The sequence below is a fragment of the Cygnus olor genome, chromosome 4, assembly GCF_009769625.2.
Source record: "Cygnus olor isolate bCygOlo1 chromosome 4, bCygOlo1.pri.v2, whole genome shotgun sequence".
NCBI lineage: Eukaryota > Metazoa > Chordata > Aves > Anseriformes > Anatidae > Cygnus > Cygnus olor.
In genome coordinates, this window is record NC_049172.1 from 39,665,476 (window position 1) to 39,737,564 (window position 72,089).

Here is a 72,089-nt window from a genome sequence, read left to right on the forward strand (position 1 = left end):
CCCCCCCTTTCACTAATGCCACCACCCTGTGCTGAAAGCAACTGCCCAAAGTAAAATAAAACTTATGTTTAGACTCAAAGCCTCCAGTATATCAGAACTTCTTAAACCCATTTGGTAAGGTTCAAAGAACAGGTCAGCTGACAGTCCTCCCTGTTAAATTCAGAATAAAGAGACCCATTAAATAAGACAAAAGACAGCTCCAAGACTTAGTTCCAACACACATCATTTTGAGTACACATTGTTCCCTAAGCCTAATTGCCTGAAAAAACAGCAGTAATGTGTTGAGATAGCCACTGTACACTCATACAGGCAGCCTCAGGATCCTGACCACCTCCAAGCACTGCTGAGGGGAGACAAGAACCAGCACAGTCAGTAATCAATCCTTCAGGTTGGCAGGATTTCCTACTGCAGTAGCAGGGAGTGTTAAAAGACTTTCTGCACTAATAACCTACCTCTGGGCACACAAGACAAATTTTTTAACAGCTGGATGATAGCATGATAAGTCAAGCTGTATAATTTATTAAAGGTAAGTAATGCAAATGGAAAGCTCTGAGGGAATATGAGCTCACCACAGTTACCTTGGGGAGTTTGGCAATAGAAATTTATTTCTGCAAGCTTTTCAGAGGGAATTAAGTTTTCCCTTTTATAGTCTGATGCGGTGGTTAAGACAGGTTTTGCATAGGCCCTCGGTTGCTTAAAACCACCCTGTTTAAGAGCTGGTTACAAGCAAAATAAATGTATAACTCGGGGATCCAAAAAGATAAGATACGATACTAATTCAACCTGCACTTGCAAAACTCCCTAAGCCTGGTCCACAACAGTAGCATTACCAGTACCACAGGAGCTACTCACCTGGAGCACGCAATACTAATAAGAGGATAATAAATACTAAAAAAAAAAATGAGTATCAAAAAACATGGCATAAACAAACATGATGCACTAAAAGTGTCATTGCCATGCCACTCTAACCAGTATCAGTTATCATTACGTATGATCAGATTCACACTGGGTTGCTGTACACTTATGTATGGAATCAAGCTTTGTGGACTGCTCACAAGCCATTTCTTCTCTCACTGCTACAGGCCTCCACCTGCTACAAAGATGGCCCCATCCAGATGTAGCTTCAGTGCTCTCTTCCCTGCAATACAAGCCTGCAACATGCAGTAAGGGTAACACTATAAAATAAGAAATCTTCAGCCGATTTTAGTCCTTGAGCATTATTTCTCAAAGTTATTATTCACTACCTGAAGTGCTACAAACAACTAGCCAAGTTACTTTCACTTGATACAAAAAGAAAAATCAAAAAGGTTAAACTCCTACTCACATAACCTAAGCTAAACTTCCATTTGAAGAAAAAAGCTTTCAAGCTTTCTTTGTCTCTTTTTAGCTATTAAACATTTTTGTACTATTATTCAAAAATAGCATGTAGTATATTGTTATTGAGACTTTTAACAGAAGGATGGTAGGGTACCCTCTGCCTATGTTCACTCCTGCTTTTTTTTTTTAATTCTCATTGTCCTTTGTATCATTAAGAAATCTCCAAATGAAGGAAAAAGAGGGTCTTTTTTGAAGGTCTTTCAATGACAGCAGTAAAAACTGAGGGTGCTCAGAGCACAATGACCCTAGCCTTACGTTCCCATATCCCATAGACAATATGAACTTCAGACCAGCTGTATGTAGCTGCCCCCTTCGCTGCCTGCATGGATGGACATTTACTTTGCAAGCCACTGCAATTGCAATGGTTATCTTTCCTTAAGTTTAGAACTGAATTCTGGGTCACCTACAAATGTATCATCTCTACAGCAACTGGTAAAACACTTTTTAACTTAATTTTGAGAACTGGGAAATGTCATGGTATAACCCAGTTACAAGCCTAGAAGGTAAAAAAGTGAAGACCAAGTTGATTACATTTCAGTGTTTATATGAGGTCAACACATCATTTGCATGAAATAGATAGGTCTCAAAGGTAATAGTAGATGATTTCATTCAGTATTTCTATAACAATGTAGAAAAATCTTTCCCATGCACACCCCCATTACTTCAAGCATCTGAAACTATAGCAGTGGCCCTAGATAGACCTCCCTCATCTCATCAGGTAACTCTGAACTAACTGAAATAGTGCTGGAATAGTTTAAACCATAAAAAATATCCTGCAATTTACATTTATTGTACCTACAAGCCAAAGCCTGCCTATTCTACACTGCATAATTTAAATGCTTAGTATTAAAGCAATACAGTCATGATGAATATTTTTCTTACAAAGATTTAAAATACTAGTTTTGAGTGCAATTATTTTATAGTCAGAGTAGATAGCTTAATAGAAGCTTAGATTTTTTTATACACATGGAAGATTTAGAAATTGAATATGCTTTTCTGTGTTTGTTTCTTTAATAAGAAATGTTAATGTAATTGAGCAATTTAAGGAGGGTCTCTCAACAACCAAATACAATACAGAGAAGATACTTAAATCAACAGGAAAAAAGCAACTGTGTGCTAAATGGAAAGTCCCTTATCTATCCTTACTGTTCTGTATGCTTGAAGTATTTAATCGTGTTTATTTATCCAATAGGTGGTATTTGAGTCACAGATTTTAAAATAGTCACTCTATTGCTTTCCTCAGTCACTAGTTGCAATTAAATAAAACCATCAAGAAGCTCTGTGCCACGTCAGTGAGTAAATTCAGACACTTGAACAGTATCTTTTAAAAATCAGTATGTTATGTAAATCTCGCTGCTCTAGAACCAAGTATGGGGGATAACCCACAGGATTGGTAACAGAAAATTGCATCTTTCAACACTAAGTTGTCAGTCTGAGACTGAGTTATCAGTGACTAAGTTGCTACCCTCTGCTGAAAATTATATTACTTGGTGCCATTTGTCCAGTCCCTATCGTGCAAATGCTCCTGTAGCAGAACTGCCCAGAGCAAATGGCATTTGATGTTTTTTTATTAAAAAAAAGCCTAGCACAAAGGTTGAAAAGCCACACACATTTCTGCCCTCTCACTGTAAAGACTGCTCTTCTCTTGTCAGGATTAGATTGTAATTCTGAATATGGAAAATTACACTAACTCCCCATGGACTACCTGCTCTCTGAATGTCATAGAGCTGTAATGAACACCCAGGGTTCTCAAACTGCTCTATATGAGAGCCAAACTCATTATACTGAAAATAAGATACTCAAAATGGTATTTTTATGTCAAGTTTTTTTTTTTTTTTAGAAAGTCAATAATCATCATAAAGCAAGGTTTCATAATTTTAGCAGTGGAATTAAGATAGAGCTCTTTTACTGTGCCTTGCTTCATTTCAAAGAGTTGCTTTTACCTGCATTTTTAAACATCAATAACTAAAACTGTGTTTATTTGTTAGCTACTGTTTTTGTTCGTGCTGTACCTTATTTTTCTCCATTTAATAATGGAGAGGTCACAAATAAAGACTACCACATGCCCCAAGTTTTGAAGCAATACATTTGTTTCCCCAGTTAGGAACAGGCAATTACTTAACCTGCTATATTACAGATTTTTTTTTTTTAACCTCAGGCTTACTTGCTGAAAACTGAATTAACTTGCTAGTGTTTATCCTCAGCCTTTCTTCAAATATACCATCATGTTGATTTCTGCACCTACTAGCAGGAAATTATTTTATGCAACTTCAATTATACATTACAGGTGGGCACAGAGGATTAAACTGATTGTTTGGTGGGCAGTTCTCCCAGTGTGTTAAATTAAAAGATAATATGAAATATGAGGCCTTTTCTAGCTCATTCAAAAAAGCAAACTTGAAAAATGTACATTGCATTTTTTATTGGGTGAGGGCAAACCACTTTTTTTTAATACAGGTTTTTGATGCATGGCCTAACGCAGGCCTCAGCAAAAAGATAGCAAATCTTAGAATTTATTATTGTCAATAGTCTGCATGACCTTTACTTTAACTGCATCTTGGCTGTCAGTAATAATCCAAGGCTGCACTTTCAATGATAGAATGGGAGATTTTGCATATTGAGTCTCCAGGTCTCCTTGAAAACGTTCAGAAATCACAGTCATTTATTCCTATTGGCAGGGCAAGGTCCATTATGAAAGCTCATTCATCTTTACTTGAAGATGAAGAGTGGAGAAACTCCATTTTTTGCTCTGAATCAAGTACTAACTACAGTAGTTTTCTCAAATAAATCAACAAAGAGGTTTCTAGGTCCAGGGTCTGAAATCTTTTCTCATTCAGGGCACCTGTTCTCTAACAGTTCCCTTCACCTTTGTAACATACAATTTTGGTAGTAGATAAAACAGCACTTTAACACAGACCTGTGGATTTTACATTCTAACTTTTCTTCATTTGTGGTTTGTTTTACCTGACAGGTTAGAGAGTTTGCAAGTTCAGAAAATCTAGCAAGGGCAATAGTAGCAAATAATAGGCTTGCAGAACTGGCCTCCTCTCCCTTGAGAGAGGTTTTTAAAGCCAAAATTGCTTAAGCTGTGTAAGACATAATGTGTAGCTGTGTAATAAAAATATACTAAAAATCTGTCTCCACTAGGTACAGATCAGCCCCAGGTAGTTCTTTGCTCTTTGGGTTGACTGGAGGAGAACAAGAGCCAACCTGCAAGTCAGAGAGATGCACTGGCATGATATTTATGCCCAAGCAATGTTCCCACTGTGCAAACAGTCCTATGCAATGAGCAAGCAAATACTATGCATTTTTTAAAGGAGATACTGTTGGACACAAAAAAAGAAGGGAACACGATTTTCCTACAAAGTCTGCAATAAAACCTGTATTTGAATCTCACTTCTTCACTGTCCCCACATTTTATATTCCTGACATCACATAGTATACTATTCCTGAACCACAAATGAGCTTTCTTCAGACCCAAGGAGAGAAAAAAGTTAGGCCAGAGAAAGGAAGAAATAATTCACCCTCAGAGACAATGGTAGCATCCTAAGACTAGATCTTAAGATCTTACAAAGGCAGATCACTGTTTTCCTGCAGAGTGACTTACTGAAGTTCAAGGGGATCTGCAGAGACTCAGCAATCTGCAACACATGGCAAATTGGGAGATTCAGGCCTAAGCTTGAATTTATTTTTCCACTGGGGAAAACACACCCCTATTTCTCCTCCTTTTAATCTGATTTATGGCAATTCATCACAAGAGAAATTCCAAATGAAACAGCATGCACAGGAAGCTCAAGTTGCCTAGGTCTATCACTACCATTTCTAATGAGGCTGGGCAACCTTTTTTCCAAAAAGGTTTACTCACTGAAAACTGTAGTTTCTGGTCAAGTGATACTATTCACAAATTCATTTAGCTCATCACTCCAGTGAATGTGTATTCAACTATATAAAGTGGAACACTGTCAACAGGAGATAGACAGCAAGTCCTATAACACACAGCAAATGTTTTTCCTAGCTCTCTAGTTAAAATGCAAAACCCCCATGAGGTATCTATTTGGCTTAACATTCTGAGCATGAATACAGAATCTGCAGGTTCAGCTACTTTCATGCATCAAAAACATTCTGAATATTCCATAAGCAGGAAGACAAAGACAGTAACACACCTCACCATTCCATTATCTTTAAATTGGGCTGTGACTAGGACAGCTGAATTCCTTAAAACGACCTTTCTTCATGACCAAAAAATTTTTGGGCACCTAGTTCACCTCATAGGGCTGGGATTTGTTACTACAGCAAGTAAGAGTTAAAATCTTTCAAGCCATACCTATTGTGCATACCTATTGCATACCTATTCTCTAGCAGCCTCAAAACTTCTTTGGGAAGAGAGTAAGAGATTCTATGTTATTCTTCCTGGGTCATGTAACTGCTGGCAGAATTCCTTCTGTAATTCCACACTTTCCTCCTCCAACTTTCAAAAAATTTTTGCCAAATCAGTTTCATCACATGTTCTTAGGTAAGTCTCGACATCAGACATCCAGCTAGAGCATTCAGCATATGGGCTGTGGGCTGAGAAACCATACAACTTCCACAGCATACCTTGTATTTCCTTAAATGCATCACCACATATCCTTCAACTAGCCTACTTCATTCTAACTCGTAACTCTTATGTCTTCTGGCTACATATAAAACATACGTACAAAATACATACATAGGAGTTGGAGAAACTGGAAGAGGCATTAATAGAAGTGACAGGTTTAAGCTCCCTTACAACATCCATCTTTGACATAAAAGAAGTCTCCAGTTCCTGTGATGATTAACAGAAGCTCAGAAATAAAATTAAAAAAAAAAAAGAGGTCCTGAGGCATGCCAGAGTCTAACTCCCTTTAACCATTCATTTGGTAACTCAGACTAACTCCGTGATGCCGGGAACTCCAAAAACATCACTGCAGCATAGCACCTGCATGTAACATCTGACACAATTTTGGTCAATTTTTATCTCTTAAGAATCACACTAATGTAGAATCAGCCAACAAAGAACAAGTAGTTTACAGAGTAAAAATCCTTTTTCTTCCAAGCCCTTTCCCCACATCCTGAATGATGGAATATATTAATTCTATAACAGAACATCTACCTACTCTCCATATAGAACAATTTTACTAATAACAATGCAAGATGACACTAGGAGATACGGTTAAAATGTAGAACTATTTTGTCAGTGACTGATAACATTCATGCATTCACTGAAATAGCATTTTTCCCCCAGATAGTGGTAGGTTGTTTCTTTCTCTACTCCCCTCCCACTCCCAGTAAGGGGAAAGAGCATTGTGATACAGTATTTGCTGCAAATAAACTTTTTTTTCTTGCCAATTCCACAGAGCATTCCAGCATTTTACCAGACATTTCCAAACCAAACATATGCATGTTGATAGACTTACTCCAGCTTCATCCATTTTGTGTTTAAATATATTGCATGTCCCTAGTGCTTCCAGTCACGTAAACTACATTCACTTTAAAAGTATAATCAAGAATTTTAGCCAGAGAAGTAACCAGAGAAGTGCAACAATGAATCAGTAAACCATTTCACAATCATAATAATGAAAGAGGTGTCCCAACTATAATCTCTAGTCACTAGTTGCAAAATATATGCTTGAATCCCTTAATACAGGGATAATAAAGGATAATACAGGCTATTTCTTAATAGCTTCATTGCTAAATTGCATTAGAGGACAGCAAAAATGCATTAAGATTTTACCTTACACTCCCTTGTGAGCAATTGTTTTACTTGCTAAAGAATGTTAAGAGATGAGTGGGAGGAAAGATGGTCTACGCATCAAATTTTCAAAAAACCTGAACAGAGTAGTTGCATTCCTGGAATTTGCATCTATTGTAGTCGAGTACAGCTACCTATTGGTAGCAGATTAAGATGTCAGAGGTGAACCTAATTAAACAGATTAAAATGAAATTATTATCTCTAAGAGATAACAAAACAAGTCTCGGAGCATAACCAGTCAATGAACTGAAAAAAAAGAAACTAATGCTTACCTGATGGTTTTGTTGTTTGTTTGTTTTAATCTCAACAACTAGCAAGATTTTCTAGGGAGATTATATTATTTCAGTATGATTTTGTCTTGGGTTTACTTAAGGATCCTTACATGTTTTCTGTAAATGGTTAAAGAATGTAAGGACAGTTGAAAGGAAAGCGTGAACTCTAAAATCCTGAGGCCCTAGCCTGCCCAGCAAGACCTTTCTCATCACCTTCTGCAGATAGGAGACTGGGGCTTAGAATGTAGTTAAAGGTTAAATTTAAAAGTTAAGTCTGGTTTTACAAGGTGGAACATGCTAATTGTTAATGATTTTGAAAAGGGGAAGATTTCAAGCAGCAGCAGGAATATCTACCAGAAGTTTCATGTAGCAGAATTTCACATCTGAGACACCAACGATCAGAGAACAAGAGAGGAACAGAACATTGAAGACAAAGATTTTAAGAATTCAGGAGCAGAAAAAAGAAAATATAGCTTTTTTTTTTCCCCCTCCAAGAAGTAAGGATTACTAACTGTAGCTCTATGAATAACTATATCTTAATTAAGCATTTAAGACCAAAAATAAAACCCCAGCACACAAATCTGAACTGACTTGAGAGCAGCATGCTTTCACGCATTTGGTATAATGAAAGCAAAGAACAAGATCAGTAGGTACGCATGGCTGTAGCTGCAAACTCCACTTGCACCAAGCATTAGAAAGCCTCAAAAACCCCAGCGCACTGTCACAACTAGCCTGTGAGGTTTGCATACAAGGGGGCAGCCCCAAAAGACAGACTCCTAACCAACCCTCCCCGCTTTGCCTCCCAGGAGACCCCACACGCCAGGTACTTGCCAGAGACACAGGCTCAGCAAGGCAGCAGCAGCACAAGCCAGGCGACGAGCTCAGCCCCACAGCAACACCCAGGCCCCATCGGCCAGGCAGGATGGCACAACACTCACAGACATAGGCTCTCAGGCACAGAATTGAGAAAACACAGCTGATCCAAGGTCCACCAAGATATAGACACTTTAGAGACAAGGGCACGAGGCCTAACCCTGGGCTGAACTAAAAGGGTGGCTGGGAGAGGGTCCAGGTGAGGCCAAGCAGGGTTGTTAAAGGCCGTTAAGTGCTGTCAGCGCCCCCAGGGCCGAACAGCACCTTATTTAAATTTACATTTAAGAATCGGTTATTGTAGTAGAGACTTGCAGCTGAAACTGATTTGAATAAGCCCAAATGGAGGTGCTCAGCAGTTTTTTTGTCAGTGATTTCTCTGTTGTAGTCACTATCCATTAGTGCTATCAGATAGACTGCACAGGCAACTTCATGGTTTTAGGGAAAAAAAGAAAAAAAAAAAAGCCTGTAATATTGGCAAAAGCTGTTATGTGAAACAAACTGAATCGTTTTCTGTCTGTGTTAACCTAATCATCACTCTAATCAATGGTAGAATAACAGGTCATTGGCTACAGGAATGCAGCTGAAGTATTGCCTGATTTTGGGTCTTGCAAGTTTGGCACAAAAAATTCAGAAGGAAAGGTACATGTGCAATAGATTCAGCTACAAAGTAGATGTGTAAGCATTTCTGCAACATAACTTAAAAGCATGACTTTTTTAAATAAAAAAGGAGAAAATACTTCACAAAGCATGCATTTATTTCTGTGATTTCAGCCACTTCTGAATTTTTCTTATCTTAATTCCTTAAAAGAAAGAAGTCGGACAACTAAAATTTACAGACTGTACTAATCCTTAGAGTACAGATCCACTCTTCTGAAAGCCATAAATACAGAGTTAAAGAACCACAGGAAATTAGTTCTCTGAGTTATGTTAATTGCTCCCAACACTCCACTATCTATCTACACAAAAAAGGAATACAATTTGAAGGAGACATCATAACATATCATGGTTAAAAAAAACCTGTATGCCATAAGAAAAAAAAAAAAAAACAACTTTGTCTTATGAATTAAAAGAGGTTTGAACCATTGGGGGGAGTGGGTTACATCTGAAACATAGGCAAAAAGAAGCATAATTGATCCAAGTAGTCTTATTTGTCACTTTAAGTCCTCCTCTAGCAGCAGCAGTAGTACAAGAGGGAAACTTATGAAAAGCTCCTACAGAAACAGGGAGAAAGTAAGCAACACACTGTAATTACAGCTTTGCATTCAAAATATTTAGGAAAAAATCATAAAAAGGCAGCTTCGAACAATATGAAGATAGAAAAGTAGCTCAAAATGACCTTAGAAGAAAGGCATATAACTGTATTAAAACATTTTAAGTCTCATAGAGTGACCAATAATATATGCAAGAGCACTGTGAAAATTTAAACCATAAGAAATCTCTTTTATGTTAAAGGCTCAGTTTTATCAAAGTAACTGCTTATCTCATGGAAAAGAAAAAATGTCATTAATGTACTGTTCCTCTTGACAACACATAATGTTAAAGTTTGAATACTGGCCTTGTACAAGCTGTAACTCAAGTACTTTCTGATTTATGATGTACAGTTTGTGTTGATGCACTGCTAGCCAATTTGAAGTTTTCACTGCTCAAAAAAAAAGGTAAGCATCAGTTAACTCAGTCAATGCAAACTCTGCCCTTCCTTGGCTCCATTTGAAATTTTACATTCTGCGGGTATATCTTCCCTTCAGCGCATGTGTACTCACATACTCATGAATGTGTCTGAATGTGGAAATCACCACAATAATGTATATGGAAAACCATGGTATAGGATTTGGTTCCTAGGTACAATGGGACAATGTGTAACCAGTTAGATATGTGTATTGATTTACAAATAACTCTTTGTAAGAGGTAATTATAATACATTATTTCCAAAGAAAGAAGCAGATGAATTTCCTGAACTTCCTATACACATTTTTAAAAGGACTATGTAAATCTAGTACTTGAAAATACATGAAGAATTGACTTTATATCACTGAAATATTAACTATTTTATTATAACAATCTTCTTTTGATAGATTAAAAAAAAAGATATGACAAGCTGTCTTTTTTCTTTTCCATATCAAAAAGAATGAGTATGGAGATTTGGTCCATATGTAGATACATGCAATATACATTCAAGGTTAATCTGAAAACTACCCACTCTGAATTCTCTTAGACAAATCCGTATAGAAACTTTTCAAACTTTTAGCTTTTTTTAAAATTTCTTTCAGCTCATTAAGACTACAGGACCTGCACAGGTCAGCCAACTTGAATATAAACAGGTGGCTATGGTAATGTCAGAAATTTATCTCAATTACATTGCATAAAAGAAATGATAGTTAGGAATGGAAAAGTGTACAGTTCTGCAGAGTAGAGCTAAATCCAAATCTCTACACTAGTTTCAGGTTGGTATAGCTATGATGAATAGAAGACAGTCTGGCGTGTAAGGATTTTCTATATGATTGATAATATTAAGATATATTTCCTCATGGCTGGCTACATTGGAACATTCACCTTTAAAAGAAAAATAACATGTCTTTCATTTGCATATTCCTTAATCCTAAAATTGCAATTACTTAATGGAATTTCAGTAGTACTTCGTATTTGCTATTTGTTATAAAAAAAAAAAAAAAGCATTTATGATGTAGGAAATTACACAAAAGCCTCACAAGTTTTTTGTTTGTTTGTTTGTTTGTTTTTCCCTACCAGAAAATAAAACTTAAATATATATATATATATATCTTTTTTTTCTTCTTACCACTTCGGAACTTATTGCCCTGACTGATTGGCAACATAACCAGAATCACATGCCACCATGCTCCAGTGAGGTTGATCAATGGCAGTACTCATTTCTGATATTAGCCTAAAATTTTGTTGTCCTTATCTGCCAGAATAACTGCAGTCGTTCCAGCTGAGCTTCAGAAAACTTGTAAAGATTACTTCCTGGAATAATACCTAAAAGAAGCATGACCTAAATCAAAAGAAGTACCTGCCTGTATACACTGTAGGCTGAAATACATTCAGTTTGGTGTACAACCTTTTGTGCTCTGTTGCCTGCATTGTCAGTGCTATGTTCTTAGTTGTCATTCTTAGTTTGGTTCTTGTTTCTTTTTTCTCTGATGATTTTCTTCTCAGTGTGTGGGTTTTTGTTTTTGTTTTTTGTTTGTGAAATCAGTCTTTTGTTACTAACATGTTCTTGTGTAAGTTTGGTTAAATATTTAATATTTTAAATATAGCATGTTAATAATTATTTTTCAGTTCTGAATTGGAACAAGTGCATCTGAATGCATTATTCAAGAACAGCATCTGATCTTATTTAATATCATGTAACGCTTTGCTTGTTCTTTCTTTTTTTATATAGACGCAATTTAGCGTGCTTGCCAAATGTGTAAAGTACCTTTTCTCCCAAACAAGCTGTTCAGAAATGTTATTAGCCTAAATATCTTGTCCTGATTTTTTAAAGCATGTCTCTTCTGAGTCTATCATCATTTTTCTGAGCATCAGTTATAGTAAGCAATTTCAGAAACGGCTGTGCAATAGGACATACCACAGTACGATAAAGAAAAAGTTAATCTACTAAGAAAGTTAGTGACCTTTTTTTTCCCCGATTTCTAAGCTGCTCACTGAGACTGTGTTTGAATCTCTCAAATATCTCTAGGGTCAGAGAACCAAATGTTTTCAGGTAGTTGGATGCCTAGGGATTTACGGTTGTGTGATTTTCTAAGAGTATTTAGGCATTTACAGTAACTCCAGTGACAATCAGCAAGTATCACACAATTAGGTCCTCTCGAAAATTCCACAAGGTGCCTCTTCACTGCTGTGATTATTACATTTCTTAATTTGTCTTTTACAAGTTTTTGACCTGGCAATAAGCTCATACTAGGCTTCACGAGCACAGATCTGAGCATCCCCAAGAGGTATTATGGTAGATGGGTTTGCCTGAGTGGGCATGTCCTCCATTCTGACCATAACCAACATCTCTACTAGTGATAATATAAGCTTTCTGTGTACAGAATATACACAATGAATTGCCTTTTATTCTCCATCTCCAGCTTCTCAGTGCTGGCTTTGCCCCTTTATTTTAAAATTCTCTCTTTTCTGGCTCACTGAGAGTCTTTTTTTCATTCAGTGAATACTTACTGCTTCTCCCTTTAGTCATCTCTGGAGTTGTTTATTTTCCCCAGCAATAATTTTTGATGCACACCTCGCTTTGGGATGCATATGCATGTTTGTATAAGATGCCAGTCTCCTTAGGGTGTACTGAGTCTTATTTTGGCACCATAAAATGTTTTTTTGTTTCTTTGATTTTAATTTTTTCTTCAAAATACCTCATGGATATATAAATATGGCTAGCAATACAATGCTGAAATCCAATATTAAGAATGCTGTGGTACTATTCTCTGGTAGCATTTGGGTAACATTTATAAGCAGTTCTAAGTATCATCAAAGGATCACTCTTCTGTGAAGAGAAACTACTATGTCAAAAGCTTCTGTAACTACACAGAATATCCTTCCTTCCCTGACCTTTTGTCTCAGGCTGAGTCTCTCTGGCAAATTTAAAGCCTACTGTAAATGCAGATCATTTGTTTTCTCTTTGTAGGGACGTGAGCTGTATGTTTGACTGTGAGGCTAAATGTTGGCCTGCACAAATTGTTCAAATAAAAAAAGCTAGGCCTCAATATCATGAGCCTGGAACATCTGTGGCCATGTCCGAAGCTAATTTTTGTAATTACTCTAAATAGCAGGCAGGATGTGCAGCCAGTAACCTTCCTCACCATATCATAATATTTTATAGACAATTTTATTTTCTGTGTGTTATTCTTTCCCCTCCGTTGATACTAATTTGGATTGGCTGCAGGATGTGACATATGAACAAGTGTGCAAACTAGAGTACACAGTATGTAAATCTGCCTATAAAATCTCGTGATTGAAAAAGACATGAAGTTAACCTTTTGTTTGGGAGATAACCTGTTGGTGGGAAGTTCACAAATACCTCATGACACCAATGGTACTCATATAATGAAGTCAGAACTTCATTTCTTTTTTTCTTTTTTTTCCCTCCCAAATAGATGATTAAGTAAGTAATCCTCTTTGTGTGTGTGTGTAATCTGATAGGTCAGATTATGCTTTTAAATAATTCTGAAATTGTAACTTGCTTGAGCTCGCGAACAATCTGATGCAAAATGTTAAGTCTTTATTTGAAGTTGGTTTAATTGGGTACCTAGGTCACATGGCATAGGCAACAGAGCTAGAGGGATTTACTTCTAAGTGTCAGATTATGCTGTGTGGATTAGTCACTGGAGTCTGAAATGTTGATTTGATGATTGTTTTCCACCATTATATCATTATTTGCTATTTTTTCCAGTCTTTCTTTCAGTAAACTAATTTGCTACAGTGTTTGAAGAAAACAGACACAAAAGAAGTGCAAACACAGTAAAGCTAAATTGTTTAAATTTAGAACTGGTTGGGAATTTTTCAATTTCCTTTTATTAGAAAAATGTTGGTTTATAGAAAACAAAAAGTGTGCATTCAGTTCAAGCAATTGCCTACAAAGGAAATAATCAGAAAGTGTCTCTAAGCTAGTAAACTGCCAAACATTTTAAAGAAAAAGGGTTGCTTGAAGGTCAAGTCCTCTTTTATTATTTTTAATTAAAACACAGTAATGTTATCATTAAAGAAAGAAGGGGGGATTTAAAAAAGACTTCTAAGATCACACAAACTTAGATCGATCTGATTAAGAAATTGAAATTTTAGATTAAAATTGGGATATTAACTTTTACTAGGCAAGAAAAAATGCAAAAATCAAGCAAAGTGTCACAAGACGGAAGAACGTGTGTCTTGCATTCATCAATTCTATAAGGTACTGACGATGATTATAAGTAAGAGCAGTCAGACTCCAGCTCTACACCGACCTTTGAATTAGACTGTGTCTTTCCATTTACTACGCAGGCAGTTTTATGCTCAGGTGCCGACAATTCTGTATTCTGAGCTCCCACTTTTGTCTAGTTTTGCTGCTCCTTTTCCATCTATAAGCCTACTTGTTTTAGAATAACAGATTCAGAAGCTGGGTTTTGGTCCCTGTTGGGCTATAACCCAGGAACAAGTATTCCAGAGAGCATGCATCTGAGCTGATGCATCTGCACTACAGCTGGGCTCTGCATTTCCATGCCTCCTTCCAACATGTGGGGAGAGCTGGGATAGCAGAACAGAAATCCAGCATGGCTATTTTCCAGTGGCTTAATGCCCAGGACCTGACAACACTAAGCTCCTTGGCAGTAGCTTCCAATTTCACTGGAGGCAGGCCTGGCCTTAAAATCAGGGAGCTGATCACACATCTCTACCATCTCACTGGCTCCAAGACTTACTCGGCACAAGAGAGAATGTGATACCCTCCCTTTCCATGAAACTGATCAATCATGATTAACTCTGCTAATTAAACTTGGGCTACAGAGCTGTAACATGGGTGTAAATGATCAGAACCAGACCCATCAGCCATTTTGTTTCTAATTTTCATTTGCTCAAATGTAATTTCACATTGCTTATTTAACACACCGGTCTCCTTTACTGTCAAAGCATGAAAAGTGTCCTAGTATATGAGAGCTGTAAATCTGACTTGAATTAAAAAGTAAATAAATAAAAAACCTTCCAAGTCCACGAAATAAATCTTTTAAGTCTTCACTCTTTGGGACTTATCACTTGTATAGCGTTAAGAGTAATTCATGTAGACAATAGTTTTAACATGCTCGAGCCCTACTTCAGCCTCTCATTCTGATCAGCGAAGGGAGCAAAGCTTTTATGTGATAAATAAGCTAACCTTTTGCACAAAATGCGCAACAAGTATGCATGTGAAAAATTCCTTTTATATTTTAGATGTCTCTAGTTTTATTTAAGTATATTATACTTATATGGTAAATATACATATATATCCTAATTTATTTAGGATAATGTATTCAGTCAAGAAATATTCATGTGATGAATTTCCCCAAACATATTATGCAAGGAGCATTATTCAGAATTAAACAGGAAGAGTCACTGATTTTGTTTGCTAAGATTACAAGTAAAGTACCATAAGGCAAAATTAGCAGTTAGCAAATGCTGTTAAGGGCATCCGTTGACTACAATTAGACTATAGAATGCAATCAGATAGATACTATTCTAGGCACCTCAAACATATACATGATTAAGATACTTACAATTCATTTCTTCTGATAAGGAGTTTAGCTTATGTGCTCTGTGTAGGAAATATAAACTGTATGAATTAGAGAAATTCTGAAAATCAGTAATAAACTGGTTGATACTATGTAATATCAATCGGCATCTGTTTTATCAGCAGCTAACTTCTCTTTCTACACACACACAGAAGATGGTAATTTTCTTACTAGTACTTTCAGTACAGATCTTTCCATTCAATTGCCTTTATTTGCTTCAGGAAATCATGGTTCCTTTTCTGGTAAGAGAATAATCTAGTAATAGTAAAGCTTCGTACTGATGAATTCATACGAAACAAGAAGGACAAAGTAGGCAAAGAACACTGTTTTAGAATATGACTATCTGGTCATCAAGGGCTAAATTAAACACCAGCCGATATAGATGACAGCCATTTAATTTCTGTTTTACATAGGATGAAATAATAATCATAGCAATAGGAAAGTGCATGCTTCAGAAGCAACTACATTTCTTTGATGAATATAACTGTCAATAACCAAGGATATTAGGACTGTTCAGAGTAACTGAGGACATGATGGAACACATCTTTGTCTTCCACTACTTGGCAATTTTTAGAATAGAATAGAATAGAATAGAATAGAATAGAATAGAATAGAATAGAATAGAATAGAATAGAATATTCAGTTGGAAGGGACCTGCAAAGATCATCTAGTCCAACTTCAAGGCTAACCAAAGTAACTAAAGCATGTTATTGAGGCCATTGTCTAAACGTCTGTTGAACACTGACAGGCGTGGGGCATCATCCACCTCTCTAGGAAGCCTGTTCCAGTGTTTGGCCAACCTCACAGTAAAGAAATGTTTCCTAATGTCCAGTCTGAACCTTCCCTGGTGCAGCTCTGTGCCGTTCCCATGTCCTGTCAGCAATGAGCAGGGAGCAGAGGCCGGTGCCTCCTTCTGTGCTTCCTCTCCTCAGGAGGTGCAGAGGGCAGGGAGTTCGCCTCTCGGCCTCCTCTTCTCCGAACTTATGAATAAGTCAGTTGACCGTAGCAGTCCTATGGCTTTAGACTTTAGTTTCCTTGGTTTATCCTCTAGTGTCAAATTAATATTTGTTGAAATCCAGCACATTTTCATATAGAGAATTTCCTTTATCGCTTCTGTTCCACCTTTGACGAATGTTGCTGGTGTTGCAATTTTTACAAAAAAAAAAAATATTTTTTTTTTTGGAGGATTATAAGGCACACAGAACTTGCATGCATATTAAATACAGAAAGTATAAAACTAGGGATGTGAGATTTCTTTCTATATGGTTAGTATTCACTCACAGAAATGTTGGGAGAAGAAAATGAAAGAAAATGAAAATGGTAATGGAGAGAACAAAAATGTCAAGGCCATTCTGCCATTCTGCACTTTCCAAAATGTGTATTCCTATGAATTTCGCAGGGCTGTTTTTTTAATGATGTAGATTACTTTTTTCATGAATCATTCAAAAACTGGCTTTTGAAGAAGAGGACATGCATATTTTAATGCATACAATGAACTGTATATTATATTAGAAGAGTAAACTCTTTCATTTTTACTCTCTGCCAATGTTAAGAAGGGGAAATCCAGTTGACTAATTATATTAACAAGGAAAATGGAAAAGAAAACAAAACAGTGACAATATAAAATGTAGTCAGGAATTTATTTCAGTAAGATCTCACTTCTGCAGATTTCATTATCTGTTATTCTCTATCAATGTAAATGCTTCAATCAGAGAAAATGGGACTACTTCTAAAATAAGAGCTGGATACATTACATATGTCCAATTTTCAACAGACTGTATGTTTGACAGAAGTGTGTTTTTATCAACAATTATTTTGTTTCATAAAATGTAACAATGGGCTGTTGCATTTTATGGCTTTAGATTTTCTTTATAAGAACAGTGTAGATAATATTCTCATATAGTTGATTTCTAACTTCTCTGAAATGAAATAGCTTTGACTGCCTCAAACCTTTCATTTCTGTTCAAACTCCCTTTGAAAACTTTCTTATTCTGCTGCTAGAAACAAAATTGCAGTATATTACAAAAACAAAACCCTCCCTTTTCCTTTTAACATGATACTTTCAGAAACTCTTGTTTGTAGAAGGGCAGAATTTAACATAAAAAGTTACTTTTCAACATTAAATGGGATGGTGATAGTCCATTTTTTAATTACATAGCTTTTCTAACATAAAAAATGAACTTGCTCGCAAATACCTTCAGAAACAAAAGCCCTGTATGTATAGTAAGAAAAAATGATAAAAGATATCTAAAAGATACTATCAAAATATAGTATCTGAAAGCCATCACAGGATCACTTCAGATTTTTTGTTTTGTTATATTTTGGAAGTGTGACATTTTGAAAGCAGTGGCAGTGAATGAACTGTCACATAAAGGGATGATTTCACCATGAAATGAGTGCAGTGATTGTACTCAGAAAGTATTTTTTCCTTCCTTTTTTTTTAAGTGAAGCTAATCTTTGTTATTTAAAGACCCCTGTAAAAATCAAAGTTAGGAAGTTAAGTGCAGTGCTTACCTCTTTTTCTAGTCGTGACTGAGAACTGGCCATCCACATTTCAAACAGGTAGGAGAGATGTTAAAGATGGAAACACAGGAAAGTGCCAATTTCTTTTTAAATGGTTCTATTCTTTTATGTTATACATTATACATCAGAGTGATATTTGAAAGCAGATTTATTACACTCCCTAGCAGAATGCTTTGTACATCTATAATGCAAAGCTTTTATCTAAAATTCAGAGCATTATTTTAGAAAGAATGTGTATCATATCTGTGAGACAAGTTCTACTCCCACTGAGAAGTGTCCAAAGGACTTGCAAATATGTGGTGAAACTGGTGGTCAAGAGAGCTGAAAATAAAAAGAAATCTGTGTACTTTGCTTATAGTTGTGCTGTTGGGCCTTACTCTTAGATCCACACCTAACTTTTTCATCTGACGTACATAATTTGATGAAGTAAAATTAATCTATATTTTACCTAAATATTAAACCTATTAGAATTTGTGGAAATATTCTAGACACAGTAAAACTGTCTTAAAGGAAGAAATCTTTAAGCTCTTTTTATCTGAAATTATTTTTCAACCATGCCCTTAGCACGCTATCAATTGCTATTGTAGGAAAGAGGTCTATCTATGACAGGAGATTGAGCTGCTTTTTAATACTATATTGACAACTAATGGATGGAATTTTTGGAAATTAAAGCATTTGGAGAATCAATTTCCACTGACATTTAAAATAGCAGGAACTTTGACTTTATGTGGCTTTGAAAATTTAATTTAATCTGCCTGCCCTCTTACCTGTATTTTCAAACACAGCTAGTCACTCCATGGTTTGAGTTTTAGGTGTTCATCCTTTAGGTGTTCATTGAAGCAGCTTGTAAAAACAGAATTTTTGCATCTGAACCCTTCACTCTGTGCCCATTATCATTGCTAAAAACATCACTCAAAAGTTCACTGGCTTAGGACTTAGAATATGGAAGCCTTTTAAGGGTTTTGTTTTCTAGCATTTCAGTGTTGGGAACTCAGCAGTGAACAGAGAAATGTGTAATGAGTTCTCAGAGTTCTTTGGCAGCTCGTCTATTTGCAAAGGAATAATGTGATAAAGAGGCAGTGACACTCTGCAATGTAAAATACCTATGACAATGAGGTTAAAAATACATGCTTTAATTATATGTTTAAATATATATAGTATATATATTTAATATCTTAATATATATGTATTTTATTGTGTTTATTATGTGATTATACTTAGTCATGTTTAATATGTTAATATTGGGAAAAAATCTTGAATGTTATTGGATAAGTCTAAAATTTCTAAATATTTCTTGAGATAAAGTAAAAATGGTATTCAAACAGTATTTTTTCCATTAAACGCATTTAAATTATAGCCAACTTTCTCTTTGTATACTGTATTAGCACTTGACACTTCTTTAGAAAGGCATTCCTGTCCACAAACGAAGTCAGTATGTTGGTGTCAAAGTCAAATGCAGTGATCCTAATCTGCATTATAGGTTTTATTATTGGAGCAAAAAAATAATAAATATTTCATTGTAGCAATGATTTTAATGGGACTATTTGTGAAATCACAACACACACTACTAGTTATATAAGTACCATAATTTGGATTCCTTGGCTGACCATCTTCTATACCTCTGTCTGTGATAAGCTCTCCTCTGTCTGAAGTAGCACAGGATAGAAATATATTCTTTTTTTTTTCTGTCTCTCCGAGGCCAGCTGTCTCCTGTCAGACCATACTGAGGAAACAGACGGGGGAATGTCCTCTTTGGAAATACTTCTAAGAGACTATCACAGCTCCTGTTTTAGATTAGGTTTTGAATCTCTCATTAGCTGTGGAATGATATCAGCAGTTGGAGAGTTTATCGTATGTGCCATATGGCATAAAAACTTAGTCAAATTTGAAAAGCTGAGGAATTTTTTCTTAAATGTTACCAGTGTCCACAAGGTGGACTGAGGTGTTGAAAGAGCTGGTAAGAACCCAAGTCTATCAACGTGGTGTCTGTAAGAAGAGCAGATACCTGTAAGTGCCCCATTTCTTCTGCAGAGACAGACATAACAAGCTTAAACACCTGGAACTTTATGCCAGACAATTTTGTATCAGAAATACAATTACGTGCTTTACCAGTGGGTGCAACTAACCATTAGGAAAAAGTAACTAGAGCTGTAATAATTCCTTGTCACAAGGCTTTAGAACAAGAAATCAGTACCTTTCTGAAGGAAACGTTCTAACCCAAACATCCTTTACCTCGATGGTTCTGTTGCCTCTGTACTGCCTCTGTACTGCAAAAGGGATGACCAGGATGGCCATAGCTAGTTCAGAGAAAAGGGCAGATGTAAGCCTCCTACCAGCTCCAGTGAAAATCGTGTTTTGGTTTCCTTCCTATTTAGACACGTTTTTCATTATTCAAGTGGAAATGATATTTTCATTTTATTTTATGTAGATAGATTCTTTACATGTACATGTTTCAATATTGTGGCCATTAAATCCATACTTACTGGTATATCTCCTACACTTAATTTTGTACTTTGGACATAAACTAGTGTCCATGTACTAATGAAATACTGGGTCTGTTCTTCTTTGCTTACTCAAAAAGAAAATTAGGTGGACAGGTGTAACACATTCAGTGACATGTCAAACCCAAAGCCAACTTCACATTGGTACTGCACAGGATGCTCCTTAAGGGAGTGAAATGACTTTCTGCTTTTTGTCATTATACCCGCTCATGTAGTATGTGTCACTTCATCCTTACAGGAGTGCATTTATGTATTTCATAAAGTTTAATACTTGACTTGGAAAGTTTCAGAACTCACAGGGGTATGGTTCACAGATGGTTCAAACTCCATAGATAATTCAATGTCTGCTTAGCTCTAAAGTAGATGGAAGACCTGGTAATTAATGTCCTGAGAGATTTGAAAAGGCTTGTGCACACATTTGTAGATACACTAGTATTTGCTGTCAGTGTTCAAACATTTTCAGTAAACTGAACTGTGATTTGGAGCATATGGTTCTCGTTCCCTAATTGGTAATCAGTCCCACTGAGGGCAAGATCCACACACTGGCAAGCAGTAAGGGCTAGCAAGTTAAAGTATTGATTACGGATTATAGTTGAGATGTTATATGCTGAAGTGAGCATGAACGGGTCTGCAAATCTGTTGCTCAGTCCTTACTTCAAGAATGTCAAGAGAGAGACTTATAAATTTAAAAAGCAAAGTAATGATTTTTTTTTCATAAAAGGAGTGTGAGTTTCAGGCTAATGGGCTGATTTTTCAATATTTATGTAAACAACACAACCACTTATAATTTAAAACTTCTAAAAAGTGAAAGTGGCACATATAAAATCAGTCAAAACCACTCGGTTTGATTTTGGTAGTTACTGATATGTGCTGTGTGTGTATCTATAGAGAAGTTCGTCACTGCCAGTGCAGAATAAAGGGGTTTTATTTCAGCCTCTTCCCCATTCCCCCACATCAGACATTGTCTTTTCCAGTTTTCACAGTTCATAGTGAACTAAACTATGGAAATTCGGAGCAAGCATTTCCATAACTCACATTTTCCAATGGCAAAGATATCACAAAGCATGGCGAGCCTTAAACAGCAACTGTTGTAAACAGAAACACAACTAATGGCAGTCACACAGAAATCGGGGGGTACGGAGCAGCTACTTTTATAACCACGGTTTGAATCTCCCAATCTGACAGAAGGCATTTTTTACAGACAAATAATCAGTGCCTTCCAGGGTGTTGTGCACAATCCAGTTGTGGTGGCAAAATTGTCTACAGAGCAGTCCTGAATAGAACTAATAGAGGAAATGCTTGGAACACTTTGCTGAACAGAAAAAGGAAAATCTTCCTGTAAAAAATGTACTCTTTCACCCCTTGACACACACATCATGGTCTTCTCCCATGAAGGTCAGGTCTGTGACTGACAAATTCTGTAACATCACAATGTGAAAGCCCTTTTGTGGTGCTGCGAGCTTGCCGGGAGACCTGTAGGACATGGGACCACATTCATAGAGAACAGTTTGGGTCTACGTTCCCCAAACTTCCCACCTATCTTTAAAGAAAATTAGTAATTTAATCTCCATGTTACTAATACATTACCAGAAGTTACCAGTCACTACCGCACAGGTCCGATCACAGGTTTTCCTTTTACACTACATCAAGTCAGTAACAATAGTTCAGCTTTTAATATCATATGAAATTTTTCCTCTATCATTTCAGTTATTTTTCCTGTCCTAAAAGTAGATGGCAATCATTTGTGCTGTGATTACAAGGTATTTCTTTACCTATGACTTTTCTCATCATAATATATGAAAGTGGCAAATACAATCTATAAGTAATAAGTGTGGTATGAAATTTCACAAGGTCCTTATCATTCTGTGTCATTATTCTTGTCTTTGTTTCTCTCTCTCCCTTTATTATAGGAATATTTTTTATTTAGACTGTGGGTTTTTTTCATTGCTTTTTCTTATTCTCTTTCATGTCTGAAAGTATTCTGCTGTCTAAAACAAAAAAATAGTTTGTGGTCTCTTCAAAATGTTGATTTATATTCTAACTTACTGATTTCTTTAATGTTTATCTCCCTCTTTGTTTTTCAGTTATTGCAATGCTGGAAACTTAAGGTGCATGTATGTACTTTTAGAATTGATTTAACTGAGCAGAGTGTACCCTGATCTGTACCCTGAAATGCTGTAAATTTTGGGCTAATGACATTTCAAATCGTGTCTCTATTTCTGACCTTAGGGGACAACACTTGTCTGTGCTTCCCAAAATACAAAGATCCATCTGTATTTCCAGGTGTATCAACTGGCAGGCAATTGCACATTTTTAGAAGTGATGTTTCATTTTGCTTTACTTTTTCTTGAAAATAAATCTCCTTAAAATTCTTCATGAGGGAAAAATCTGAGGAAGCCCGTCTGGTTGGCAGCCATGAGCCATGGAAGCCGTGGTTCTCAGAATTAAGGGCAATCTGATTTCCTTTGTCTGCAGATACTAGAAGCTTCAGGTTCAAAACAAGAGAAGAAAGGAAGAGAGAGAGAGAAAGAAAGAAATAGGCAGGCATGGAGGGAAGGTGAGAGGGAGAAAGAAAGGCAACTTTAAAGTATAGGAAGTTTCTGGTGAAGTAAACATTTGGCTCCTTCTTGGTCTACCAGACTTACTGTGAAGATGGCAAATAAAATTAGGAAATCAGTAACTTGTATCGCAGTCCTTCAAGCAAGCAGCCACGGGTCTGCAGCAGGTACACCAGTGGAAAATAAGCAAGCTTCAGATAGAAGCCTGTGTAACATAATTCCCCTTGCATTCCAACAAGTATCCCTTAGGTTTGAGTTACTACTCCCTGAGATGCTTTTCATACATTTCAGAAATAGCAATAGTTTTCTAATAATTTGTAAATAAAAATGAACTGATAACATATGCTAGCAAAAGGGTAACGGTATTAAAACACTATAGCAATCTAGAACCTGAATGCCTCAATAAGACCATCTTGTTCACGAGTCAGGCATTTCTAAAATACAGTAAATTTGGTGGGGTCAAAGATCCTAGCAATCTGCATGGAACCAGGATGAGGAATGCAGGAAAAAATCATCTGCAGAAGGTAACAGGAAGCCAGCTTGTATACAAATGTAAAACTACCCAAATCTACAGCACCTCTATAAATAATTATTTTAGTAAAAATAAATGAGGAAAAAAAAAAACAAACATGCAGAACATGCAAAAACGGACAAACACATAGTTAAACAAAGAACTCTGGCAAACACATATAGTTGTGGAAATTGTAAAGGTTTCCTTATGAGAAATAGCACAACATAAAGGCTTGAGATTTCACTTCATAGTACTCTTTCAGGAATCTCTTTGAACCACTAAGAAATACATGAAGAAATGCAAGAACAGCTGGATCAAAGTGTGATGGCTACTGATCCAGAACAATAAGCAAAACCAGGAAAGAAGACAAAAAAACATTTGGCATTCCTGTTTAGTATTGATACAGTGGAAGGTCACATGAAGGTAAGGAGAGAAATGCTTGGCTTCTGAATAGCGGACTGATGTGTCGTAGGCATATCTACAAAAGGGTGGCACAAAATGTGTTTTTTCTTGTGCTAAGATACCAGGATATCTCTATGTTAAAGAGGAGAGGAAACATTTCCGATGATCTCTGATTAACTTTCAAACAGAATAAAAAATATTTCAGGGGGAAGACTAGTCTGCACAGAAAGTTCATCACTACGCCTGTTGCAATGATCATGAGCTGGCTGAGCTGCCTAATAGCGATAACTATTAAGGAAAATAAGGCTTAGTACAGATCTGAAACTACTTGCTTTTTATTTGAGAACAGCAGTATTCATTACATGTGACTGAAGATAGCCTGTGTTATATATCCAACACAAAAGCATTCACTGTTGGTGATGGGTTTTGACATGCTAAGCCAGATAAGCCATGCAATGATTTAACAAACTGTCCTGCATTTGAGGATTTGTGGGTACCAACCCAGCTACACTGTACATCTAGTAAATACTGAAACAGTCAGTGGACTAAATCCTGCATGTGTAGATATGCATATACATAATTAAATGCAGTGACATTTATATTTACATATGTATGATACTTATACTGCTGGACAAAATATTTCCACAGGGAGCACATCCAAGTTTATATTATCAATGTGAAAGTTACTTATCAGATATCAGAAAAGAAATGCTATGTAACAATAGATTAGATAGAATTCAGGAGAACTAAAGATTTTATTTTTTATTTTTTTGCTAGTATGAGGACATGGCTGCACTTTAAAAGACTTTGGCTTAGCCTTTTGAATACATGAAAGAAGTCATATTACACACCTGTGAACCCATATGTCAGTCAATATACAGAAAGAAACAACACAGATTTTATGCTTAGAGATAAAAAGAAACACACGATGTCAACTTGGAAAACTCCTGAACACTTTACCACTCCCCTCACTTTTAATCACTGTAGCAAATCATTACTTTAATCTGGGAAGAATTATGCTGAGAAAGCTCATTGGAGGACAGCCATCCAGAAATGGAAGACGCATTTTTTCAGTTCATGGTGTGGGGGGCCAGGCCACAACACACTTCACTATAACTTCAAGTATTAACCGGTAACCTAAGGCATGTTCTCTCACCTGCCCGAAAACAAAAGAAATGGAGAAAGCCTGGGAGCCAAGTACAAGGAAGATGGATGCTCTCTGTACAGTGCTGAATCACATCCTCAGGTAGTAAGAAATAGCTGGCATAGGAACTGTGGTGCTTAAGCCTGCAGAAGAATCAAATAGCTGCTTCCTGTGAGGAAGTGTGCACCAAAAAAAACCTTACAGAATGACATCAAGCAAAAACAATGGTTAGGACAACACTGAGTCAGCAAGGGAGCCTGCTAGAGAAGAGGAAGAAATGGTTTTTGCCTCAGTCAGTTGAAAAGAAGTAAAATCTTTGTCATGTTCAGGTTTGTTTTTCCCTCCCTAGTGGTAAGGGCTTTCTCCTGATGAGACGGATGGAAGAAAACAAAATAAGCCTCCTATTTTCCATGACCTCAAACTGCAAATCCTTGTTTTTCAGACATTTCTCATGTCTAGAGATCAGCCTCAACTAAGGCTCTTCCTCTGTCTGCCTTGATTTTGGGACAGTGCATCTGTTTGAGGATGGCCTCAGTGCAGCTCTTAATTAAAAAAAAATAATAATCTTCTCAGCAGTGCAGTGGCCCTGTCAACCCTTCAAGTTATACAGTGCAGAATGTCATAGCTTAGAAAATGCTAATGCTCTTTTCATATGGTGCCCCCTTTCCTGATCAACTAATTTTAAAAATAAGTTGGAAAAAAAGCCAGAAACATGTCTTAAATAAGTTGCTTGATAATGAAAAACAAGAGGTCGCATCACTCTTTTGGCTTAACTTCCTAGGAAGGAAAAAGAAAGGACTAGTATACTCAAAATGGTGCTGAGAAAGGGTTAACATGAATGTGAGGATGCTGAGTGCTTGGAGTAGTATTATCAAATAATTCTCAGGTATGATGACTGATAAAGAAATTCAGATCTGATATATTGCTGTTTTCTTCTCTTTTCCCTGTGCATATGAGATGGCAAAATGTGACTTTCTAAGACATAAAACCTTACCTTTTTCTGAGTATTGACAAATTTCTCCATTCCTTCCATAGTTCAGGTTGTATGCATTCCCACACAGGAAATACTGTAAAAACATTAATAATCATATTGCTGACAATACACAAAAAGATAATTGTTATTCCCCTTGATCACATGAGTAAACACGACGACAAATTGTATAAATGAAGCATACAGCCATTTGGCTCAAGATTTCACTGCTGATAGTTTTGTTGGTACTGTAAGCGTATCTTTATCACACCAGACAAAACCTTAAGATCCCTGAGCTGAGAGAGCAAGTAAAATTGTACAAACCATATAAGAATGGATAGCATGAATAACCATCTTGACTGTAGTAAAGCAGTGGGATTTTGAAAAAGAAACAAGGCAGTTTGCAGTATTACAGACAGTATTTGGCTGTTCATTGAAGCTTTAGCTCTAGACCTTAGAAGAAAGCTACATTCCCTTTGTCTGAACAGTAGAGATACTGGTGTTTTAACCAAGTATTTTAAATGTTGGACATCCTAAGATGAAATACCCTTTCTCCTCAGCTACCTTCCTGGTTTTAGAATCTGTCTTTCCTCCTCCTGCTTCCAAGGGGTGCCTTCCAGCTACATAAAATAAAAACAGATTTTTTGTATCTTGTCTGTTTCCCCCCATAAGATTTACCCTTTGTCTCTCAAGCTCTGTGACTGTTTGGGGAATAGCAGGTAAACATATCAGAATTCAGTGCAGGAAGAATTTTCAGTAAAAAAAAATTCTTCTATTTTTGGTGTGTTGCTAAATCATGACAAAAAGTCTAAAGGCAGATCGTAACATATGTCATTACATTCTGGACAGTACCACTAGAGTTTGAAGGTAACCAATTAGTAGAGGTTAAAGGTAATGGACAGACCATGTAGCAAATGCAATAATTATTACAGTGCTCTCACATCCATGTTTGTTTGTTTTTTTTTCCTTTTAACTTTATGTAAATAAAATGGCAAACACGCACAAATTTCAGAAATGTGAATTTTCCTGAGATTCATTCCACAGAAAATTTAAATACAAGAGATTAAATAGAAAGTCTTGTCAAGTGAGACCCTGTGAAACTGAGTTCCAATCACTGAGCAATGTCTGATGGAATTGCTAATTAGATCACATATTTCTCTTTAGCTGTAGAACAAGGAATCACCCCAATGATTCCACTTGTCATCTGCAGAACAAGTTTCCAATCTCTTCTGTAACTGGGTAGTATGGTATGAGGTACAAATTCCTACTGATGCTGAACAGAAACATTTATGTATTTATAAGCTAATATATGCCTAGGGAAAAAAAGCCTCCAACTTTTATTTTTCCAGTATTTATCGTCCATCAAAAAACAGATGGTAGGAGGTAAGCCAGGTTATCTCAGACTTCTTGTGATGGGTTCAGTGGCAGAGACCCAAATAGCTTCGTATGCAGCAGAGTACCTATCCCACTGGCAGCCAGTTTTTTCCACTCAACTCCTTTTTGCTCCTTGGAGCCAATCCAGCCCAGTTCAGCTCTTTTGTAGGAACTGAGGAACCAGTATTGATTTCCCATTTAAACCAATCTTGCGTAAGCCCACCACTGCCTCCCTCGCTATGAATAGGGGGAGCACTGGAGGAAACCAGCTGCAGCGTTTTCAACGCAGAATTGCTTCTTCGCGCCAGACGTGAGCTGAGTCGCAAATTAGAAAAATAAAAAGCAAAAATGGCAGTGTAGATAGGCTTTCTTTTCAAGTCTGATACACATTCAGCACTGCCTTCCTAGAGAGGATTCTCAGAAAACAGGGAATTTGCTTGTTAGAGCGAGAGAAGGAGATTCTTATTATAGCCTTCAGCGTAAGTTGTCAGCCAAGATAACAAATCCTTGTACCAAAGTGGCCTTAGAATGGTGAGGCAATGAGGGCTTTTTTAAAAATAAAATAAATAAAAAAATCAAAATTGTGCAGTGCATTTTTTATGAAAGTGTGAAAATCTGTTGTAAGTGACTTCACAGAGTGTTTATAGGTTTAAACTGAAGACTGCAGTGATGTATGAGGAGGAGTCTCAGGCTTTGTGCCATGGAAGTTATGCTACTGGATTCCAAGTGTTCATCAGGCATCCATTGCCATCAGGGAGAAAGATACCTCCTGCACAGGTACTTCAAAAGAAAAGTTAATGCTAATAACATTGACACAAAGTTTCCAAAGTCGGTCGGTAACATTTCAGATATCTAGGATGTGATTGGTGAAAATGTGGACATAGTTAAGTAAAAAATTGGGAATACATACTGAGGGATAACATGGCAATTAAATAAATCTTGAATTGTAGACTGAAAGACAAAGACAGACACTTTGACCACTATACAATAATTACCAAGGGAAAAAAACAGGAATATTAACCTGAAAACCAAACTTTGGAGACCTCACGCAAAATGGTTTAGCGTCTCTCTGACCTAATTTCCTCACTCTCTGTTCTCAGCTGTTCACAGGCTCTAAAACTGGAATCTATATCTGGAGTATGGTAGGGACAAATTGTAGGAAGCTCTTGCGTGGCAACAGGATCCCTCATTCTTGTAGCATATCTCTGCAAAACACTTATAGTAACTGTCCCCAGGCACTGGAAAGTTTAGGCACTACTTGTTCCTCATTTCAGTGAGAATCAAGCCACCCAAACCAGGTCATGACTGTGCTCGTGTCCCACATAGACACCATCGGTACATTTAGTCACAATCCACTGCCACTGACTGTGATTAAGAAAGACTGGAAGAACAATTTGCTCCAGCCCAAAGGATGGAGCAATTTCAAACTCTACCACATGTATGTAGGAAACCAGAAACGATGGCAGCTTCCTGAATGGCCTCCCCACTGCTCATTCTCAGGCTCCGTGCAGCCTAACAAAGACCTAAGCTACTGCTACACAGTTTTCAACTAAAATGGAGAAAAGACAGGTACTTTTTTTTTTCTTTTTTTTTTCTTTTTTTTTTTTCTGTGTTGCAAATACATGGAGCAATTGGACAAAATGGAGTCCATTAGGATATTATGAAGCTTAGCTGTCAGCAGCTATATTTTTGGGTTATATGTTCTTTGTCAGAGAAGTTTATGCAAGAAGATTTCCCAAGAGAATGAAACTGAGAGTTAGGTGGATTATTTTCATGTAGGGGAATCAATAACCTGAGTTTCCTTGGTGAGTGGTCAGAAGAGCCAAATATTTGTAATTCTCAATTCTCAGGTATCCCCACCAGGCAATAATTAGCAGTCTAAGCTGCTAGTTTGATTGATGAGGCTGCTGAGTGATTATTTCTCCAATTTTCCCTGACTTCAATTCTCATAGACTGGGGTCAGTGAAGAGAGGTTCATTTGGGGTTTTCAGACACTGCCGTTCCGATTCTTTTGGAGCATACCTTCATTAATATCTTTTATTTGTACTTTTAGAGAGTGAAATTGGAGGCACTGCCAAGAAGGCAAGAGACTTTAGAGTGATTTTTGTGGCAGTTTGCCTGAATTTGTGGCATCTGGTAGAGATTAGACAAAATGACAGAACAGGTTCTGCCGAGCAGAAAAGAAGAGCCTGAGGAGGAGGCAGCAGAAATATTAGGAGGGAGTCAGAAAGTTGTGGAAGGAGAGATGAACATCAGAGCTTTATTTGAGTTGTAGTGCCCAGTGAGAGAGAGGAATAAGAACAAATGTCAACAGGAACAAACCAACCTTTTGCTTTTTAATGTAGTCATAAAAAACTTACATGCAAATAAGGAATATTAAAAATGTGCCTCAGATACAAAATGTCATTCACGTCTACTGCAAAAAAAAAAGAAGAAAAAAGAAAGAAAAAAAAAGACTGTTGCCTAGGGCTATGCTAATTCTTTAATGTGATGGCATTCCTGTTAGGAGAGCTCTGTAAGCTTTCCAGGCTGCCAAGCATGCTTGGTGCCCATGTCTTCAAGCACTATTCCTGCAAGGCTCCTGAGTACATTTTCATTTTAATGGGTTCTTAAGTCAAGCATCTCTGGCAAAGTTGTCCTCCTAAAAAAATGAGTGAGAGCTCATGCAAAGGACAATGACATATTTTAATATTTACTGCACTAAAAATAGCTCTTAAAAACAATACAAGGTATAGAGAATGTTCTCCTCGTTCAAAAATGGCCAGTTTTAACAGCATTTGATGGATGCAGTGGGCTCTAGTAAGTACAGTTAATATATTCTCTCTATATATTCCTTCAGTACTAAAGAGCAAATTGCTTAATATGTAATCTTGAGTAAATGTTTCCCCAGTTACATTCACTTTCTCTTTTTGATATGCTTTATTCCTGCCTGAGTATTTTTCTCCTTTTAATATTCTCAGCAGGCTGGATTTATGAGCCTATGAAAGCAAAGAATAGGAAGCATCTTCTGAAGCCAGCTGCACTGGTGAACTTATTGAATAGCTGACTGAGTACTGAATGATAATCATACAAAGAGAAGAGCAAGAGAAACAGTAGGAGACAAAATCACCTTCATTTTCAAAAAATAAAAAATAAAAATAAAAAAATTAAAAGGACCAACAACGCACAAAAAGAGACAGAGAGAGAAGAGAAGAGAAACGTAAAGGGTGAACCCATAGTTTGTTTCATTTTTCATTCTAACATCATTTCAACCACAAAGAATGACAGTATAAATGATCAAACAACTGTTTGCTAATGCATTATAGATAGTCACACACAATATGGCAGCTTTATACTTGTATATTTACCCACCATGAATACAAAATATACTAAGAGTGACAGGTAATGTAGCCAAAGCTTCTACTCTCTGTAAGCATCTGTGTACTATGAATTATAAATGAGAGTCTTGTGTCCAAAGGTAGCAAGTAATGTAGACAATGCCATCTGAGTAAATGAATAAATGTGAAACAGATGCTTTTTGCATTCAGGGCACACAGGTACAGCCAGGAAGCCACCAGTACAGATTATGGATGCTGGTGAAACAGCTGCTGTCTGCATCTAGTGCCAGGTGCGGTCCTACCTGGACTGTGTCGAGACAGTAAGAAAGGTCCTTGTCTTATTAGTTTTTGACAGGTTTCCAGAAGGATGAGGTATCCTTTTGTATAGGTTCCTTAGGTGCTTGGATTTCATCGTGGCTTTCCTGAAAAATCAAATCAGCATCCTTGTTAGTACACAGCCCTTTGTAAGAGGTAGAGAAACTGCCTGAAAGGATTTTTTAAGAGTCATAAAATACTTCTTCGCTTTTTATGCAATTCTCATCTGCTTTGCTAATATTTTTTTTCTGAACAAATATTTTGCCTCAAGATGAGATTACACAGCCTAAGAAATTACTGCTAGAAATATATTAATAACTTTTATATGACTTTTTACACACGTAAATTTGCTCATCTTGTAAGCAAAAATCTGGTTAGGCAACTGGAGGTCGTCTGCTGTCAGCATGGACTGGCACCTTGATACACAAAAGGTAGGTTGGACTCCCCAGGTAAAACATTAAGCCCAATAGTACCAACAGATAGTTTTTACTCATGAGATACAGCTACTGCTATTATTTGAGGTTCAAATAAGCTCATAATGCAGTTTGGTTTTATATTGCTCTTCCAACTCTTCTCTGTCTGTCTAATGCTAGATTTGCCCTGTGTACATTTCCACATTTGCTGAAGAAAAGCTTCTGTCCTTTTCACTTCTGTCCTTTTTCACTTTGCTGGGGTGTGCAACAGTAAGACACATACAATCCAAGCAACAAGGGCAGCCAAACTCTTCATGGTCTCTTAAATGATGCTATTATTGTCCTGATTACATTACAACATTGTTTTAACCTAGTAAAGAGAGCGATCCCTTATAATTTCCCAGTTTTGATTTACAAAGCAAGGAAATGTCAAACTATACAACTATGAAAAGCTGTAATACTGCTTTCTAAACTCAATTGCATAATCAGAATTAGTGAGTTTAAACCACAAAAATGCCACTAATCCACAGATGGTTTGTTCCTATTTTTCTCCATGTCCTTTCTTTTCTTGTAGTAAGCTTCCCTTGCATTTCTGTGAGCAGAAAAGTTGAGGATAAAAAAAAAAAAAAAAAAAAAAAAAAAAAAAGAGAGAGAGAGAGAATGTGTAGGTTTTTAAGAACTTTGAGAAGTAATTTGCAAAGTGATAGTTTCTGGTAATGAAGGCTGCTACCTTTGCCCAGGTCTCTCAGGATGATAAAATTGTTTCAGATTGTTAATTACTGAATAATCAGATTCCCTTGAAAATGTAACATGAGCTTTTACTGAAATATGATATTCCAAAATTATATCAGAGCTGTAGGATGGTCAAATCAACAATTATACTAACAGAACTCATGCAGTCTTTTCTTTGGGATGAGACTCTGTTATCTCCAAAGAATTAGAAAAGCTTCTATGATGCATAGCCAATATGGAGACCGTCCTCCCATTGGCCTCTATTATCGAAAAGTAAATGAGAAAACACTTCCATTATGCTTTGCAGTGATCCATTACTTTCTTTTTTTTTTTTTTTTTAAAGTCAATAAACTATATCTTTCACTGTAATACTTTGTGCATGTGTGCAAAAATGACCTTCTGCAGCTCGGTGCTGAGACACATGCTGAGAGGTGGTACAGGAAATGTGAAAAGAGATGCCAACAGGTTTTTACTGCCAGGCACATACTGCCCTAAGGAAATAAAACGAGGCCTGCAAAGCCTTTCACTACACATAATATTTTACTTGTCTTTGCACCGCAAGTCAGGAATCCCTTCCCAAATCAGTTTCCCCCAATCAGTATAATTAGGGTTGGTGCTCAAAGCACAGAAAAATATTATGAAAACAAAGTCCTTCGAGTGGCTCTTGACCCATGTGGAAGCACAGTCCCCTCTATCCCATCGTGGGTCTACAAATCACCTGTTCAAAAACCTCCTTGAAAAGAACATAAAATCACATCGATTCATAGAAGAGAGGGCACTGGGGGGGCACCCAGCTCTCTCCCTCTCTCTCTTTCAAAAGAAGGAAAAAAAACATGACTTTAGAAAAAGTACTTTGAAACTGGTGAAATAATCTTCTAAATAAACCACCAGTGGGGAATACCCACAGCCACTGAGGGCAGCATGCTGTTCAGCGTATCAACAAAAATACATTTGGCCTGAGGCAATGCTGAGGGCAAACATATCCCAGATGGACTAGAGAGGCCCAAATACCTTCAGAGATGAAAATTTAATTAGAGGAAATGTCACCACAGTGAACAAAAGGATTGCTTTAGTGTTTTTTCATCATTGTTTACTACAAGTGAAGTATATTTTTAAGTGTTAGGACAGGCTAAGTACAGGGATGTTCTTAAGCACTAGAATTGAGATGAAGAGAAGGGATGTTGAAGGCCAGAGACAATCATCCACACTTGAGGACTGATCAAATGCAGAAAATGATCAAATATTGACAGAGAACAATTTTTAATTGCTTCAGTGATGTCAAAAGGTGACAAAAGGTGTGAAAAAGCAACAAAACGTGTCAAAAATAGTGCATCAAAGCCATTAAAGAAAAATTGACCTCATACTGTTGGTTGGTTTATTTTTATTGTGTTTTTCTTTGGTATGGTTTGGTTTGGTTTGGTTTGGTTTGGTTTGGTTTGGTTTGGTTTGGTTTGGTTTGGTTTGGTTAATCTTGTGAGATCCTGAGCATGATAGAAAGCTTGGGACCCTCGTAAATATTACAGCCTTCTCGGAAAGTTGGGATGGCTCACTGCCACTTTACCTCTTTGATAATCCACTGTATAATACTAATTCTGATTCTTGCAAAAGTCAGGGGTGAAATTGCTGGAAAAGCAATATAGGAATTGCTGCAGCACAGTCACAATGAACCAGCCCCCTTCTTAAATGAAAATATGTGAGTTCCAGCATGAGTTCCAAAAGCTGTCTGGGATAAATTCAGAGAAAATAAGACATAGCAAACATTACAGAAAGTCTGTCAGACTACAGTTATGTTCTGCATTTTGGGTTTTACATCTTCAAAATGCAGATTTTATATTTTCGGTATATGATTTTTTACATCTTTTTTCCTACTCAGCCCTCATTTTGTATTTTCTATGGAAATGCTCTCCAGTTAGCAAAACAAGATAATCACCTGAATTGAAAGGATGCACAGCATGGTTTTCCTATCATCATATCAAAATAGTGCTAATACTGCACTATTTTTATTTGCTATTACATAACATAAATTACATACTATTATATACTGCAAAAATAACTACAGAAATAGTAATTATATAAAATCTCTCTCACACAAAGGCCATACCAATTTTACTCTATTAATTTTCTTAATAAGATCAAGGAGACCTCCATCTATAGACAACTGTAGAAGAGATTCATTAAAATGGGCAACAATTGAAGTAAAAAAGAATGAAGAAAGCATTATGCAAGCAGAATCACATACAAATATAAATATATCAGGATGCTCAATTAGGCTTAACAGAAAATTTTGTTTTGAGATAAAAAGCTCATTTGCCTATTTCCACTGTACTTTGGTTACTATAACTTCTTTTGCGAGATTAGATCTTTGCTAGATCCCTTTGATTTTACACCTGCTGTTGTGATACATGTTCTTATGCATCGGATACAAATGTGTAGAAGGATTCTTTTTGTGCAGAAGATACTTGGGAACTTGAAGTCTGATGAAGATACCAGGGAACCTTTGCACTGATTTCAGTAGGGCTTGGATCAAGCCTCTGGAGCACCTTATTGACTTCCTAAGTTAACTGAGTAACATGTCCTAAGATGAGGAGATTGGTTTAGGTCTCTCTTGGTCCTACTGTTTGTTATTACCTTTTACACGTTTATATTCTGGCCCAAATAAACTCCCTAGATTTCAACTGACCTGAGGCAGTATGCTTTTGTTGGCAGTCAGAATTGGCTTTGTGTTCTCCTACATTGTCTTATTAGTCCTTCTTCTTTCTTACCTGCCTTTTTTTTCTCGTTTCTTTTTAGCAGATTCAGTTCTATAAAAAGTTTAAACCTAGGTACAGAAATTTGCTAGATTAATGCCAAAGGGCTTGCCCAAAGGCAGGCTCTAAATACATTATTGTTTGAAACCCGTGACAGAAAGTCCAACCAGCCTCTGATTAGGCAACATGCCACACTAAGCAGATATTCATGAATCTTGGCAACCAAGTATGAGAAATCACTTTTCTAGCCATCCTTTCTCTGTTACAGATGGTTATCTGGAAAGCCATCCAAACAACAGAAATATACCATATGTAAAACAAAGCCTCCCTTTTTATTTTCAGGTTCACAGACTATCAGCTTAACATTTTACAGTGTTTATTATTTTCATACTTCAAGATGAGCAAATATATCAATATCCAAATGCATCCAAATTATGGAACACTGAAGGAAGCAATACTGTGCTTTATGGGGATGTGATCATATTATTGACGCTGTGGACTTCCTGATGAGCCACTCAAGATATGCACACTAAAAGGACAAATTTGTTATGTATCCACTTATCAATACCCATAAAATGGAAGTACTGTGGTCAGTAATGCCAGTTGGAAAACAGATAAATAGGTGTTAAAAGAAATACACTGCCGAGCTACATTAATAACAAAGGTTCTGAAGAGATATTAAAGGCACAGTTATGAAGCATACACTTCTAATTTACCATTTCAGTCTTACCAAAAAGCGGTTGATGATAAATCTGTCTTCATCTAAGTAACGATTCTGAAGAGGAAACTAATTCTTGGTATGTAGCCTTCTTCCTCAGTTGATTAACAACAGAGGAGATAGCCCACTAACTATGCACTGATGACAAATGAAGTCAGTAGAGTATGAGAGACAAGTTGCAAGACAAATAAACTTCCTTGGTCAGACGTAGGGGACTCTCTACAGACACAGGAAACTTAAACATGGGTAGAAAATACATGTGTATATTTCCACATTTAATGTCTCATTGCATTACTTATTAGTGATTATTCTTGTGCACAACTCCTTTATGAAGTTATTTCCCAAGCAAGTGGACTAGAACAGAGGAAAACAAAAGCCTGAGAGGAAACCAAAAATTTGTAAGTAGGTAGAACTTTTTTTCTTATTTTCTTCTCTTTTTTTTCTTTTTTTTTCTTTCTTCTTAGTAAGAAAAAGAATTCATAGATGCAAAACATTGCTATGCTATTTTTTACATAACAGTGGAGCTACTCTCATGATTTTTCACAATATTCTGATGTCCTATGCACAGTATGAACCATCTTGTGATGCTTCTACTCACACTGAGTAGCACCTCACTCCAAAACATTTGATTGAAGGACATTAAGACAACAAGTGGTGGAAAGCCACTACCTGACAACAAGAAAGCATTGCAACACACAAATAAATTAGTGAAATAGCTCACAATTTGTAGATAGTAGAAAAAAAAAGTGAAAGTCTTGTGACAATATTTGGTGATGATGAGTAGGAATTTTATATTCGTTCCATAAAGGTCATATACTTAAAAAAAAAAAAAAAGGGGGGGCAAAAAAAGCCACACCACTTTTTAAGTGCCAAAAACAGGATATATGAATGTATGAGAACTTTCAGCATCTAAGTCCAAAACTTCACTCTGAAACAAACCCACTCACCATCTGCATTATTCTAAAGGTAATGAAGCTCACTAGGTGCTTTCATCTAAATTTTCCACTCTTTCACTAAGACCAAAATCCCTTCTATCCATTTCTTTTTAAAAAAGCTGTGACTTAGCTTCTCCCCCCCACCATTCTTTTCAGCATAATCATCAAAGTACATGAATGTGTTTTACCTGGTGTATGATACACAGGTAAATTTTGATTATATCAACTTCACCATTTTCATCTGCCAAAAAATCAATTAAAAGGAAACAAAAACAAACAAATAAACAAACAAAAACTGAAAGTCTGCAATCTATTACTTTGGCTTTTACACACTTTCAGTTGGATAGTTAACAAGTAAAAGCTTTTCATCATTGCCAGAGAATAGAAATCTGGATGTCAAAAAAGCATAGCAAAGTAAGTTTTTGTTGGATTTCTCTGAACGTCAAGGATGAATTATTTCTAGAATTGAAAAATCTGAAATTCACCAAAAGGAACAAACCACCACCAACAACAACAAAAAGATTTATCAGAAGAGAGGCTTTTTTCTTTATTGCCAAATCATTGAAAGGCGAGTAGTATTATCAAAACATGTAATAGCCTGAATGGATTTTTTTCTGCAAGAACTTTTTTCAAAAAGCATTTTGATGTAGTTGTATACATTGCTGAAAAAATATCACATAATTTAAAAGTTAGGGGATGAGTAACTCATTCCCATAAACGTACCTGGAAATAGGTTTATTAGCTATCTAAGTGCCATGCTGGAGTGTGCATACTCTATTTGAATTGCAACAACACTGAGCCTAGAATGAATCTCTCTTCTTTACAGTTATTTTGTCTGTTGACTAGTAAAATAAGAAGTGTTAGAAGAATGCCTTAAATGATTGTGAGAGTTAGAGACAAAAAGGCCACTTAATTTTTGTCTTGAGATAATTAGGAGAAACTCAGTTCGAGTTGCTTCAGGTTATAGATAATAGAAGATCTGCTTGCTTGTTTATCTACTAGACTATAGGAGCAGAACCTTGTATGTGGGCAAGGATGAGGAAACTGTTATGTGCAACAGACAGTTCACCCATTTGATGTTCTATACAACATTCCATGTGCTGGTTATCCAAATTTTATTGTTTCCTCTAACATCTTGTTTGTTTGTTTGTTTTTAGATTGGTTTTTGGATTATATTTGTAATTGGAAAGCGAAGAATGAGCTTAAGAGAAAGAGTTACTGCTAGTCATTCTTCCTTAATATACTTATAGATCATATCTGTAGCATCCAGAGCCCTCGGAAACCTCCAGGTTTTTGTCCTGTCTCCAGTACGGACAGTGAATACATCTGATCTGAAGAGAAAGCTTAACAAACCTTACAGGAATAATTTACTCTTAAATCCTTTAACATGAAATTCACCTCAGCAGATAACCCCAGCACTGGCACTGACACTGGCTGGAGGAATATTAACCTAGCTATGCCAAGTTAAACCAGAGAGCAAATAATTTCTCACAGCTAAATCAGAGGACTGAGTTTTAGATGCAGCTCTTCCCTGTGTGTCTGCTTTATCCTGTGCGCTAACTGAAATAATTTCATTTTGCTATCAGAGTAAGTGTTGGGAAGCTTAATTAATATTTATAAAGAAAGTTGACTTGCCCAAGCAGAAGATACTACCAAAGTGCAAAGTCTCATTTTATATCACATTTTATAAACATATTTTGACACAGATTGAATCAAAATGCAGTCTATAATTTGAAAATGAGTCTAACAGAAACCACTGGATAATTTGTAGAAGAAAAAAAAATCTTTAAAAATGTATTGGCAGGAATCATACAGTAAGTCAAATCAGCTTCTCTGAATACTTAATTTCATCCGCAGAAATCATGTGAATTCAACTTGCAACATAACAGTGGGCTAGGCGAACTGCGAGCTATTGATGACACTCCTAAAAGATTAACCAAAACTGAACAAGAAAGCTGTGTGTCTCTCCAGATTCCTATTATATCCTTTGCCACAGAAAATGGTGTGTGTCATCACTGAAAGCTGGAAAACATATTCTTAATGAAACAGGGAGAAAAAAAAGCAAAACCTAATGCAAACAAGCAAGTAGTGTTTGTACAGAAATTCCAGGTACCTGGGGTGTAAAATGAAGAAGCAGAACTAATGTTGAAATACACGAGGCTGGAGGTAACAGAGTTAACAGGAACATATTGGAAGTCGAGTAACAACAAAGTGAAGGTATTGAGCAATGGGCACCGTATAGAAAAAACACAACGTGATGCTGCAGAATTTGTTGTAGGCTGATGCTGTGAAAGACTAAGTCACAAAGAAGGGCAATGTATAAAACTGGACCTCTTGGCGTCATTATCTTTACAGAGAGGTTTGTATACTCTCAAAGTTAGTGAATACGTTGCCACAATTTTCAGTGTGGACATCTGAACGAGGGATAAGAGCACAAGAAACCCTGGGAACAAAGTTCGAGAAATGAACACTACAATGAATAACATCAGTAGTTGAATGCACTGAGGGAAAGGTATGGGGAAATCTTCAGCCAACAATTCCGAGAGAACTGGTGCACAGATTTGCAGGCCCCCCGGTAGTGAGGATGTTAAGCAAATCTGCCAAGTCACTGAAGAATCACAGAAGTACTGCCTATTTTCAGAAAAAGACTTAGAGATCATGGTAAATACAGCCTGTAAGTCTATGTGTGGATGTAAAGCATTATAGTAGATTTAGAGGAAATCAATCATTGCATACATACGTGAAAAGAGAGAAAAAAAAAAAAAAAAAGGAAAAAAAAGTTTTGTAGAAATAGGCTGTAGTATACTTACCTGATGGCTTTCTACAGAAATAGGTAAGAAACCATTTTTTTCTGCATTAACAGTAAACAGAAGGTACGATTACAGTGTCTGACAAAGCAATAGGTAGCAAATAATGTCTTAAAACATGGGATGAGATTTAGCTGAAGATAGCACGGTGAATGAGATGCTACTGCAATGGCAGCATACTGGTGGTATAAATAAGCAGACATTTTAGCATATTAGTATGTATTACCAATTTAAAATCTATAAAGTCAAAGTAAATGTACTTACTTCTAATCAAAGTTGTTTTACTCTACCTCAGGTAGCAAGTACAACTATGAGTTGGTTATGATTGGCCTAGCTGTCTGACATCTACCTGTGATGATTCTGGTTCAGTTCTCATTTCCCATACCTAACATTATTCTGCTCATTTTCTTTTTCATTAGCGTTACTAAAATTAATTTACACTACCGTGAGTTCTTCCTGATGTTTACCTATTTTGTTATATATATTCTCAAGTTATAGGTAATCCTATAGTATCTCTTACATAATTTATACACTGCACTGTAGTAATATCTCCTAGAGAAGGAAAAATTCTAGGTCTATACTACTCAGCTAAGTAAGTCAAATAAGTTTTTGTGGACTGTACACAAAAATCAAGCATCCATTGCCAGTTTCAACAGAGCCAGAAACAACTTCTTTAGCCTCTTATGAAATGTTTCTATTACATTACTTGGACTAGCTGCTTTTCTATGCCTCTGCCTGTTAATTTCAGTGAAGATGGTTCAGTTTTAGTGGAGATTGTTCTCTTTTACATTTCCAACAATTACCTTTTACAACAAATACCTTTTAGCATTTCTTTATCTTCAGATGTGCTTCACAGCATTCTTTCATCTGTCTAGTTCTCACTTTCTGCATGTCAGGATCTCAGCCTTTTTTTTTGCTGTCGGTGACATCAAACATCTTTCGGTCTCTGTTGCTGTGGTGTAATTCCTCCTCTACCCAGATGATCTGGTGTTCTTATTCGTGGCTAGTTAAGATTTGGATTGCTAAACTCCCTCTGATTTAGCCTTTGGTCCTGCTTTCCTTCTATATTCAATCATCTCCAATATCCAGACTGAGCTTTTTCCTGCTTTTTAGCTCTCTTTCTCCCTAGTGCATTTACTGACACCTCAGAGTTTTCTTCTCAATCTCCCAAGTAGATCTCACTTTTCTTTCGGTATTGACAGCATTTGAATTGATGTTAGAAATGCATTATTTCAGTAGATCTATGTGGGGGGTCTCTGCAACTTTATTTTTGAGACTTCAGGCCTCAATCATCTGGTAACCTAAATCAGAAGTAGCACTTGGGTAAGTGCCCAGCACATGGCTGATCTAACCTCTTTCCCAAAGAACCGTGGGGTATGTGAGATCCATTTCGACCTCTCATGACAGAATAGCAGTGTATTAGCTACAGCCCATCCAATTCTACTTTCAGCTTACTTCCTTTCTCTCATTCTGAAAGCCTGTGGCATTCTTTAATTTTGTGATTTTATTCCTCCCTACTTTGTGGGAAGTCCTGACAAATTAGAAGCCCTTTTGTGAGAATCAGAGTATTTAACTTCGCAATCGTTCCTAAATATCTCCATTTCCTCTTGTGAAATTAGGGTATAAATAACCACCTCGTTGCTCTTTTCGTCAGAAATTTAACACACCTCACAGGCAGTACCTTATTAAGCGCTCATATGTGGCAAAGGCTTGCTCCAGGACATTTCTGATTCTGTCACCATCTCGGTCCAGCTAGAGCAGCTGGACAACACGTGCTCTGTCCCCATGATGAAAGGACCCCCACACAACGTCCTCCGTTCTGCTGCACCCACCAGGCATGCTCTTAGCTGCTCTGGCTACTCTTTTATTAATGATGGCTTTCCCACCTTACGAAGTGTTCAGGTGTCCCAGGTACCTTTTTATTCCCATGTTTAAACCCAGCAGCCATGACAGAGCCTTCAAAATCACTTTCACAGAAGGATTTTCTAGAAATACATCCTCTACCCTCTCCGACGATGCACAGATTCTTGGCCAATTGATGTCAGAATTATGATTTCCATTCACTCGGTTGCCAGTAAAAGATGCAGCAAATGTCCACAGAAGGTGGTATAACAATGCCAGCAACCTTAACACAGCAAAAAGACAAGGTGAAATTGTACATCAACAACAGCAAGAAGACCCAGGAGGCAGACACACAGAACATAAGGTGCATCTTTGGGGACACCCCAGGATACTTTCCATGAAAACCCCGCAATCCTCTTCCGAAGAGTCAAAAGTTAACTACCCTGGGTGAAAACAAAGAAGCATTTTCTCTTTAGAATATGGCTCTTTCCTAGAAGAACTCACAAATAAGACATCCTGTCCTATTAAGATTCCTAACTGTTTGAAAGCTGGCACTCAAAATGAGTGATGGAAAAGAACCTCTATTTTACCAGCATATTTTTTCTGCCAGAAATAAATTTACATTGATACCTTCTTTTGGTTTTAGAAAAGAAAAGTCAGTATGATCATATTACGTCTTGAGTCCTTCATTGCTAACAGAGCACACAGCAATGAATTTGAGGCTTTTACTTCCTTTTACCTTACACTCAGGTATTTATAATCTTGATTCTGTATTTCCCTTTTCCCTCTTTCATCCTCACTTCACATGTATACAACTTTCTTTCAGAGCTCCCCAGTGTCTCCATCTCATCTCAGGTGTGCATCTTGCCACTTCCATCACGTAAATTGCTTCCCAATTCCACTGCACAAGCTGCCCACCTAGTAACAAGAAATTCATTGTTTCCTTTTATTGCTCTTTCCAACTATGGGGGAAGTAAATGGAAATGCATATTTAAAACTATTCATGAGAGGCAGACTATCAGCCTCTATATGTGTTTCTTGCAATTCATTTTATGTTTTCATTGTGTGCTTCCAACACAGGATTTAAGATTTAAGCTTTGAAAAATGTAACTTCAACAGCCTACTTCTCCTAAAAAAAGATGACAGGGAAAGGTTGGATTTTTTTTTTTTCTAACAGTATAGAAGCTATATTACTGAAACCATATGTGGTGTTTATAATCGGGAGTGTGTAAAGATTCCTTGGTTTTAACTGACATCAATTCACAGACACCATACAACGTGACTTTTTTTTCTGTGAACATTGATTTGAAGTAGTCTGCTTTGCAAGGAAGTCATAGGAAAGCAAACATTTCTTGGTTGTGTGAATAACTGATTTTTCCATTTGGCTCAAAAAAAAAAAAAAAAAGAAAAAAAAAACAATCCATTTGAATATATCTGCTTTTTTCCTTATTTTTAGTATTTTCTCTCTTGAATATAAAATTTTAAAACATTCCTCAGTTGAACAGTCATGGCAGTCAGGGAGAAAAAAAGAGATTTAATCATTAATCTGAAAATGATAATACTTAGGTAGCTGAATAAGTGGGTGGATGGCAGATCAGACTTTTATATCCTACTTCAGTGAACGACAAACTATGCATTGAAGCTAAAGCAGGATTACTACAGGCATACTGAGATGACTAAAGAGCTCTGAACTGCTACATCTTACTGGGCTGATATGCTCCTTTAGGATGCAAAGATTCATTCAGCTACTGTACCTGTATTTTTTACACCATACATACACTAGAAAAGCCCCATAAATCCTGTGGCTTCAGGCACTGAAATCACTCCAGGAGAAAAAAAAAAAGAAAAAAAGTAAGGGAGAGAGCAAGAAATTCTTAGACCTGGAATTTCTTTGCTCTTCAAGAAGTTTTGCAGATATAGATCTGAACATCTATATTTATACTGAACATCTGAACAACTTTTCTGGATTTGATCACTTTGTCTGGATTCAATGTGTTCTTTCCATGACTTATATTTGGGAAGTTGGTTAACTAAGGAGTCATTCTGAGCAAGAGGCTCGAGGTATCTGAAAGGGATATGAATACTGTGCAGTTCTTTGAATGTGAGTGTCTGTGAAATTTCATATTACTCTGAATCTTCTAGACTAGGAAACCCTTCTCGTTTGGGTTACACAAGAAGAGGCCTCCACCGGCACTGCACTTCAGTGAAGTGTTGGAAAAGTGAATCAGCTGGCAAACAGGAACCTACAGAAAGCACTGGGAAGCACGGCAACTTCCCAAAACACTAACGATGACAGCTCCAAATTGAAGGCACTAAAAAAATAACTGTTAAGTAAAGAAAGTTAATCTTTATTCAGAGCATTCTCACAAAGAAAAGGTTAAAAACAGGCAGCGCAAGCTCACTAGCAGTTGCCAGCTCAAATTTAAAACACTGTCACATCAACTTATTCTTTTGAGATAATGTCACTACACTCGCCCTATACACAAATGTTGCTTATTTCCCTTTGCCATTTATTCAGCTTTGCAGCAGTAATTAGCAAAGGACTGTGATTGACTCAGAGAAAACAGAAGACATTAAACAGGAGCATGATGTGAAATGAAATTTCTATTATCATATTTACAGCTTCCTTTTTCATTTCACTATACAAAGCAGAACTAGGAAGACTTTTTTTTTTTTTCTTTTTACATTCTTAATAATCTTTTCCTTGTTTTAATTTAGCATTTTACACTCAAAGTTTTTTCTGCCCTCTGTCCTTTTTCCACTCAGTTGCCTCTGCTTACAGCAATTTCATTCTGACTAAATAGTAGAGACTGAGTCCCCAAAGCTAGCTAAAAAGCTCTTAAATGTCCCTTGGAGCTACTTTTGTGGCAGATTTCTGCATCCACTACTTGTTCTGATACAACTATTCTTAGAACATTAGTGAAATGATCAAGCTTAGAAAAATAATTTCAGGAGAGGTTATCTTTATTTGTTTTGGTTCTGCTTTAGCTTTATGAGCACAGCATACACAATTGAACGAGCATATTTTACAAAGCAGTTCTGGAGGACATACGGGAAGGAACATGACCCTAGATGGGGTACAGCAGTAACCTCCAAAACTAGCTTTATTCTCAGAGGCACTAACAGCGATGCTCACTTTCCACCATAAGTTCAAACTACTTCAAGTATGAACTTAACTCCCTCTTTTGCTGCTTTTCTTGTTATCCCTAGGGCTTCCATGAAAAGAAGCGTTGGAAAAAAAAAAAACAAAAACAACAACAAAAAAAAACACTATGCAATTTACAGGAAACAAAGGACTTGTGATTCATAGCCTGATATCCTGCCTCATACTTAATTGATACCAGTTAGGCATAGCAGGACAGTAGTATTCTACATTTTATGGTCTAACAGAAATGTCAGCCATCTGTTTGCACCTGCTGAAGTTGCTATAGATAAGCATTACAAATCCTGTAAGCGTCTGGGCCTGGATTTCCATACCAAGAAAGTTTGTGGGGTTTTTTTTGTTGTTGATCACTGTCAATGTGAAGGCATCAATAACTGATGTTAGAGACACATTTGAGAGGCAGTGCTCCTTTCCATGCAAATATGAACATTTTTATCTGTACCTAACCTTCAGAAGGACTGAACAGACATTTTGTTCTTGCAGTTCTGCTATTAAGGTATGGTGAATGAACTAAAGTGCAGAGCATGTATTACTTGGGACAGATGGGAAATTAGCATGTCATAAAATTCATAAAAAAGTGGTTGGTGATGCTGCCTGTCTCAAGAAAAGAATTACAGAATGATTACCTGCTTTGAGAATACCAACAGGCTAGGTTAGAGAGCAGTCATTTCTCTGATTTATCTAAGAGCATTTTTAAACATTTGATATCCTTCAGGTAAGATGTTTTGTATTGTTAACTTATTCCTGTAAATTACTGTTTTAAACCCTAGCGTTAGATTTTTAGATCTAACTGATTTTAGATTTTTAGATGCGTAACTGAGTACTAGTGAAATCCAAGTTATGACTCATTTCAAACATTTGCTCTAATTTACAAACTGATTATTTTCTTCCAATATTTTCTTAAGATGGTTAAAAAGATGTACAAAACCCTCCTTTTCCTAATAGATCTCATTGTTTCCATGCAGCCTAAAAAGGCTGCAGGGTTCAGTAAATTCAGGGAGAATGCAGCCGTCTTCTTTAGCAAATCAAAGACTGAGCATTAAAAATAGGTGGTTAGAAAGCAACCACTAATGTATTTTCTAGACTAAATAAAAAGCAAAAAAAAAGAAAAAAAAAACAAGCAGTGAGGTACAATACTTACTCCTGAGTACAGGAAACTTAGACCACTAAACCCAAGTGAAACGTTCTTTAGTATTCCTAATTAAATTTTTAAATGTACATTCAAAATGAAAATTTACATGTAAAAATAATTATCAACACATTTTGGAAACTGTATACCACAACATTTCGGTTTGCTTTCTGCTCCAGTATATGTCTTAAATTTTTGGAGGCAGGTCTGAGATGAGGGATGTGTAGCATGTTCCGATGCCATACCTAAGGTAAGGGCTAAAGAGAGAACATGACCTAGCTCATCCTTCCGGGAGACTGAGATCTTGGCACGTTCCTGCAGGACTATTTAGATCCAGCCACTTTATTGAAATGGACTAATTCCAGAAGAGCAATTCTTTTCCACCTGCTCACTCTTCATACATGAGCTTTGAAGCTGAAGAGATAAATGTCTATAATTCGCTTTGTGGCACATTCCGTCAGGTTGGTTCAAATCAATCTTATCTGCAATTTAAACTAAAAAAAATCTTAACTTTGTACTGAAATAAATTATAAATGTTTATGGAGTTCTCTCTGGGTTTGCTGTCTACCAGCTGTGGGAAACTATCCGGTAGATGACCAATAGTAAAAGTTGTTGAACTGAGACATAGGAGTGCTTTAGGATTTTCCTAGAAAATATGCAAGCTTCCTGGGTGAATGTTCAGGCAGTAAAATCCGTTATAATAATCAACTTAAGTGCTCTGGAATTATAAATACATATACATTATATAATGTGTATATATATAATGTATGTATATAAATATATATGTAGTACATATATATATATATATATATATATATATACAAGCCTAAAGTTTAATGGCAGTGGTGCATGTGAGGACTTTCATTAAAGGAACCAATATATTATGAACTGATATCAATGCAAAACAAACAAACAAACAAAACAAAAACAAAAACAAAAGCAAAAACAAACCAACACCAAACTTTTCTGTTTTCTTCCTCCCAGAACTTCTCATCTATTCTATGGTACCAAGGGTGATCATTATACCTTTCAACTTATTCATAGAGCTAAATAACCTAACACAGAAAAGACAATATATTTGACACCTCCTTTGTGCAAGAAATTCAATGTTAAAAGCTGCAATGAATTAAGTAATTCACTTGAGAATGATAGACCACAATATATTGAGATGTCCAATTACAGAAAGATTTTACAGTAAAATAAAACTGGAGAAAAAGATAAGGTTAATAATGTAAAATCTAATTACTTGCATTCTTTAAGACACTTAATTTTACTTGGGGAATGAGAATTTTCCCCTACAGATGTTCACCTTTGAAGGAGGGAGCCATCTCACTAGTTCTCAGAAAAGCCCTTGCAATGGCTCCAGTAAAGCTTGCAATAGCCCGTTCCTGAATGCTAACTATGAGAGCAGCAACAAACATCTACCTGCTTTTTGTCTGCTTAGAACTATCTGTCATTTTAACATAACACAATGAATGACTGAGTTCAAATAGTGAATAGTCATCAGAAAATCAGGGATAAGGAAAGCTTTTTGGCTCAGGTCAGCTGGCACAGTTGGGATTAAAGATGGAGGGGAAGGAGTTTTAGTATGCAAGGAGGCCAGACACAAAGTGTTTTTAACAGGTGGGAGTGTCCCCTGTCAGAATAGAGTGGGGAACTTGTCCTCTTCCTTCTCTGCTTTATTTACACTCAGAACCAGAGTGAAACCAGTGGTTTTGTGGTATCAGGAGAAGCTCTATGATGTGTTGTGCCATGTGCTCTTCAGGGTGCTCACCTTCCAACAGGCATGCACTTGTAGAGGTACCTGTGCACCTTGGTGAGGCTACCTGCTGATAATGCTCACTCCTGGGGCAGATCGCAGCCTTGCAGCACTGCCGCTAGGCAGAGGGGATGAAGATTTGTATTGAGATGAACACCGTGATTCACACTTCTCTGTTTCAGGATGCATTCATCTGGGGAGCGGGGGTGATTCTCAGCTGATATCATCCCAGTGGAAAGAAGACTTTTCTGAAAAATCCTTTCTCCTTAAAGATCTCTGAAGTTTTCCATTTCTCCCGGTATCACTGATTCCTGTGTTTACTCAGGACACAGATGGTTGTTTCCAGGCATACAAGAGTGGCTGATGGTGCTGTTACTCACAGCTGGTCATCACCACCCCTAGGCTGGAAGTTGTAACCCACAAAACTCAGCCAGCAAAATGGGAAGTCAGAAGCATCTCATCTGCAGTGGTGCAGTCAAATTAGGTCAATAAAGTGTAAGCCAAAATGCCGATGCCCAAGCACTGCAGTGCATGAAGATGCACCCAGATGACAATTTGCTGGAAGTAAACACATCCACCATGGGAGCACTGGCTCTTAAGATATTTAAACCATTTCAGCTCTTTACAAAAGGAATACATGACTGTTCCCTCAGTCGCCTTGAAATCTGGTAGACACCATAAGAATGAGGGACCAGATTAATGATCCAAGTATGCTGTCATTTAAGCTAAGGAATCTCACCGTACAGTCACCTTAGACACACAGGTATATAAACATGCACATATCAAAGCTTTCCTAAAGACTGACAGATTCTGTCAACTTTGCATACAGAGATGACATTCAATCCATTATTCCAGCCAGTTCCCAAAGGTCTCAATCATTCAAGATTTATATTTCATCTTGTTGATAGAATCCACTTTATTTCTGGCAAAGAAATACTGAACAAGGAAATTGGAGTTAAGCACTTCACATAAATATCAACCTAGCTCTTTGGATAAAAGATTTTCTGCCATATTTGCATTTAGCTGACAAAGTTCCAGAAAAGCTATTTCTACACCCATTTGCTGGTACAATCTATGCAACGGTATGGTTGCATCTATGCAACAATTACTCAAAGACCATCATCATCTCATATCACAGATATACGGATGCAATAGTTAAGTGGTTTTTAAGTTAAAACATTTCAACATTCACAGAGCTTATATGTATGATGTAAGAGTATACAATTTTCTTGAAGAAGATTCCCACTGATTCCTGCCAGCTCTAGAGAGGGAAACAAAAGATTTTCAGGACCCAGGGTATTCAGAAGCTCAAATATTGCTAATAAGTATTCTTTATACTCTGGAAGGGCGTAAGATAACTAAACTCAATTTAATTAGATGTTATTGATGTATTTGTTACTGAGAAGCAACAAAGTTTTTCAAATTCATGGTCTGCCTGTAGTTTATAAAAAATATTCCTTTGCTTCCTTTAGAAAGGCTTTAAAGGCAAGACAGAAGTTCCTGTGATTTCTTTTTTATAAAGTCCTTTTTTTTCCATGTGAATGACAGCCTGAGCCTTTTTATTTCCAGACAAGACTGTGCAGCAAGGTCACTTCTTTCTGTGGTGAACACATAGACGTGTCACCGGGCATGGCACTACTAGGTGACCCCTTATCACATCCGGATGTCAGAAGCTGCTCTGCTACCAGTCTCCCTCTGAACATAACCCATACTGGTGGTGATGAACATCATAAGGACTGTCCACCTTATTGATGGGATATCAGCATGTCCCAGAATTAATGATCTTTCATATATGGAAATAAATATCAGAATGTTTGTGGTGACTATGATTCTCGTTAACAGGCTACTTCACATTACTCTACATTTAGTCCCTTTTAGGCCCCAGCAGTACTATTCTTTAGTAGTCTCCATATATTAAAAAATAAACCTAAACCAAAACCAAACCAACCAAACAAACAAGAAAAACACACAAAAAAATGAATTCTGTTACATATACAATGTGTATACATTGTGTATAAGGGTTTTTGTGTGCAACCCTTTCAAAGAGTTCTTATGTAGAGGTCGTTATTTCTTCCTTAAAATTATTTCCCAGAGCAGACAGAATGACAGAATCACCAATACTTGAAGAAAACGAATATATCCAATAGCTGCATGTCACTAAATTTATGCATTTGTATTAGATTTAAAACAAACAGACAGTTTACTAACCAGATCAGTACAAAAGCTGTTTCTCTAATCGAGTTGGCACAAGTTCACAGAAAATATAATTTGAAAAGGTTCACATTTAAATGAATCTTGCTTTTCATGCTCAAATGTCATTCCAAACTCCTAGGATGAGGTATTAACCCCTCCTTCACTTTCATTTAGAGAAACCCAGCACTGAGCTTGAATTACCTTGATCATACTTATGACTCCAAAATGTAAAATTAAGTAAAAAAAAAAATAATAATAATAACTAAAAGAAATTTAAAAAAAAATAGTGGTATTGCAGCCACTTGGAAGTGCTCAGAAATACCAGCCACAAAAAGGTGGAAAAATGGAAGTTCGCAATTATGCTCCCTTGTGCCCTTAGACTTCGTCATGGGGGGATATCCTCATCCCCCCAATCTCGCTGTTTTACCAGTGGCCAGGTTTCCTACCTAAACCTCCTGCCCCGCATGCTGCCAAGATGCTGCTCTTCCAAAGGGCTCTGTTCATTCTTCAGACCTGTTTGTGGGTAACACCTGCAACAGGAGGGTACACCTCATTAGTGGAGCTTTTGAATTACTGAAAGACTGTGTAGTATTTAATTAGTCTTTATCTTTACAAGTAATAAAACAGGCACCTTTTGGTAAAAGAAGGCAGTCTCCAGCCTGCGGCTGGAAAGCAGCAAGTTTTTGATTTTCTATTCAAGCAGCTATCAAACAGATTGTAATTTTAGCTTCATTATTTGGCTAATTCACATTTTCTTAAAAGATACATGAGAGGAGGTTTATAAATATTGCAACAAAGACACCTGGAGTCAACAGTAAGAGGGGTTTCTTAGCTGACAGACTAGAACAATGCTTGTAAAAACACAGTTTGTATTCCCCACAAATGATGTGGTGTTCAGCAGCTTCCATTTAAATAGAAATATTCAGTAACTTCTGATACTTGTGTGATTTAACTAGATCATTGACATGCCACAACTTTGCTTTGAATCATCTTTGATACTACCATATCATTTGGGAGGTCCCCTTCCAAATTTTAACTAACTCTTAGACTTTACCAACCAACCTGACTGCAAAACAAATACAATAGTGATATGCATTTAACAGCTTTAAATTCCATTCAAATACAGTATCAAGACTGGCTTCTCCCAAAGGCATATTACTAATTATTTCTCAAAACTTTACTGCAAAATTTAGTATCTGAAAATCTAGCTCAGATAAACCAGAGCAATGTCTTTCACTTCATGAAAGGTATTCTTGATTTACATCGGTAAGCAAAAGATAGGAGCAACTTCTTAACTCTTGTCTAGCACACGCATAAAAGCAGAACCAGGAAAAGTACAGTGGTCAGTCCAAGAACATTTAGTATGCAGAAACATTTAGTATGGCTTGGATTGAACAGAGGGTATTTTCTGCTGTTAATAGAAGAACTATTTGGGTGAAATATGAGTACATAAGATTATGCTTTAGAATCATTTTACCTTTTTTTTTCCTTAAGAATGAAAGTTTTGTTTACAAAAACAATACCACAAAATTAGAAAAATAGAAATTTGTTTCTAAAATGGCAGAATGAGATCTTGCTATTTCCAAAAAGTACAAATAAAAGTTGAATTTCTGTAATGAAAGGTTTCAGGATTTTACTTTTCTTAATGCTGTTCACATTGACAATTCTCCCTTAACTGAACATTTTCTACTATTCTTCCCTTATTCTTCTGGCAAACTTGTTCCAATCAGGAGGAAGCTGGTGTCAGTTTTAACTCTTTTAGCCCAGCAAGCAGCACCGGTCATACCCAGGACATGCTTTGGCACCTGTGAAACCTGTCCCTGCATGTGTGTATGACTGGGGACAATTCACCCATCATTAGTCAGTGGAAAGATTGACTCCCTATCAGCAAATGTGGCAGCTGTTACTGTGTAAGAATATTAATTTTATTAGTAATATTATTACCTTAATACTAATATAATCACATACTTGATTAATATTATTAATATAGATCTTCATCATCAAGACAATGCTGAGCAGGTAATTGCTGCCCAGCTCTTAGCCATAGCTGGGAGCAGAAGTGGGAGAGGGGACTTTACCTGCAGCATCCTGATACCCATTTTCTGGCATTTCCCTAGAGTCACACCACTGATCACATCTACAGGAACCAGAAGTACACTCCAAAACATATACCAAAAAAGAAACCTTCCATATATATATATATATATGCATCTCTGATATAATTGCTATCTCCTTTGGACTCATCCATGCTAATTTGCAGATTCTGACTGCAGGATTCTACAATGTTTTAATGATCTGACTGAATAAATGCAATTAACATCTACATTATGTGACAGGATAAGGTTGATCTTGTCTAATTCAGCTTCTCAACCTAAACACAGTTCTTTAAACTGAAAGTTTGTTTCTTTAGGCTATTTGGTGTAGAATAAATACTACTTTGTAAAGTACTGTGACATGAATAAATATTTTGTAACAATAAAAAAGAGTGTTTTGCTTGTCTGAAGAAATAAGAGAACACTTGCCTTTCTGACACAAGAAGATGCCATATGGGAAACAAAAGAATTGCCAGAAAGCCTTTCTGGTGACATATTGAGGTCAATGGGAATCTGTTTCTGGCAGTGCCAAGATAACATTTGCAAACACTTAACTTATGAGTGTTGTGGAAAAAAAAAAAAAAAAAAAAGACTGATTATATTAAATAATTCTCATAGCTTATCAATTCTGCTTATTTTAGACTACTGAGTGACAAATGTGTGACCATACTGCTCACTGAAGAACAGGGAAGCCATTTAGGTTTCCTCTCTAATACTGGCTTTACTTTTTACAAGTGATCTCCCATTTTCCTGTCGATACCTTTTCTGTCTGCTTCGCTGTTTCCCTCAAATTTCTGTGCAACCCTTGAAGTTAATATTCCCTAGGACTGTGTAAGCAGAGTATATTGCTTCCGTTTCTTTAGGACAAGAAAAAAATAAGGCAAGAATAGGAAACTATAAAAATTATGATACTTTGTCTGACATTGATACTTCTGCATATATACAGAAAACATTTCCAACCTCACCACAACTTCAAATATATCAAATGGGAATTATTCCCTGAATTCAATACTTGTAAGAACTCGAAAGGTGAAAGAAGACTTGATAGCACAAAGCAGTGTTTGAGTCTGTATACAAGGTAAAAAGAAATGATGTCATCCTGGTATGTACTGAATAAACTACATGCTAGGTAAAAACTGCAGCTAAGAGCATGACATTTCTAGAACTAAAAAGAGAAAAGTTATAAGCTATATAATTAAATTTCCTCTTTAAAAATCTCTAATTGCTGTAGTTGTAAATGGAATGACTTGTCTAAACAAAAGCAAGTAATTACTGCTTCATGCCTGCATGACCTAGAATAAATAAATGGTATTAATGACAGGTGAGAAGACACAAATAATAATGTACTGTTGACACTGATCTCTCTACCTTTGTTTCTGTTTTGTTTTGTTTTAAAATAAAAAATGAGTTTACATTCTAAATTATAGCGGCAAGCCTTTTCTTTGTACAGCATGGAGTGACTCATAAAATGCAACAACATGTGGTAAGAAATCAAACCATCAGGATGAAAAGGAATTCATTTTCACCATCTCATTGTATTCAGTGAAGCAGCCTCAACAATTTATTGTATTTTTTTTGTTTTTGTTTTTTCTTTTCTGGGTTCTACATGTTCATTTCTGAACATGAGTGCAGCATCTTTCTAGGTGATGAAAAAAAGCAAGTGCAAAGGGAACACTTTATTTCTGTTGAAACACAAAAGATCCATGATGAAGGACTGTTTTTTCTAGCCTCTGGTCAATATACACAATAAACAACAGCTGATGGTCTTTTGACAGATTATAGTAGGCTCCATCTTTCTAGGATTTGCTAGAAAACATATCACGTAAATTCATACCTGTGATTTTTATTTTTTTTTTTAGTTGATAAAGGTGGCTGATATATATAAATAAAAAAAAATCTTTTCAAGGGCAGTAAGGAGACAACAGAGAATATTTTAATATTAACAAAATGCAATATTTTTAATTTGATAAATGCCAAAAGAAACCTGGAAGCAAAACCAAGACAAAACTTCTATCAAGACACTTGGTGAGTAGTACATTAACCATGTTTGTTAGATTGTGAAAAACTATTATTTTTGTGAGAGCCATAGGGGGAGAGGGACAGGTATCTCCTTATTCTTGTTTCTTTGGTCATGGTTTTGTTGTTACTTTCCCAGTGTCCTTGCTATCTTAATTGGTTAAAGCTTTTAGTGGAGGACTTGTTAGTGTTAGGTCAGAGGTTGGACTAGGAGATCTTGGAAGTCTCTTCCAACCTAGATGATTCTGTGATTCTGTGATTCTGTAAATAAGAGCATTATTTCTATTTTCATATTACACAGAGCAGATGAAATAGTATGGAAAAGTTTAATGAAAATGAAAATAGTGTCTGGTAAAGCAATTTGCAACTGAAAAATGTGTGAGAATACTGGCTTCAGACACGCTGAACAAGTGTTAAGAAAAAGAATCTGGATAAATCTGCCTTTTTAGCAGAAATCTGCCTTTTTGTTTAAATACAGCTCAGTGCAGAAGATGAGAGAAAAGTTCTCAAGAGCAGAAAAGGTACAACAGAATTTTACAACTAATTATTAAAAAGGAGACACTGCTAGAAATATGATTCCTGCTACCTTCACCTTAGGATCATTACTGCCAAGGTAGACTAATAATGTAATTACTTATAGAAGAAGTTCTTATTTTGCTGAATTAACAGAACTAGATGTAGCAATTTAGATGTGCAATTTAATATGCAAATTGAAAAAGGGGGTTGTTGAATTCTGGCAAGAATTTCCCTTTTATTTGTGTGTGCTCATTATTTTAAAAGGAATATAGATACTTTTCTTTAACTTACCTAACTATTCTTTCTTTCTATCAAGTAGTGGCTCTTACCATAATTACTACAAATTGAGATTTCCAAAATTACTGAAGGGAGTTAAGTGTTCGATTCACTGTGAAAGCCAGAATGACAAGAACTATTACACTGAATTTGAAACACACACAGATAACCACGAAATAAATGTTACCTGGATTTTAATAAACTTTTTTTTTCAGAGACTTTAAAGCATCTATTAAATGATTCAGCTCTTATAAAAAAAAATCTTTAGATTTTACAGGTGAAAAAATGAAGTCTTTAGATGCTGCTTTCAGTGACCTAGAATCACATCCTGCTGCACAGTTCACGTTACAACAATAGTTCATGGGCTTTGAACAAACAAACAAACAAAAACCAGACAACAGTGATACTTGAGAGTTGTTTAGTGTACGATGATTTGTTATTTGTAAGTGATATTCTATGTTGGTGTTAAAGAAATTGCCACCTGAGATGTTCTGATTGCTTTGGTAATTCTTATACCTGGATCTCTCTGCTGAAGACCTTCTGTATTCCAACTTTACTTTAAATAGTTCTAAAACACTTAAATATTTTTAAAATAACCACAGTTTTGCAGAATGCTATATGGCACTTGAACCATACTGTGTTTTAATTAGAAGTGACTTGACATTCAGTATAAGATGATTCTTCCTTTTAAAACTTTTTAACATTTTAAAATGTCATTTTACAGTGTATTACAGAAACAAAAACAAAGCAAAATTTGGAATAGTTTCACAGACGTGTAATTCTTGTGAAAGATTACTTTGGAGAAAGGAGGAGCAAAAGTTACTTCTAGTTAAGAAGAAATGAATAAATTGTTACCTGAACTATGGCAGTCAGGTTTAAGTCCTTGCTTTGCCTATTTGAGAGTTTTTCATTCAAGCATTTCATTCCATTTCATTAATTTAAAGTTACAGAAGATGATTGAAGTTGATCTTCCTATGTTCCAGCTTGAACTATTAAGCTCCCAAACATAAGCACTCGTTTCTTTTTCACAACATCTCTGGGTTTTCTTATGAGCAGACCCAACCCAAATTGCATAATCTCAGACACTTTTTTTTTTTTTAATCTGCTGATATGACATAATACAGAAGCCTGTCTATATGTCAGGTGTATTAATGCAGAGTCTGGAGATTGCTTTAGACTGCACACTGCCATTCTGGGTGGTATTCTCACCAACTTCCTTCTAATAGGAAAGGCTCCTGGAAAAGGTCGTAGCATGTCCTGCTCTCCCCTTGGAACTGAGATGTCCACCCAGGGCTACTGAGAGAGGATGCTTCTGGAAAACTCTACTGAAAGTAGGGGGGACTTGCTTTCTCTCTTTATGACACAGTTTTCTTATAAAACGTAGCTGAAGGAAGAGGTCCTCTCGGTTTCCTCGATTAAACTGATTTGAAGCTGGTGATCACACATCCTGAGGGTATTTTTCATCACTGCTTTTCTGAAAAGCGTGCCTACATGAATGTGTGGAAACACGTACAGCAGTCGATGTTCTGATTCTTCCTTATGTCCTTACATGAAAATAGTTACTACCACTCTACGTGTAGGGAAGCTCAGTCTTGGATAAGACATCTTTACAAAGTAAACACCCTGCAGGCAGTTACTATAGATCTGCTCAGTCTTCCACAGACAAAGTTGTAATTAGATAAGCTTAAAAGTCCATTTATTCATGTTCGAGGAATCTTCTGATTAATAAGGGGGCATCTATGGAGGACAGGTACCTCCAGAGTTGGGCAACAGTTGAGCTCAATTTTAGGATTACAGCTAGGATTTAGGTGTCTACATTTCATCTTCAGGCATCAAGTCACTTTTCAAAACCTACTATGTGGTCTAACCAGCCCTTGCTATGCCAACAGAAACAATTTCATGGAATATGCCCTCAGCAGCGAAACCTTCACAGTCATGAAATTTATGATTTTTCCTTCTTGGCTTAGGTAAAGGCTGGAAACATTTCAACCTAATGGGATAAATATTCAAACCTATTCTGCCAGAAAAAAAAAACATGCATCATTGTAATTTTTGCTTCCAAAATTGTTGAGAAGTACTTGACTTACACGAAGTATGGCGCTGTAGGTTCACTCTCCCTGCTTCGAGGTACGTGCTACAGTACTGCATTTCTGCAGACTCATCACCATCCAGTTAACAGAAAGATGATGAAGTGATGGAAATTAAAGAATGAAATCTTTAATAATCCTAGATATCCACAGACTCCTAGCAGTGCTTAGCACCATAATGCATTTGGTGGTATCACAAAAACCAATGAACAGCAAATTTTAGATTTGCTGCCTGTTCTGAAAACCAGTTCCAAGGCTTCCAGCTTTTCTGTAGCTAGCATACTTTGAGGTTTTTCCATTTTCTTCTTCTTAACCTCTCGGTATATATCTTAATGCTTCATTTCACTATGATCTGACCCTGTTAAAATTTTTAAAACAGCTCTGAGATATTTTCAGGGGAAAAGAGAATAGATGCAGAACTCCTCTTGAAATTCTCTCCTATTGTCTTAAATTGTCACAGGATCAGGTCTTGGGAAAAGAACACTATGGGGCCAAGTATTCAGAGGTGCCAAAGGCCTAGATCCTATAAAAACAGATCTCGTCAATTAAGAACCCAAATCTGAGTTTCTGAAAGTAACTCATCTTGCTGTAACTTTCAGCAGGTTAATAGGCAGGGCTACAAGGGCACGTACAGAGCCCTTAGCTCTCTGCGATCATCCTTCATGCTGAATGGCCATAAAATAGCTCAGAATCGGAAGTTACAGGACTACATTAGTGGTCGTAGGACTGTATTAATGCACTACTTCTCTTGAAGCTAATTAGCCCTGCTAAGCACCTTGAGTACTGTCCAAGCATAAGTTACTGCAAACACTTACTCTGTATGGGAATATTACTGTGTACAATAAAAACAGGAATCTCTCCATGTGCCCTCGAGTCATCTTTTATACACACACCTGCATTTTTGAGTTTAGAGTCTTTTTGATGTAGATCATATCTGTTACATTAAGTATAACTGGGGAGTGCCAGCTATTTCATGTATAAGTAGGAATCTAAGAAATAATGTTCTTGTCAGTAGAAACAGCAGCTCAATTCATCTTACTATGCCCAATCACAACCTTGTATAATAATGTTGTGCTCCCCCAGAGAGGAACAGAATGTTTCCTTTTGTCTTCATTTAGTATTTGCCATTTACCCTTTATACATAATATACTGCAGTTAGGAATCCTCATGCTGCTAAAATTAAAACATTGTTTTCCTTTTGGCATCCAGGGATCTGCAAGACAACATGAAGAACTGGTGCATATGACCCTTTTCAACAAGAGCAAGTTGAAAGGCTGCATTTTAGGTTTGGCTCCTAATTTGCTTTTTAAAAAATGACACATTTGTCTTTGACTGCACACACAATATTCTTTGCTCCGATGATGTCCCTGCAATACCTGTGGGGAACCTACAGCAAAGGAAGAGGGGACTTTACGACAATATATCTTACTCTGAGTATGCAAAGCTGTGGAGGAAGCTGCTGCAACCTCGATAGCCTCCAAGGAAATATTATTCATTATGTATTTACAGTTATTGGATTAAAACTTTGTAATGTGCCCTGTTCAATCAATAATAATACAGAGCAGAATGAGCTATGAAATGCATTGTGCCTTTTAAAAGATCTAATATAAGAAAAGACAAGCAGTTTGTCCTAATGAATGCATCTAATTGGTGCACTTTATTATAAAACACTGGAACAGCATTTTTCACTCGGCAGTTCTATTTGTAACAGGCTGTCTCCAGTACGTCAGGGTGTAATAAATGTGTTGCAGACTAGAACTGCTGATTAGCATTTCTGGAGCCCCGGGAAGTTGGTGGAAGCTGTTTGCCATTACAGAGAGACCTTTCAGATCCACTGAGAGGGACCGGCAGCGCTGTGATGTGGCAGGACACGGGTACGTGGCCAAGCTTCTGGAGCTCTGTGCTACCAGCCTGCCGTCCCCGTGCACAGCCGCGATAACCGAGCCGTCACAGCAACAAAGAGCCGCTCCTCCTTTGCTGCGCCCCTGGTGACTTTCAGCGTGTTGGTATACAAAAGAGGCCGCAACAAAGTGGAGTTTTCACAATAATAACCTGAGATAGACGTATGGTTTATGTATGACTGTAACTCGCTGTCCACACCGGCCTTTGTTCATTTTTGATGAATGTAAAGAGGAAGAAAGAGAGAACGCACATGCAAGATTTCTTTTGAGTTATGAGACCAAAAAAAAAACCCTAGAGGCACTTTTGAAAACATACCTTAAAGCCTTAGAGGAAAACAGTCAACAGTCAATATTCTTTTGGCAGGACCCATATAGAGAACGACATGACAGCGTTAAAGCAAAGCAGTTTAGATAATATCAAATCTATGCAGAAATAAAATCTATACTGAAGAAATAAAAGACTATGAAAGGAGTGAGCTTTGACCCACCATCCGTTTGTTTGCACTCTCAGTAGCTAAAAAGTAGCTTTACAGTTTCTCATTTCCAGAAAAGCTGTACAAGCAAATACAGTCAATTTTGTTTTCTTGCTTTTGAAATAGAGTATACACAAGAAAGCTTCCCTTGGAAAAAGAAAATGTATACTTTCAGGTGCAGAGGGGAGAGACTTCAGTCCTGATACAAGGAAGCCTTCAGTCTCAGCAGTAGCCTGCTTTTTCTTTCAGACTCACCACTACGGGCATGACCAGCACTCCTCTCTGGTGCTTTCAGCCCATCAGCCCAAGCACATCTCCCGATGCCCTGGTGTCACCCAGCCTAGCTGCGTTCATCTGCTGCAATACATCTTCCTATAGGATGGATCCACCCCATTGCCTTTACTAATTTATCTGAAAGAACAGAGGCTTCCACGAGGGTTGCTTGGGCACTGCTCTGAGACGTATCGCGTACCAAACCCTGCTGATTCTCTCTCATGGAAAGAGAGAATGAGCACAGCCACACAGGGAGAGTACAAATGTATATTTACCACCATTAATGCCCCTGCCCCTGAGAAAGGCAATTTTATGATCAGGAAGCAGCAAAGCAAAGTCATGGGATGCAAGTAAACATGCTTTGTATATGCATCTTTGTGTTATAAGTCTAAGGTACGGATGTTCAAATGAAGTAACAGAAGAAAATAGGCATCCAGCAAGCACAATCGAGCAAGCAAGAAACTGATCGGCCTCAATCACACCAAATTAAGTTTTCACAGCAAGTGATACTTTGAGGCCAAACCAGGTGGAAGGTAAGGGGAAGTTCAGGACCACGTACATGTCCCAGGACTGGACTCTGCTGCCCAGACTCCTGGCACAGGCTGAGGCACAAAACAGCCTGGGGAAAGCTGCAAAGCCTACCTCAGTATCACGTAGACCTGGCTGTCCATCCAGTGCACTGTGCTTGCTTTGGGCCACTCTGCACATTACATTACAGTATAATTAAAATTATAAAGTATATTAATAGACTTTTATAAGCCACTGCTTCTAAATATTATTTTCTGTGTCCTTCACCTACTTGTCTGTTACCTCGTGTTCAGCTGTGCCTACTAACACAGATCCTGGTCTGTATGGCGTCACATCCCCAGAAGTCTATGGCCTCTTGTTCTTCCACTGCAAGGCCCATTTAGGGACAGCAGCTAGGCCAGGAGGGTGGATGGGAACGAGTTTGGAAGACTTTCTGTTTATGGCATTGTCTCTTCACGAGACCCTGGAGCATACATTAACCTCCCAAGCATTATTTAATGCTGTTTCCCCCACGCTCAGTCCCCTCCCCCCCAGTAAATTTGCTTGCAAAATAACAGCCCTTAAGGATGGTTTGGCATTACAGGTCCCTCGGGAATCAGGATTTCAGCAGGGAACTAGTATTTTGAGAAATAAACCCTTTATTATAATTCTGAAATTCTTTGGAGACTTCAAAGACCCGACTTTACAACAGGAGTGTATGGCCTCTTGACATTCAATAGACAGCATGGAAAAAAAGCAAACCAAACCAAACAAAAACAAAACCGAAAGCCTTCTCTTTTGTGCCTTTGATGACAGGAAATAAAAGAAAGTGTGAGATTCCTTTTTTAAAAACAGTGGTCCTAATTAGGATTTCTTACACATTGGAAACAATCTGCTTAATAGGTCATAAATAAATTATAATTACACTACATACACAGTTGAAATCTAAACCTGAATTAGTTCAGCTTGATGGAAAGCATTTGTGTATCTTGTAATGCAGCCTGTGCCATCTGAAGGCCTATTTTGCCCTGCATTTTCAATTGATTGAGCCTGAACTGAAATGTTCCCTTTTGGGTCAGAGGCTGGTGTTGGCCTTTTAACTTGCTGTGCAAGAGCTCCCAGGCCTGAACTTTCTCAAGCATAAATGTCAATACAGTAGTCAAAGAGCTTGGCTTATTTCAGTCAAGACATCTTTTTGTATATTTCCATACATAGCATAGCATTAATATAAAAAAAAAAAAAAATCCCCAAGTCCTGTCTATTATTTAGAATATATGCCAAAATAAACAATAAACTGAAACATACTGGGGAGAGTCCCCTCTATGCTATCTCTGGAATACATACAGCACTGCAATTTCATAGAATAAGTGCATAATGCATAGACATTTCTGATGGTAGCTCATAAAAAGGCCATGCATAGTGTATGATTATTATAATCTATTTTTCTATCATTGGAAGCTTCCTGATAATTTGTTATTCCATGCTATTTGTTATAAAAAAAAAGATATCCGAAATACATACTGATAACTAAAAGAATAAAATGGAAAGATACACACTGAAAACAAATGTGAGTTTTTTGTATAGGAACTACTATCTACATTTCAAATATTTTATTATCTCTTTTGGTCTGAGCTAAAATTCAGGTTGTTTCTGCATGCAGTAGGGTTTTCAGAGGCTGCGCCAATCTTGTCTAGCTGAGCAGAGGAAGAAATGAGCAACAGAGGTGAGTGTCTGCTCATGCTCCAATGTCTCTCACTCATCAAGCCTAGTGACTAACTGTACCCTTAAATTACTGCTCATTATGCCAGCACCATGGATTTATAACACACCAGCTACTGTACATCAAATTGCTAAAACAACCATTCGGGCTGATTTCCGCTTGCCTTACAAAGATACAGCAACCACTTGTATGTTTTGGCAAGTGACCTCCATGTAGCACGCCTCCTGTTGACACAAATGGAGTGAGTGCATTGTAAAAGAGCTGAAAGTTCATCCCTGTTGGATTACAGGGGTTTATTATTTGTAGCATCATGGGTCCTGGGTGTTCATTTAAAAAAATTTCCTTGTTCTAATTAGGACTTTTTTTTCCATGATCCAAGCATGCTCACTTTCTACATAAGCAAATGAAAATAAAGTTCTTTTATTAAAGAATTTAAGAGTTTAATGACAGTAGTGAAAATATGGTCTGACAGAAGTAGTGAAAACAGTAGTATGAAATATATTTCACAGCTTCTGTATGTTGTTCTGAGACAACTGAAAGCTGTATGTCTATATTACCATACTACTTTGACTATGTTATACTACATGTAGTTTATTAATATGATTTTAAAATTTGTGGTTGGCTTCCTTCTGCTCAGAATATTGTTCGCAGTTAATTCCTGTGTGATGAACATCATAGTTTTGCCAACAGAATTCATATAATTTATTTCCTATTAAATTCTTGTGCAAAATAAAATCAAATTCTAAATTTACCTATTAATTTTGACACAATTTGGAGAGACAGAGGACATTTACTTGAAATTACATGACTATCCATTTAGGGAGATAGTTTGATGTCTTTGAATCTAGGACAAAAATACTGTTTTCTGAAAATTCGTGGGGGGTAATAAACACTTATGCTTTTCCTAAAATTGTCAATACAGTCTCCATCAGTTGCGGTAGGTGATTGGTCATGCTACAGCATTTCTCCTTTCTGATTGTGTGGTTCTTTCTGCAAAAACCCAAGAGCAAATGCTGAGTAGAGTGTTCTAATGGGGAATAATGGGTTATTTTAGTCATGTGTAGTTTGGCTTTGAAAACAAATGTATCCCTCGGAAAATACCAATGTCCAAATAGCCGAGTAGCGAGGATGTTAGTGAGTGAGCGAGCAAGAGAGAAAACAGCCAATAAATGTTCATGTTGCCAGCTGTTAATACAGACAAATGGAACCCAAAGGTAAAGACGCATCCTTAAATGCTGGCTCGGTGGTATTTGATCAGTCACATCTGAGGCACATTTGCCCATAAAGAAGTCTGTACGTGTATTACTAAGCAGATGAATGTACATAATCACCACAGCAGAGTCAACCTCAGTGCTAGGCTTTGAAGTATACTCCGCATACCTTTGTGAGGAGAAACGAGACAGCATGATGCATCGCCTTCTCCAGCCCTTAGTGCCAACACTCCACGTGCACGCAACACCAATACAGGGATGGGAGGTAAACATTTGTATAAACAGATCTCTTCTGAGTATGCACGTCTACTCTCAGACCATACAAGCCCACCAGCTCCCGAATGGTCCTGTCCGTGCCAGAGCAGAAAGCAGATGCCCAAGGGAGCTTGGAAGCCCTTCACCCTTGAGGAGTCAGACAATTCGGAAAAAGAAATCTCTCCTTTACATGCCTATATCCATATTAATGCATGTGTACATATGAAGTTTGTATGTGACACCAAGCCATAAAGTGCCTAAATCCAAGTATAGAGCCCTGAGGTGTCTGAAAGACTTGTCGCTGCTTCTTAGGAGTTTGGAAACTGAAATCACCCAACTGTGTCTTGCTCAATTATTTATTTCTCATATACAATTGCTTTATCTCCCAGGATATGAATGTGATATCACTCAGCTGTTTATTCCTCATAAACCATTTTACTACACTTATGTATGTTAAATCAACATAGAAACCTGTAATAGCCTTATTAAAATAGGTCATTACAGTCATCTTATTGCTCACTATTGATAACAGGACTGAAAGATAATAAAACATGATGTTTCAAAAGTGAGCAATAAAAAAGTCACAAAAGAACAGAATAAAAATTTTATTATGCAGTGTCAGGAATGTAAATAGTTTCAAAAATGATACTGTCAAGCCTTTTGGGACCCATATCATAGTGCAATCTCTTCTCAAAAAGAGAAAATAGAAATAACTCCACAATGCAGACTGATAGTTTATAAAATCAGTGTGGACTACACTGTGCTCAATGATCTATGTTGATTTACATCAGGGTAAGTTTGGGACACTAAGTACATGCTGTAGAACAAAAAAATGATGTACTGCAGGAACACATAAAATTTGTTAATTTAGGAAGCAATATCCTCCACAGTGAAATAATCAGTCCACCCATCTACACTCTGAAAACCTTTTTTTTTTTTTTTTTGGTTTTCAACTCTCTGAAAACATTTCTTATCTATAAAAATAACATACCTCTTCTTTACTGCTTGATTGTGTTCCAAGCTTTATTTATGTGAAAGTCTTCCCAGCACAAATATTTATGCATGAGATGATGATATTCTGTTTCAAGAATATCTTCACAGGGGTTTTGGAAATGCACTTCTTGGGAATATTTTGGACAGCAGAATGCAGTTACTTAACTGTTGCATGTCTATGACCCTGTAGGTACCTTCGCATGTCTTCAAGCAAAAGGGAATCTGGAACTGAATGAAGATGCCAGTGGAAAGGATCTTCTGTATTATTATTATTATTATTACTTTTAGTGCCAAAATTCCACTTGGGCTGTGTTTTAGCCACATGATATGAAAGTCCCTTTACAAAATCTGGCCCTTATGTAGGGCTGCTACTGCATTTCTAACATCTTACATCTACTTCACATTGAGTGGTATGCAACAAATACACAGGATGAAAGTAAACACTGAATTATTCTTGGAGATTAATGGGTATCTCTTGCTTCAACAGTAAAACAGCAATTTAACTATTTTTTTAACTATTTGCTGAGCGATTCTGTTTCGAAAATTTCTGCTTAAAAATAAATTTTAGGGGAAAAGCAGTTTATTGAACACAATTTCTTGTAGCAAATAAAAGCAGTTTTGAAATTTGAAATTGTGCCAAGATTTCTAGAGAAAAATTTCTAGAGAAATACTTCTTCAAAAGAATGTTATTGTAACTAATACTTTACTTTCTGTTTGTCCTGCCATCTTGCTTTCCTGCCCCTCCGTAAGAATTACTACAGCTAAAATGGTTGCTCAGCTTTTTCAGCTGTAATAATTCTCACAAAGGCTAAGTATTTTGAAAGCTCCTATTTCATAACATCCATATGTAAGACACTGTATTTTTTCTTTCTTTTCTCCCACACTTCATAATTTCACGTATTGAACCTAGGAGGAAATATTTTAACTTCAAGGAGCTAACTATGAAAGTATACCTCCTAGAAAGTCATCAATGTTCCAATCTGTCGCTGAACAAGTCACTTTAAAACAAGTTTTGTTTCCCTACTCTTTGTTTTCCAATGTCTGATTGAAAGACGACACACCTAACTCTTGTTAACCATTGCTGGAAGCACTGATGTAGGGGGTGGTATAAGCTCAACATATGTATCAGGAAATAATCACAACCCTGGGAAAAGTAGAGAGTGAATGATGAGACTTTGGCACAACACAGTAAGTCTTCTGATAAATTAAAACAAAGGGAAAATATATTCCCTTACAGTGCAGGAATTAAATAAATTTTATCACTCAGAGGAGTCAACACTTCACGGGATTAGGCAAATACCAATCCTGCAGCTGTTATTCATCAATTTTTGACAATGCAAGATAAAGCTAAATCTGAGTCTCACAGTCTTAATTTTTTTCTAACTGCCAGGCCTTTCATTTTTCATCTTGACAGTGTTTCTTTAGAGAAATGATACAGTATAAACACACCTTCTGAAGGAATTAAGAGACGCAAATGCCAGAAGCGAGACAAGAATCCCTACATTCATGCCTGGGAGGAGCGTGTCCCACGAACGCACAGGGATTTGCCAGGTTTCCCTGCTCTCCGAAGCAAAGGGGCCAGCAGAAGGAGCAGTGAAGGTGAGCATGTCACTGCCAATTAAAGGAAAAGGGAGCTGGATCCATATCAAAAGTTTTTTATAAGCTGTCAAAACCATTTTCTTACATTGTCATGTGTTGTGACCATAATTCAGCCACATCTGATGTTCTACCAGAACTCAGCACAGTTTGTCTGATAACTTCGGTACGCTTTACACATTACAAGTGCAATTAATAGGACACACATCAAGTGAATAGATGACTTGTGATCTTTCTGTTTACACTGCAACAAAGACATGCACTTGGAACTCACTAGTAAACCATTTCCAGCTTTCATACAGCTGTTGTAATGGAGTTTGACAATATGCAAATCAAAAGGAGAAAGATGAAAGGTAATTACAGCCAATATAGTAATGCTCAAATAAGTGGTATTAATAAGAATTAAAAACAAGGGGGCAAAAGGGACAGGGTATTACATGGAGTGACCACATTTTTCTTTACTAATTTAAACATTGCTATGGGATGATTTCTGTGTTGGTCTGTGCTGATCTTGCATAACTTCTATTAACATCTAGGAGACCACTGAATTTATCCACAGTAGACTAGAAAAAGGCACCATCTTATTTTTGAACGCAAATGAAAACCATGCAGATTCTCAGCGCACACTTGAGTATCTGGACCACACAGTTAAAACTCTCCCAAATCTTTGCGTGTTCCCCAGTGTGCTAAATACTGCAGGGGAAGGAGCAAATTGCCATTTTGAGAAGATGGTCATCTCTCACATCAAAGCTTTCTTCCTCCTCAACTGCACAAACCGCTGTACTGCAGAACCCCTCTCTGCAGCAGACAGTGCGTGCGGGCCTGATGTGCAATGCCCCTGCATTTCGGTGCATCCCTCAAACAAGTGTTTGTCCCTGTGCCTTACCTTACCGGGAAACACTAAGAAACACAAAGGTGCGTTTGTTTTGTTTTGTTTTCATGATGTACAACCTGAGGTATGTTCAAAATGTGTATGCTGTGTCCCAGCCTCTGATGGGAATAATAAGTAATTTTCAAAATTTAGCTAATTTTTGTTTAGTCAGACACTTTTTTCTTCACTGTTTTGAAATATGAATTATTACAATCACACAAAAGGAATGTGCTTATTACCACTGTTCACTCCAGGCAAACCTCCATTTCACCAAATACAAACTGAAGAAAATCCTGGGAAACCATGAAAACCTGAGGTCAGTTTTCATAATGATTTGAGGGTTCACCATCAGCTTTTCAGACTTAGAAATTCAGTGACTTTTACTTTCATTCTCATTACAGTGTCTATGCAAACCAGCCCAACCCTGAGATGCAAAAAGGACTTTTTTTTTCTTTCTTTCTTCCAATAAGTACCTATTTCCTGCCTATTTGCTTTGAAATAACGTGGTTCATTCTCTGTAAGCATAATTTTGGTAAAAAAAAAAAAATAGTGTTACTCCACAGGCAAAAATTGTAAAGATAGTCTCATTTATCCAAAATAATTTGAAAACATATTGACTACAAGGAACAATTATAAAGGACAGGAGAGTCTTGCTCAGAAAACCAGCACCAAACCATTTACTGAAATTATGGAAATTATGTAGTGTATCCTTTTTTCTTTCTTTTTTTTTTTTTTCATTCTCTCCCTTTTTGTTGTTGAGTTCACTTAGGACTCAATTATGCCAGGCAGTGACAAAGCTGCCCCTTGACTCCTGTGTTACAAAATCAAGCCTGATTGAATTTCCTGTTTATGTTTCTAACCTAGTTGGTATTCCTCTCATGCTGCCTGTAAGCACTTCCAGTACTGGCTGCATGCTTTCAAGAAGAAGGTCATTGTTCTTTTAGGATCATCAAATGATCATGAGTGAATCATGAATCAAGATGGAAAACATGAGGGAAATGTTCTCCTGGAAGATAAGAAAACATATAACTTCTGCAGTGCTAGTCAAATGACTCATCCCAACAAGGAGACTCGTTTTTCTAATGTCGAGATGGCAGGCTGCAGATTTCCATATGTCAGTTCTGCTTCTCGCTGAACTTTGATTAACTCAGGACAGCATGAAGTGCTTGTGTTTTATGGCTAAGACCAGGCCACATACTTCTTGTCATCTTCTTAAATAAAAAAGATCTCTTTACAGACATATTTTCTGTCTTTAACGAGCAGGTTGTAAGAGTCAATCCTGCCTGAATTTCATTGATTGTACCATGTTATTTATCTGTGTTTGTTTATTAATAGTGTTCTTCGGAAGTTAAATCTCACATGCCAAAGACTTAGGACAATGGTGGTTATTAATGATTTCTTTTTTTTCTTTTTTTTTTTTTAACCTTAGGGAGAAGTCAAAGCACAAGTAATTATTATTGTTGTATAGGATCTATACTTGCCATCTGTGCCACAATGAGTTTCATACAAGGTTTTCTCATTGTACTGTTTGAAATAGTTTGTTCTCTCTTAACCTTGCTTTTTTCTTTTTTTTTTTTTTTCCTATGAAATATTTAAATGAAAGGTGTTCAAATAACTAATCTTGTATTAGGCTGTCAGAATTTTAGAAATGCGTAATCTCTGTTATCCTAAAGTATTACCCCCCCACCTCCCAGGCAAAAAAAAATTACCCTATCTTGATGAAATCTTCTATTTTGATTGCATGTTAACCCTTCTTCTAAAATTGTGTCATCATTTCAATATTCTAAGTGAAATCTAACTTCAGCTTAAAAATCATAATGTTGCACATTTTACAGGTGAAAAAAATGGTTTAACATTTTCATCTCCCTTTTGTATAATGCAGAATGGACTCACAGAAAGAATCCAGATCAGAACAAACAAAATATTGGAACCTGGAAAAACAGTCAGAAACAAAAACACAACCAAATACTACTACTACTACTACTACTAATAGTAATAATAATAATAATAACGACCTGTATTTACTCCATCTACAGAATAATAGTCTACAGGTATTTAAAAGAAGGTTTCAGGGAGGATGGTGATGCAATGTTGTGGTCATCTATTATGCAGGAGAGATCTGCTGTCCCGAAACATCAAACACAATGAGCATGAACTGCAGAGCGGTATCTCAGCTAGACGCTACAGAAACATCCCTTTAGAAAGGAGTCTTTAGACACTGGAATAGACTCCAGGGGACATTATTCCGGGGACGTTTTGAAACCTCTCTGAATCTGAAGATTTTAAAAACAAGGTAGAAAAGCATCTTCCAGTAGTCTGCCTCTCTAGGTTGGATGACCCCATGGCATCCCCTGTGGCTCTGTTTTTTCCCATTCTCTAAGAACTGTAACCACACAGGATGGTAACTTCCACTAAGAGCCATAACTACCTTCCACAAAGACTTATATAAAACAGAAAAAGCTGCCACTAACCAAAACAGATTACTATCAAAAATAATAATAATAATAATAATAGAATCATAGAACCAGAGAATCATTAAGGTTGGAGAAGACCTCCAAGATCATCTAGTCCCCCTACCAGCAGTATTACCCACTAAACCATGCCCTTGTAGCTCTTTAGAAATGTTTTAAATGTCCTTTTAAAGCATCAAGAAATGTTTCAAGATTTTTTTTAAAAAATACAGTTCTACATTAGGCATGTTCCCCTCACTGTAGTAATTAGTCATAACCTTTTGAAGGTGAGAAGACAGATAGTTCCTCTGGAAGTTTTCATCTGGTGCTTCTCTAGTATCTCAGTTTTTTGGTCTACCTTGTATTTTGCTATTCAATATCCTGGCTCTTTAATCTCCTGCTCCATAGTTAGTTCCAGAACTTAAAATCTGCTCAGACATTTGAATGAACTTTTTTGTATTCAAACAAAAAAAAATCTCCAATAAAGGTAAACAAAATCTCGTTTTTCACTCATCAAACAAACACATTTCCTCTAGTTTAAGGTAGGGTTAAGAACATTTTACCAATTCTTGATCTCTGTGGAAATTCCAAAAGCAGTCATTGGTGCTTTAATTCTGCTCAGCACAAGTCTCCAACCTGGCTCTTACAACAGTATTTTGAGACTTGTATGTAACATATGTTCTTAGTCTTTCATGGAATAGAACAATTTTTTATGACATTTAAAACAGCCTTATGATGCAAATAGTATGTGCAATAGAAAGTATCAAGCGTTGCTGTAGGGACTTGGGTTTTGTGGGTTTGTAAACAGTTAATATTTTGAGTTTGGTTGCTTACAATTTGGACATGCTTATGAAGTGTCAGGAGTGAGCAACAAAGCCTTTCCTACAGGCCCTGGGCATACCACAGCATATACATATATATGTATATAGCCACTACGCATGTATATAGCCACTATATATATATAGGCACTTCTGCGATGGCTTAGGCTTACAGATGCCGTGGCACACGCATCTCCAGTTCACACTCCTGAACGTGTGACGGGGGAACTTGAATACAGCAAGCAGCTCTGGGGCGGTGCGAAATCACACCAAGAGCCCAGCCCTAGTACCTGCAAGGTCAGCAAAGCGGAAAAAATATCTTCTCTCTGCTGATTTAAATGCTCATTTTTATTATTTTGGCCAGAAACATTTATTTTGTTTAAATATTCACCATGATTTCTAGTGTCCTTCATTTCCAAATGCACACACCCATGGCATCTGGTCGTGTGTCCAGAAGCTCCAACTTAATCCAGCTGTTGCCACGTTAATGTTGCCACCGATGGCATCCCACAGAAGTCACTACTTCTGCTCCCATCTTTCTGAAGGACTGGTCATGATGGTAATATTTACTGAGAGGAAGAGAAGCACCACTACAAGATAAATGATTTTCCTAGTTTTATGTTTGGACAAAAATAAAATTAACATTTAATGTTAATTATCACTATTTCCATCTCCTTTCACAGAAACTTCCTGCTGTTTTATCTTCTGCCATTCCATCCCCTCTCCTACTGACACTCTACACAAAGCATTTTACTATTAATTCTACTTCTCTCTCAATTCCTAAATGCAAGTAATTTTAATTTAACTCAAGTTTTGTATTATTTGATTTTCTCAGTTCAGCAGTTTGCTGCAGTGATATTGTTGTGCTGAAAGCTGCCAATGGCACGTCTGTTTGATGTATAAGCTTTCAAAGCCTCCTCAAGGAAACTGTGCAGGTTTATAGTCTTTTAGTTTTAACAATTAAAGCTCTAAGGGCCTTTTGCATGACAAACTTGCTGTACCAGTGGAAGGCATCAACCATCGTCTAAGGTAAGAATTATACTTATAGCTGTACCAATTAATTTATTTTTTTTTTGTATTCATAAGGCTTTATAGGGCTATCTTCAAATATGATATATAGATATTGATGCACAGAATGATCTGCTTTGGTTTCAACATGTTCAGAAAGCTGTACACTACTGAGCATTTCTATTTAGATGAAAAGTTAACACTATCTTATAAAGGAACTGATCTCCTTCTTCACAAAATTACCGATCTATAAAGATTTATAGTCTTCTATTTACTTCTTAAGAGACTTTGTCTTCTGGGGTCCACAAAATTTGCGTTGGTTTATTTTGGGGGAAGCGGGACCATGTTTGTTTACTTATCCTCATGGCTTGCATTTCTTTTACCCATCTGCTAAATGGTTTGTAAGTGATATACGCCTACCAAACACTGCTTGCGGTGAGCTACATTTTCCTGTTTTACCCTTCCTCATTCTGTGGTTTATTAAAAGCCTTGCACTGCCCAGGGATAGTAACATCAGTGGTTCAGATTAATTCTTTTTGGTCTTTAGCCAAACAACCAGCTAATTTTGTCACTTGGCTAATTTAGTGATGTGCCAGCAAAATTCATAATTACAGCTAAAAGTATTTGTACTACTATTGCTTGCTAAGCTAAGGTGACTTCATGAATACCATTTATCCCTCCTGCCCTTCAGTCCAGAGGAACATTTTAAATAAAAAATGTAGAAGTAGAATCTATCATCTACTCATTTAAAACTTGTATTGCTTTTGTTTTTCTTAGCAAGAGACTAGGCCATATCCTACTCTGAGTTACATAGGGAGATATTCATGGAAAGGATTTCTTCCCACAGCTAGGAAATACAACTTGCAAGCAGGCTGCTTTAAACAGAATTCAAAATCCATGCAACTGAACATGTGAGTTAAAGCTCTGTTAGATGAGAGCAGAAAAAGCTCATATATATGGTGACCTTATTGATATACACTGGTCTTCACAGAGGAAACGATAAGAGCAATCAGTACAGAAAACATGATTTAAGGGGTACTTTATTAGGCTTCTCCATATTTTTAAATGGGTTAATAGTTTCCAATAAAATCTTCCACCAAAACAAACAAAGGCCACTTCCATACAGGGCTTAATTGGGAGGACAGGATTTAAATGGCCTCAGTCCTTACTTAACCCCATTAAACTGCTGAAGTGTTTACCTGATGGTCAGGCTCACCACCACCTTCATCATTACCAAACATGGCTGCATCCAGGACAGAGATTTTTCCCTAAATATTACTGTGGGCTTTCCAAGCAACAACATTTGACTGGTACAGAGCAGTCAGACTAGGAACCTGACTGTTTGTTAAAATGCTCCATGAATTTCCTAAGACCTGATAGAATTGCTTAGTGCTTCGTTTTGGCAACTGCCAACCTTGAGAAGTCAAAATCAAGCC

The 72,089-nt window shown here is 36.9% G+C and overlaps 1 long non-coding RNA gene across 1 annotated transcript; it reads right to left on the reverse strand.

Moving 5' to 3' along the window:
• Positions 1-26,194: 26,194 nt before the first annotated feature.
• Positions 26,195-41,610, reverse strand: LOC121070091. The gene is made up of 3 exons (XR_005819882.1): positions 41,419-41,610; positions 31,139-31,258; positions 26,195-26,242 (listed from the first exon to the last, which is right to left on the reverse strand). It is a non-coding gene; the product is annotated as an uncharacterized LOC121070091 (long non-coding RNA).
• Between the last annotated feature and the right edge of the window lie 30,479 nt (positions 41,611-72,089).